This window comes from Salvelinus fontinalis, chromosome 7 (genome assembly GCF_029448725.1).
Source record: "Salvelinus fontinalis isolate EN_2023a chromosome 7, ASM2944872v1, whole genome shotgun sequence".
Lineage (NCBI taxonomy): Eukaryota > Metazoa > Chordata > Actinopteri > Salmoniformes > Salmonidae > Salvelinus > Salvelinus fontinalis.
This window is the reverse complement of record NC_074671.1, coordinates 24,786,876-24,858,964: the sequence shown is the minus strand read 5'-3', so window position 1 is coordinate 24,858,964 and position 72,089 is coordinate 24,786,876. Positions and strand designations below refer to the sequence as shown.

The window sequence follows — 72,089 nt, the reverse complement described above, 5'->3', positions numbered from 1 at the left end:
ACCGTTTTTGCAATCCAAAATTCTCCAGACCTCCAGGGCAGGCGTGACAACGACATGATTTTGGAGGTTTGGCAACAAGAGACCAATTCTTCCCACACTCATAATACAGCTGGTTAAGGAATATGATATTAATAAGCTTTACCCGAGACATTCCTGGAATAAGGTAAGCTTTAACCGCCACAATGCGCCAGGACATTTGATTCCTCTGTAAATCAGAAAGCCTTGCATAGGATTAAATATGGAGAGTTAAATGGGCTGTGTGTTCTCTTTGTTTATTTAGTTTTACTCACTCTGTCCGTAATATTTAAATATTTAAATCTGTAAAGTCAAGTTGCCATTTTGAGGGACCCCAACAAGTATTGCCAGACATGATATCTAGCTAACATCCATCCTTCTATAACATTAGATAGCGCTAAGGCTTAATGTGCGCCTCCTGTCAAGAAAAATAGTTTGATGGAATAAAAATAGCTAGTGGTCCTTTGAGTGGCTCCAACAACCCTGAATACCTCATCTTATGGTTCAGAATATGTCAATATACATATTTTTTTAATATATATTTTTTTATTCCACCTTTATTTAACCAGGTAGGCCAGTTGAGAACAAGTTACAACTGCGACCTGGCTAAGATAGAGCAAAGCAGTGAGACAAACAACACAGATTTACACAAGGGATAAACAAACATACAGTCAATAACACAATACTCAGACAGCACTGCTCACAACAGACGAAAATTTAAATGTTTTATTACTGTACATACTGTAGATATAGAGCAGGGTTTGGCAACTTGAATCGCTGCAGGCCGATTCTTGTCGGAGTGGATGATCGGGGGGGCTGTAACATAATTATAATTTGTACACAGCAATTTACCACAGTTCAGCCTAAAAAGAGATTATATTTGAAAACTATAATTTCATACCTTGAATTACATTGAGACACGATCACATATGTCTCTAGGGAACAAATTTCCTAAATTAAACACACTTTTTGCAGAAATCCTGGTGATGGTACACTTTCTTTAAATACATTATTATTATTATATATTTGTATGTTTCACAAACATTTTGGGGACCCAAAAAAATCACTTGCGACCCCTGATATAGAGCGAGTATATTTGATTTGGAACTGCACACCTCAGTCTCTGTAGGGTTTTAGAGTTTTATAATCTCATATCCAGGATTTGATTTGGGTAGGATGTATGCCTTTTGAGGAGCATGGGGAACGAATGGCACTGATGTATAAATCCCCCCGAGATGGAGAAGAGGCAGATGCTGCAGACAAAGGAGTTTATGTCCAAAACCAAAGCCTGAATAGAAATGGACCCTCTCTAATCCCGGCTGAGATCAGTTATCCTCATTCTCTCTATTCTAGTGGCAGCGATGACAGGAACATTCAGAAGTCACCATCTTAAAGGAAAGCTGAGGTGTACAGTACAGCATATTAGACACAATGTGCCCTCCCTTTAATTGGAATCCTTGGTATCTGATAGTACAGTGTTTCCTGCCACCAAAACCCAGTCTTTTGCCAGAACCCAGCATGGGTCTGACCCCACCATTTGGAAAACACAGCTTTACATCTTCTATATGATGTAGAACAGTAATACATTACATTTGTTTGAACACTGTTCATTTATAACCTAAATCCCTATCCCTAATGTAGCTTTTGAAGTTTCACACCAAAGTTGTGTACGATAACAACATTAATGGGGATGTGCATCATTTACATTTTAGTCATTTGGCAGACATTCTTATCTAGAGAAACTAGGGCTAAGTGCCTTGCTCAAGGGCACATCGGCAGAGCAATGTCTGCTTAGGCATTCGAACCAGCAACCTTTCAGTTACTGGCCAAATGCTCTAACCACTAGGCTAGGCTACCCATATGCCGCCCATATGATGTGTTTTCCATCATCATGAGGATGTGGCGGGTGACACTTTGTTTCTTGAAAGTCCAATATCTTGAAAACTTGACTGCAGACAACATTTTGGGACTGTGTCAAAACAATGTATATATATAGTTTTTGAGTGGAATTTCCCTTTAATTGTTTTCACTTGTTGCGACACACTCCAGAATTAATGGGACTAATGAACAGACCTCCATAAGGAGTCAGAGGGAAGCCAGAGTGAGAGGCTTCTTGATGTGGAAGATAAAGACATACGCTGACAAAGGTGGATAGAGGCCAGGAGGAGGGTGAAAAGCAGCGTGTGAAGCAGTGGGGAAGGTGGTGGGTGGTTGGTGGTTGAGGTGGTGGGGGAAAGTCTGTGTGAAGCTTGTTTGTGACACAGAGAGGCCAGGGAAATTTGACTGGTGCTCGGCCCTGTTTATCTTTGGAGCCGAGCAGGAGGAACTCTGGGTGTCGGGAGCCTTTTGTCCAGGTGATCACAGCGGAGGGTGGAGAGGAGGGGGAGAGAGGACAGGAAACAACAGATCCACAGATGACACAATCTCTACTGCATGCCACACTGCCCTTTCCCACTTGGACAAAAGGAACACCTACGTGAGAATGCAATTCATTGCTTAGCATTCAAAATTATTGTGCCCTCGTAGCTCATCACTAAGCTAATATCCCTGGAACTGCACACCTCCCTCTGCAACTGGATCCTGGACTTCCTCACAGGCCGTCCCCATGTGGTGAGGATAGACAACCACACATTCGCCACACTGACCCTCAACACGCTGACCCCTCAGGGGTGGGTGCTTAGTCCCCTCCTGTACTCCTTGTTCACCCACGACTCTGTGGTCGCACACGAATCCAACACCATCATTAAGTTTGCCGATGACACATCGATGACAGGTCTGATCACCAACAACGACCGGAAGGCACTACAGAAAGTAGTGTGAATGGCAGAGTACATCACTGTAGCCGATTTCCCTGCCATCCAGAACCTCTATACCAACTGTGGAACAACCCGGACCCTGAACAGCTTCTACCATGTCGTGACTTTACTTTCATTAATCTGATGACTGTTATTTATTTAATCCACCAACTATGTTTAATTGTTACCTCATTCAATTAATCATGTAACAATTAACTCATTAGGAATTTGGGGCACCATGGAAGAGGTTGTTTAAAGAGTTACCATCTCCCGAATTAAACTCTATACGGAATAAATCTATTACATTGATAACAGTCATCATATTAATCATTACCTCGTATCATATCATCATTCTGAACAGTCGAAACCTTGGATCTGCAAAAAACCCAGCCTTACTCATGATTCAGTACTACACACACTGGTGTAATTATTTATTTACAAGCTAACTAAATAATAACACAGAATAAACATACACACTTAATACATGAGACAAAGGTCCCTATCGGACTTTCACAATATGGTGGCTTTTTACACAACGACATGGAGAGGGAGAGAGAGAGAGAGAAAAATACACTTATTGTCGATACATTTCAGAACTATTCTCACAGTAATCATATAGTTTGCACACGAACCGCCGCCTGTTTGGAGTAAGAAATCATGAATGTATTTACGTGTGAATGTCTTTGTCTGTCATTTATCTCTGTCAGAACCAGCCCTCCTTAGGAAGGTTGTTGGCCTTTCAGCGGCAAGCTTGTATGGCTCTGATTGTCCGAAAGGGGTCTCCCCTTTCCCGTCTTCTACTGTTGTTCAATCTAGATGATAGCTAGCCAGCTGTGGCGACGGTTCCCATTGGTGATGAGCGTAGTATGATAGTCTCACAGATTCGCTTTTCTAGATATTTGACTCAAGATAGCTAATTAGCTGTTCCAGGGATTTGTTTGAGAGGGGAGTTTTTTTTCCTTCTCGTGTTGGTATTCAGGATTCGTACCACTTTGGTCATGAGCTGCAGCTCACCGTCTTTCTGGTCTCATCTGGGAGGTGAGGTATTCATTTCACCTTGTGTTGAGGTTCAAAGTTCCAACCATTTCAAACATGTTAATGTTAATCTCCGTTACCAATCCTTTTATGCACTCTGGCCAAAGGGGACGGTTCCGTCAGTCTGACACACTCTCTGACCTCACTCAGTGCCTGGTTACTTACTATGTACAGTTTATATGAGATAGATTCTCTTATAGCTCATAAAATCACATTCCTATCTTTTTTAAAAATACTTTCATCATTTGTCATATTTTATATAGAACGTTAAGGATGGAGACGTCATACCTGTAGTGTAAATACTTTTCAAGTTACAGTATTTCCCTCATAACCTTTTTAATGGCATCACAAAATAAAACCCAAAATGACATCAGTTTTCTATAGATCATCTCTGACCATTCCCCATGTTCTATGTCAGAAATATTGTTGCAGTATTCACTTTAGAATCTGTTAGAGTTTGTGTGGTAAAAAGTCTGTTAACAAAGAACATTCCTTGGTGGATTTTAAGAGGGAGGGAGAGAATCTCCTTCTACCTTAAATTTACAACATGGCGTAAGGTGTAAAAAAACCCACACAAGTTCCTCCTGCGGGTGAGAGGGGGTCTGGTGGATGTTTAGTCATTGCAAACCTGATCTGCTCATTTGGATCACACCAAGACAGTCATGACAACCATCAAGCCATAAGACTTTTAAACAAGACTGCCCAATGGCTACATTGACATCCTGCATTGACACCTTTTTGCACTAACTCTCTTGCACTTCCACACACTCACACATACTTACACTAACACTCCAACACACACACACACACACTACATACGCCCACACACACACATACAGTTGAAGTCAGAAGTTTACATACACTAAGGTTGGAGTCATTAAACTTGTTTTTCAACCACTCCACAAATGTCTGGTTAACAAACTATTGTTTTGGCAAGGTGGTTATCTACTTTGTGCATGACACGAGTCATTTCTCCAACAATTGTTTACAGACAAATTATTTCACCTATAGTTCACTGTATCACAGTTCCAGTGGGTCAGAAGTTTACATACTGTTGACTGTGCCTTTAAGCAGCTTGGACAATTCCAGAAAATTATGTCATGGCTTTAGAAGCTTCTGATGGGCTAATTGACATCATTTGAGTCAATTGGAGGTATACCTGTGGACGTATTTCAAGGCCAACCTTCAAACTCAGTGCCTCTTTGCTTGACATCATGGGAAAATCAAAAGACATCAGCCAAGACCTTTGAAAAAACATTGTAGACTTCCACAAGCCTGGTTCATCCTTGGGAGTCATTTCCAAATGCCTGAAGGTACCACGTTCATCTGTACAAACAATAGTACGCAAGTATTAGCACTGTGGGACCACACAGCCGTCATACCACTCAGGAAGGAGGCGTTCTGTCTCCTAGAAATGAACGTACTTTGGTGCGAAAAGTGCAAATCAATCCCAGAACAACAGCAAAGGACATTGTGAAGATGCTGGATGAAACACGTACAAAAGTATCTATATCCACAGTAAAACGAGTCCTATATCGACATAACCTGAAAGGCCGCTCAGCAAGGAAGAAGCCACTGCTCCAAAACCGCCATTAAAAAAGCCAGACTATGGTTTGCAACTGCACATGGGGACAAAGATCATACTTTTTGGAGAAATGTCCTCTGGTCTGATGAAACAAAAATAGAACTGTTTGGCCATAATGACCATCGTTATGTTTGGAGCAAAAATGGGGATGCTTGCAAGCCTAAGAACACCATCCCAACTGTGAAGCACGGGGGTGGCAGCATTATGTTGTGGGGGTGCTTGCTGCAGGAGGGACTGGTGCACTTCACAAAATAGATGGCATCATGAGGCAGGAAAATTATGTGGATATCTTGAAGCAACATCTCAAGACATCAGTCAGGAAGTTAAACCTTGGTCGTAAATGGGTCTTCCAAATGGAAAATGACTTGGATGAGTAGGTGTGTCCAAACTTTTGACTGGTCCTGTATATGTATAATACATACAGTGCCTTCTGAAAGTAGTCAAACCCTTTTAATTATTCCACATGTTATTGTGTTACAGCCTGAATAAAAAAAATATTAAATAGATTTTTCTTCTCGCCCATCTACACACAATACCCCATAACGACAAAGTAAACAGTTTTTACATTTTTGGGGGGCAAGTATTCAGACCCTTTGCTATGAGACTCGACATTGAGCTCTGGTGCATCCTGTTTCCATTGATCATCCTTGAGATGTTTCTACAACTTGATAGGACTCCACCTGTGGTAAATTTCATTGATTGGATATGATTTGGAAAGGCACACACCTGTCTAGATAAGGTCTCACAGTTGACAATGCATGTCAGAGCAAAAACTAAGCCAAGATGTTGAAGGAATTGTTCGTAGACCTCCGAGACAGGTTTGTGTCGAAGCAAAGATCTGGGGAGGGTACCAAAAAATTTCTGCAGCATTGAAGGTTCCCAAGAACACAGTGGCCTCCAAGACTCTTCCTAGAGCTGGCTGTCCGGCCAAACTGAGCAATCGGGGAAGAAGGGCCTTGGTCAGGGAGGTGACCAAGAACCCGATGGTCACTCTGACAGAGCTCTAGAGTTCCTCTGTGGAGATGGGAGAACCTTCCAGAAGGACAACCATCTCTGCAGCACTCCACCAATCAGGCCTTTATGGTAGAGTGGCCGGACATAAGCCACTCCTCAGTAAAAGGCATGACAGCCTTATGCAGTTTGCCAAAAGGCACCTAAAGAACTCTCAGACCATGAGAAGCAAGATTCTCTGTTCTGATGAAACCAAGATTGAACTCTGGCCTGAATGTCAGGCCAGTCACGCCTAGAGGAAACAAGGCACCGCTCATCACCTGGCCAAAACCATCCCTACGGTGAAACATGGTAGTGGCAGCATCATGATGTGGGGTTGTTTTTCAGTGTCAGGGACTGAGAGACTAGTCCGGATCGAGGGAAAGATGGACTGAGGAAAGTACAGAGAGATCCTTGATGAAAACCTGCTCAAGTGCACTCAGGACCTCAGACTGGGGCGAAGGTTCACTTTTCAACAGGACAATGACCCTAAGCACACAGCAAAGACAATGTAGGAGTGTCTTTGGGACAAGTCTCTGAATGTGCTTCAGTGGCCCAGCCAGAGCATGGACTTGAACATCTCTGGAGAGACCTGAAAATAGCTTTGCAGCAATGCTCTCCATCCAACCTGACAGAGCTTGAGAGGATCTGCAGAGAAGAATGGGAGAAACTCCCCAAATACAGGTGTGCCAAGTTTGTAGCATCATACCCAAGAAGACTTGAGGCTGTGATCTCTGCTAAAGGTGCTTCAACAAAGTACTGAGTAAAGGGTTCGAATACTTATGTAAATGTGATACTTCCGTTTTTAAAAAATATACATTTCCAAAAATTAAAAATAAACTGTTTTTGCTTTGTGATTTTGGGTATTGTGTATAGATTGATGAGAAAAACAACAACAATTTAATACATTTTAGAATAAATCTATAACGTAACAAAATGTGGAAAAAGTGAAGGGGTCTGAATGTTATTTTCTACTCCATATACTGTATGTAGCCATGTTATTTTCTACTCCCTATACTGTATGTAGCCATGTTATTTTCTACTCCCTATACTGTATGTAGCCATGTTATTTTCTACTCCCTATACTGTATGTAGCCATGTTATTTTCTACTCCCTATACTGTATGTAGCCATGTTATTTTCTACTCCATATACTGTATGTAGCCATGTTATTTTTTACCTGGTATTCTTATTCCTTATTCACTCTGTATTTATTCCTTGTGTCACTATTTCTAAGTAAGTAAGCATTTCACTGTTAGTCTACACCTGTTGTCTGCAATGTGTTTGACAAATAACATTTGATTGAAACAAAGCAGACTCATTTTTAGGCCGCTGAGGTGTGATCGGAGGAGTGCAGTAATAAAGTACAGTAGGGATATTTATTATTGGTCTAAAAAGACTGTAAAATCAACAGGAATTCTGCAAAAAAAAGGAAACCTGTTCCCAAATATTGCCATGAATTTAAAAAAAGACATGATGGTGTCTCAATGTAATCATGGTATGAAATTATTGTCTTTTTCAAATAAGATATATTTTTGTGGTCAATTTGTAGTGTACAAATTATAATTATGTTCCAACCCCCGACCATCCACTTTGACAAAAATCGTCCCTCACCTGAATCTGGTGGCTGCCTCCCCCTGCTTTACACAATGCCAGTGCCTACTCAAGTAGATACACATGGATTTGGATTATAATTTGCATCTGTTTTTCCCCCATCTGTATTGACTCGTCGTTCAGTCATGAAGGAACGGTATTGTAGTTCAATGAATCAGATAATCACTCCAGTTATCTATCAATGAGGCAAACGAATACAACTCATCCAATTTGTCGCTACTCAAACACAGGTTCAATCCCCTTAACTGTCATGTGGAGTTCACCATGTGCGTTTCAAATCAAATAGAATCCAATTTCTTTTCCAGAGCTTTGGTTTCTTGAAATAATACAACACTCAACTGGAAGGACTAATGACTGTACAACAGTGATGTGGCCCTATGCTGACCCTGTTCATCAACAGTGACTGGAGTCAGGAACGGCTGTGCTCGTCATTGATTTGAGTGGATTTGAATGGATGGATGGGTAGTAAGGCATGCATACCCTGGCGCCTTTCCTGAGGTTTTGATGCAGTTTTTGCAAATTTTGAGATTTTTTTGCCTAAAAACCACCAGAATCATTGATAAAAAGACAATATAACAATATTTTTTTATATAATTGTACTTTTTATTTAGCTTTTCACAACAGTTTTTTTTTTATATTAAAAAAATAATCACAGGTTAAGCACTGCCTACCCTACCTACTCTGACTGCACGTCACTGCTGTACAGGGAACGCAATTGACCATCTTTGAGTGTGTTGTCCATTTTATGTCTGACGAAGGGCAGAACATGTGGGTGCACCTGCATAGGGGACTTTAGGAAACCAACATTTCATTTCAGCCAAGGCCAAGATGGTCCTCAGGCCTTTCAGAGCAGTAACTGAAAGATACTAAAGATCATCCATTCCCTACAGATTCAGCGATACATTGATTTAACTTGGACATGGAAGTTGACTTGTTGATAAGTTTACTCAAGATAATTTCACTTAACATGGACATGGTATTCAGAGTTCGATTGTATTCTGCCATGTTAATAACTTACTTGAACTTCAACAAAAGATAGAAGGATATTTTATTTTCTAATGAAAATATACTTTACTTTTACAAAGATGTAATTGTATTTTTATTTGCATCAAACCTGGGTAATTTATGTTGTTAGGAAGATGGCTTATTACTGTATGTTTCATGGTGTATCTATAGATTCTGTACTTAATTCACTCTCTATGAGCATGCATTTGAGACCACACAGTAAAAACCCTAGGGAGAATAATAGTGACACATTTCCTTTCACTAATTAATGCTATATGTCAAAAAACTGAAATAGCTATCATCATACAGAATATGTAGCCTATGTAGACAGATTGAGACTCTTATTGCATTATGAATTTAAAAACAACACTTTGCTTCCATTTGAGCTTCACTTGATTAAAAAAAAGCAGCATTTACATGATATTCTCTATTAAGACACACCTCTTGTGAAACACTTCACATCGAAATCCGGAGTGGTCCTGATGCAATATTTATATCGGGACTTTGTTTGGCATTCATTTTGATCTTGAAAGACAAATAATAAATAAATATATGTTCCGGAACAGTGCATAATGCATGACAACAAGAGCAGATCAGAGATGGTGGAGGGGCTCAGGCAGTTGCAACTGAAGTGTAATAAAAATACTATATCTCAGCTAAGGCTGCTAAGGCTCCATGGCCTAGTGGGATTCACACAGTGTCTTTAATGCTGCAATGCTTGTACTGGTCTAGTCTTTTGATATAGAGATCAGGTTCTGGCCAATGGATATTACAAAATTGATTATTAAACAAGTCTGCTTTGTGGTCAAGGATGAAAGATTTGGCCTGCGCTTGTATTGACATGTATTACCAGTGACATATCAATTGATATACTTGAGAGTGAAACCCTGGTTTTCAATTACATAACTGTAACTCCATTCTGTCAGGTGGTGTCAGCCGTTTGAATTTGTGTTTGTGCCGTGTGTGTGCGTGCGCGTGTGTGTGTGTGTGTGTGTCTGTGTGCCTGTGCCTACGTGAGTATGTGTGTGTCAATACTAGTCAATTTCTGGTATACAAAAAAGTGCAGAGATTGTGACGTTTATGGTGATACTTCACCAAAGATGGTTTCAAATGAAGATTTCGTATGGAAGCCGTCTTCCATAAAATAAAATGGTTAAAGTTCCGGTCTGTTTAAAGGGTAGTTACTAAGCCCCCCTCCCCCCATCCCTCCTGACTAGCGACCAGGCAGAAGCGTGCTACGCTAGCACAGACCTCACACAAAATCATTTTTCTCCTAATCTCCTCAAATGTCAATTTGGGCTCAAAATGCTCAGAACACTTTGGGTTTGTCATGAAATCTCCCTACTGCGTGGGGGGAAAATCTGTAATAGTCGGTCAAATCCTATGGCTCTCCCATACGCAACAATGCAATAACAGCTGGATCTGGTCACCTTAATTCCCTCCTCCCTCTCGCCCTGACCCGAAATGCCCGCGTTGCCCACCCGCCCCCAACCAGAATAAACAAGCCTATGAGATGTTTCGCTTTCTATACGTGTCTGACTTTACCAGGCCCCCAGTGTCCGGTCGGGAGCATGAAGTCACAAGCTCTGCTGGTCGGCAACCTAACGGTGCCAAATCAAATCAAATACAATTTATTTATATAGCTCTTCTTACATCAGCTGATAAGCCCTGGTCTGCCCTAGAAAGCCTATGTAAATTATGATGAAGAAAAAAAAATGTGACTGCTGTTTTGGGCTCTAACGTGTTACTTAGTTTGATCCCTAAGGTGAATTATTTTCTGACTACTACATTTGTTGTCACACAGGACCACATGCCGGCACAGACCAATCACAGGCCGACAGGCTACGAGTAGGCTCGCGCCCTAATGCCATAGACATTAAGGTTGACTTTCTCAGGCAAGATGAAAAACGACTAGTCACGGCCAATTTCACCATGATCCTTTTTGGTGCCATTCAGTGGTGCCATTCACATTTTTTGGTGCCATTCAGCCCCATCCAGCAAAATGGTGCGCTTCCAATTCAAATAATTCCGGCTTCATGCCCCATCGGGGGTTTTCCAGAGGAATATGGAAAATACTGGTTTTAATGTCTACCTTGACACTTCCAAGTTTAGCCCTTTATCTCTGCAAAAGCACATTGAATTGTGTTAATGAATTGCATCATGCTGATATCAACATGTCATTCAGCCGTGAGTTACATTCAGAGGTACTTGGTCAAGAGAGCATTTAAAGTGTTTTTTGTGCTCCAAATGACATTTCTGGATCCGTCCAAATGTATTTGGGTCTACAAAAAAGATATGTAAGACTCATATTTTGACATTTATGATTCTATTAAGTGGAAAAATGCTTGATGGCTGTACCATTGCAGATGCTAAAGCCATTAATTGTTCAAGGTTCACCTTGTGGTAATAGAGCAACGTGGTCACATAATAGAACTGCAAATGTCACAGCAGTAAAATTGGGAAATTATTTGGGCCAATTAAAATAACTGAATTATTCCTGTCTGTAAATTAGATTGAAATATTGAACCCCGGAGGAGAAGAAGTTTGATTTAATTGTGTGTTAATAGCTTCACGAGCGTAGCCACATGGTAGCAATGATCAATTCTAGAGTCAGACCTGTGTTACTGGATTTGTTCATTGATGTCTGCCAAATCCCAGACAGAAGCAATATTGCTTGATCATTTGAATGGTAGATTGATTTGGTGAGTGAAGATTGTGTGAGCAGGCTAGTGTGAGGTAGAATCCAGGTACTCTATAGCTATATTGTAGAATATACCGATTAGAGTTAATTGACAGCGAAGGATGTACATTTTTTGTTTTGTTTGTTTTTGTATAACTTTTGCTTACCAATTCCGTGTATCCAGATGGTATTTACAGTCTTGTTCCATCGCTGCATTACCCGTACGGACTCGGGAGAGGTGAAGGTTGAGAGCCGTGCGTCCTCCGAAACATAACCCAGCCAAGCCGCACTGATTCCTGACAGAATGCCAGCTTAACCCAGAAGCCAGCCGCACCAATTTGTCGGAGGAAACACCGTACACCTGGCGACCGTGTCAGTGTGCATTGCGCACGGCCCGCCACAGAAGTTGCTAGTGCGTGATGGGACAAGAACATCCTTGACGGCCAAACCCTCCCCTAACCCGGACGATGCTGGGCCAATTGTGCACCGCCCCATAGGACTCCCGGTCGCGGTCTCGAACCAGGATCTGTAGTGGCACAGTTAGCACTGCATTAGACCACAAAGCCAATCGGAAGGCAGGATGTTTACTTATTAACCAACATTGTAACGTTGACGCAGTGAGTCAGAAAGCAGGTGCAGATGGTGAGTTTAATAATAATGAACATGGAGAGTTACAAAAACAAGAGAAGCGTTTGGACATGAAAACTGAACCAATACTGCCTGAAGAGTGATGCTAGATAAAGGGGGAGTAATCAGGGTAGAGATGGAGTCTAGGTGTGCCTCATGATGGGTAATGTGTGCGTAATGAGGGTTGCCGGGACCGGTGGTTAGTAGACCGGCGACGTCGAGTGCCGGAGAGGGGGAGCGGGAGTAGACAGTACATCCCAAATCCCCCCCCTCGCCGCCGCGTAGCTCCAGCCGCAGGACGACGTCGGGCCAGGAGGATGGCCCCGCGGGTGAGGAACGGGTCGGTCCGGATGGCGAAGGTGGAATTCTCAGATGATGTTGGGATCTAGAATGTCATCCATCAGAATCGAGCACCGCTCCTCTGGACCGTGCCCCTCCCAGTCCACCTGGTACTGGTGGTACTGCTGACCCCCCTGTTTCATAGGGGACGGCATCAGCCAGGGTACCAGGAATCACCGGCCTGAGGGAAAGATAAAAAGATGGTGAGATGGGGAGTTGTAGTCTGTAAATTACCTTGTTGACCTTTCGTAGGACCTTGAATGGCTCCACAAACCGGGGACTCAGCTTCTTACAGTGCAGGCGGAGCGGGAGGTTCCTGGTAGAGAGCTAGACGCGGTCACCAGAATGGAAAACGGGAGCCTTACTGTGGTGACGATCCTCCGAATCTTTGACGGCATACGGCGCGCTGGAGTCTCACGTGGGCATCGTTCCATACCTCTTCTGCATGCCTGAACCACTTGTCCACTGCAGGAGCTGCGGTCTGGCTCGGAGTCCACGGCGCAAGGGCCAGGTGATAACCCAGAACACACTGGAAGGGAGTCAGCCCGGTGGAGGAGTGTCGCAATGAATTCTGGGCGTATTCAGCCCAAGGAAGGAGGCAGGCTCACTTTGCCTGCCAGTCCTGGCAGTGACTCCTCAGAAACCTCCCCAGCTCCTGTTTCATCCCCTCCACCTGCCCGTTAGATCGAGGTTGGTACCCGGAAGTGAGGCTGACCGTGACCCCCAGCTTCTCCATGATAGCCTTCCATACATGTGATGTGAATTGAGGGTCATGATCGGAGACGATATCCTCCAGAAGACCATAGTGCTGGAAGACCTGCTGGAACAGTGCCTCAGCGACCTGGAGAGCAGTAGGGAGACCAGAGAAAGGGACGAAACTGCATGATTTTTAGAATCTGTCCACAACCACTAAAATGGCGGTGAAACCATCAAAGGAGGGGAGATAAGTGACGAAATCAAAGGACAGATGAGACCAGGGACGCTGAGGCATGGAAAGGGGAAAGAGTTTAACTTCTGGAGCATGCCAGGGAGATTTAAATTGAGTACATACTGAACATGAGTTGACATAGTGTGCTACATCCTGCGCCAAAGTGGACCACCAGTATTTCTCAGAAAGGGATTGAGTGGTGCGGGTGATACCTGGGTGTCCAGCCACGAGGGATGAGTGCCCCCAGGTCAGCAATTAATCTCTGATCACCGTGGGGATGTAGATGCGCTCCGGAGGGCAGATGGCAGGAGCGGTTCTATCTCCATAGCCTGGCGGATGTCCACATCTACGTCCCAAATCACGGCGCAAACGATACGGGAGGCCCGATTGATGGGCTTGCGGACACTCACAAGACCCTCCACCAACGTGGAACCACAGAGTGCAGGAAAGCAGGTCCTCCGACATCAAATCAAATTATATTTGTCACATGCAGCAGAATACAAAAGGTATAATAGACCTTACAGTAAAATGCTTACTTACATGCCCTTAACCAATAATGCTTTAAAAGAAGTTAAGAAAAAAATAAAATCAGTGTTAAATAAAAAAATTGAAAATAAAAGTAACAAATAATTAAACGGCAGCAGTAAAATAACAAGTAAGGCTATACACAGGAGGTACCAGTACAGAGTCAATGTGCGGGGGCACGGTTAGTTGTGCGGGGGCACGGTTAGTCAATGTGCGGGGGCACGGTTAGTTGAGGTAATTGAGGTAATATGTACATGGAGTTAGAGTTAAAGTGACTATGCATAGATTTTAAACAGAGCGCAGCAGCAGGGTAAAAGAGGGGTCTGGGTAGCCCTTTGATTAGCTGTTCAGGAGTCTTATAGCTCGGGGGTAGAAACTGTTAAGAAGCCTTTTGGACCTCGACTTGGTGCTCGGGTACAGCTTGCCGTGAAGTAGCAGAGAGACCAGTCTATGACTATGGGTGGCTGGAGTCTTTGACTATTTTTATGGCCTTCCTCTGACACCACCTGATAAAGGTCCTGGATGGCAGGAAGCTTGGCCCCAGTGATGTACTGGGCCGTACGCACGACCCTCTGTAGTGCCTTGTGGTCAGAGGCCGAGCAGTTGCCATACCAGGCAGTGATGCAACCAGTCAGGATGCTCTCGATTGTGCAGCTGAAGAACCTTTTGAGGATCTGATGACCTTGGTCGACACCAAGGAACATGAAGCTCAACCTGCTCCGCTACAGCCCCGTCGATTAGAATGGGGGCGTGCTCGGTCCTCCTTTTCCTGTAGTCCATAATCATCTCCTTTGTCTTGATCATGTTGAGGGAGAGGTTGTTGTCCTGGCACCACACGGCCATGTCTCTGACTTCCTCCCTATAGGCTGTCTCATCGTTGTCGGTGATCAGGCCTACCACTGTTGTGTCATCGGCAAACTTGATGATGGTGTTGGAGTCGTGCCTGGCCATGCAGTCATGAGTGAACAGGGAGTACAGGAGGAGACTGCGCACGCAACCCCTGAGGGGCCCCCATGTTGAGGATCAGCGTGGCGGATGTGCTGTTCCCTACCCTTACCACCTGGAGGCGGCCCGTCAGGAAGTCCAGGATGCAGTTGCAGAGGGAGGTGTTTAGTTCTAGGGTCCTTAGCCTATTGATGAGCTTTGAGGGCACTATGGTGTTGAACGCTGAGCTGTAGTCAATGAATAGCATTCTCACATAGGTGTTCCTTTTTTCCAGGTGGGAAAGGGCAGTGTTGAGAGCAATAGAGATTGCATCATCTGTGGATCTGTTGGGGCAGTATGCAAATTGGAGTGGGGCTAGGATTTGGTGCTGATGTGAGCCATGACCAGCCTTTCAAAGCACTTCATGGCTATAGACGTGAGTGCTATGGTTTGATAGTCATTTAGGCAGGTTACGTTAGTGTTCTTGGGCACAGGGACTATGATGGTCTGCTTGAAAAATGTTGGTATTACAGACTCAGTCAGGGACAGGTTGAAAATGTCAGTGAAGACACTTGGTCAGCGCATGCTCGGTGTACACGTCCTGGTAATCCGTCTGGCCCTGCGGCCTTGTGAATGTTGACCTGTTTAAAGGTCTTACTCACATCGGCTACGGAGAGAGTGATCACACAGTCGTCTGGAACAGCTGGTGCTCTCATGCATGTTTCAGTGTTACTTGCCTCGAAAGGAGCATAGAAGTAATTTAGCTCATCTGGTAGGTTTGTGTCACTGGGTGGTGGTGCTTCCCTTTGTAGTCTGTAATAGTTTGCGAGCCCTGCCACATCCGATGAGCGTCAGAATATGATTCAATCTTAGTCCTTCATTGACGCTTTGTCTGTTTGATGGTTCGTGATTTCTTATAAGCTTCCGGGTTAGAGTCCCGCTCCTTGAAAGCGGCTACTCTACCCTTTAGTTCAATGAGGATGTTGCCTGTAATCCATGGCTTCTGGTTGGGGTATGTACTGTACGTAAGGTCACTGCGGGGACGACGTCATCGATTCACTTAAAAAATATATATATTTTACCTTTACAAGTCAGTTAAGAATAAATGTTTATTTTCAATGACGGCCTAGAAACAGTGGGTTAACTGCCTGTTCAGTGGCAGAATGACAGATCTGTACCTTGTCAGCTTGGCGATTTGAAATTGAAACCTTTCTGTTACTAGTCCAACGCTCTAACCACTAGGCTACCCTGGCACCCCGCTTAATGATGAAGCCAGTGACTGATGTGGTGTACTCCTCAATGCCATCGGAAGAATCCCGCAACATATTCCAGTCTGTGCTAGCAAAACAGTCCTGTAGCTTAGCATTTGCTTCATCTGACCACTTTCTTATTGACTGAGTCACTGGTGTTTCCTGATTTAGTTTTTGCTTGTAAGCAGGAATCAGCGACATAGAATTATGGTCAGATTTGCCAAATGGAGGGCGAGGGAGAGCTTTGTATGCGTCTCTGTGTGTGGAGTAAAGGTGGTCTAGTTTTTTCCCTCTGGTTGCTCATTTAACATGCTGATAGAAATGAGGTAAAACTGATTTGCGTTTCCCTGCATTAAAGTCCCCGGCCACTAGAAGCGCCACCTCTGGATGAGCGTTTTCCTGTTTGCTTATGGCCTGGTCCCCAGACGGTAATCCTCCTTTTTGACCAGGAGATGGTTTCCTGTTTCCTATGCTTATCTACACATTTCCTTTCAGACCAGATCCAAGTTTTTGAAATCCACACTTTAGTCCCGCTTCTCCATATTATTGTGTTACCTTGCCAGGCATTTTGCTTTTAGACGTGCCGGAATTCATACGTAAAGCAAAACCTTAATCTGCAATGTTTGAAGCTGTGACAAATGGTTGGGCTTGACGAGTGTCTCACCAGGAGTAATTATCAGCCATAGCATAACAATCAGATAGGAGCCGGGGAGCGAATCTGGAGCCAGGAATTAGATATCTGTAAACATATGAGGAATATAAGTAGAGCTGTCACAGACATTATCTGTAATAACCTGTAATTCATACTATCAATCACAGCCTTCACGGTGTCATAATGATGACATCACCAAAGTCATAAACAGTTATACTCGCTGATTGCTGACTACCTGATCGCTGACTCTTAAGGTGCAAATAAAAAATGTATTCAGTGTCCATATTAGCACAGTCACTTCAGTTACTATGCATGTCACTTTGAAAGAGAAGATCTTACTGTACAACAGCATCATTGTGGTCTGTATGTCACGGATCCCCCCGGTACTGCTGCTCATTCCGTTCACCAGCTCCGGAGGTCTATGTCACCGGCCTTCTAGGAGTCACTGACCTGGATTCATTACCACCAACCCCGGACTGTCTTGTCTCATTAAGCACACCTGGTTCCTATTCCCCCTGATTACTATATATGTTCCCTCTGTTCCCCTTTGTCCTTGTCGGTTATTGTTCCATGTCAGGTGGTCTTGTGAGTACCTGTGCTCTATTGTATCGGCTTTCATGTTACTGTGTATGTAGTCCAGGTCTCGTCCCCTGTAATTATTAGAGGTTTATGCCTCGCTCTTTGTTTGGGTTGCATCCCGTTGTTATATATTATGTGTTTGTTTTGGGCTTTGTCCCTGTCATGATCAATGACGTACTCTATTTTGGGTAGAAAAAAATTTGGGTAATTATTATTATTTTTTTTTTAACTATTTCGTAGTTGTGCGCCTGTCTCCTATCCTTATACAACGTGACACTGTATGTATGGCGATACAGCATCATGGAGGTCTATTCAGTTTTGTAAGCTAGTTGATAGTGTGACAATATTACCCATTGTGGTCCCTCTAATCAGTTTCCCCATCACTACAGAGATAACACTGTTTGCAAAACACTGGACCTCAAAATACAAGTCACTCGGCCTCAAAATAGCAGCTCTGTCCTTACAGTAAGCTGGGTTAATGACGCAGGTGAAATTGCCATTCTTGTTCACATAAAGAGTCACAATGTCATGGCCTCTACATAGCCTCCCCCTCAGTCACAAAGCAAGCAATACTAAGTTAGCTTAATTTAAGCTAATTGTGTTGATTTAAGAGGAGACATTTGATTTAATTATGTCTTATCAGGCATTCTATCTTCCAAAAAGTCTATTTAATTCAGTTTTAATCACACGGCCAGCGCCTAGGGTTTTCATCACTGCATTTATCTGCGTGCAAATCTATTTTTCTCCTCTAGCCACAACATGGTGGGCTAATCCCTATTGTAAATCAGGTAATTACCATTAATTAGCCATTTATGCAATCATTTCCATTTTGACATTAATTACTGCATCACTCAAGCCACAAGTGAGTAAAACAACGCATAAAGGCATCCCTTTACTTTATGGCGCCCATTTACTCATCACATCATGTTTTAATGATACCAGGGGCTGCTCTTTCATATAATTTACAACTGGACCTCTTCAGGGATAATACAAAACAACCAATGATCCTCTTGCACTCTCTTGTGTTGTGAATGATGTGCATGCATTGTGTTTTACAGATTCTGTTACCATTGGGATGATGGTAGTGTAGTTAGGCCTACTCTCCTGTACTAACACTAGCATAGAAAAACGCACATTGAACAATGCAGAGAAAGAAAGATCATCAGGGTCTCTCTAATCATGTCTGAAATGTTGAACTACAGAGGGGAACACCATCTTAAGTTGTATTCTATTGACATACCCTAATGTATTTGCCAGAGGTAGCATTAGCCTTTCAGTTCTCTCTTAGCATTTGGAAATGTCCCCCCTCTACCCAGGTGATGGAGCCATGCCGTATACAGGATGCCAGTGAACTCTTCCTCTATTTACTCATACTCATTTTACAGGGCCCACTAATGAGGATTTCTATCCAAATAAAATGATTTCTTCTTGGCGTTGCTCTTGACGCAACCTCCTGGGTAACGATATATAGGGAAACACAGATTATATCTTTCCTTTAAGTCGTCTCTTAGGAAAAATTAAAAAAAATATTCAATTGAGACTACCCAGCAACCCAAATTGGTTCTTCGTATGTTCCCAGAACATTTGTTAGGTCGCAGTGCATGTTCCCATCATCAAAAACTGTCCAGTCGTGGTGATGATTATAGAATGTTTGTATAAAACATTTGCCCGATGTTGCAAGGACATTCCTAGAACACATGTAATCTATTCTTTAAAGGTTACCAGAATGTTTCATTAGGTTGTGGGAACAGTCTGGTGAGAACATTGTGGGCACAATCACAAAAGATATGTTCCCAAAAGACAAACAGTTGTGTGGATGATTCTACGTTTCTTTTAGGGTGCAGAGAACATTCACCTGATGTTGCATGAACATTCCTAGAACACATTTAATTTGTTCTTTAAAGGTTTACAGAATCCTTCATTAGGTTTTTTAAGCCAGGTCTTTAATCCTCTGCACCACCATGGAAGCTCTCTTAAGTCTTATTTTTTCAGTATATAGCCATGCCAGTATGGTCAATCAGGAATTCCATGCTTCCTTTTTAGCCTTCTTAGACATAACCAACCCAGGGAAATACTGGTAACTGAGTTATTCACCGTCACTTCACCCATCCTCTTTATATGCTGCATACTTCTGGGTCCATATTTACAAAGTATCCAAGACTGTGAGTGCTGATTTAGGATCACTTTTGCTTTTCAGATCATGAAAAATAAGACAGGCGGGACCATATGAAGCATCTCAAAGAGAGAATTATATTGGGTGAGTTTTTTAAATTTGAGGTTGAAATACCTGGCTTGGGAACCAAACATTGCTGGTTCAAACCCCACATATGCAGGTTGTCAACATATGAAGTGTAAAAAATATGATTTTTTTTTTTTATGATTAAATGCTGCATGTTCAAACGTCCTATTAAAAAAATGGAAATGTCATGTGTATTAATTTATTTTTATTTTTTAACTAGGCAAGTCAGTTAAGATCAAACTCTTATTTACAATGATGGCCTACACCAGCCAAACCCGGACAATGCTGGGCCAATTGTGCGCCGCCCTATGGGACTCCCAATCACAGCCGGTTGTGATACAGCCTGGATTCGAACTAAGATGTTTGTAGTGACACCTCTAGCACTGAGACGCAGTGGCGTAGCAGTCTATATCACCTTGTAGTGGACCTACAATACCGTCCTTAAATGCAAATTGCCATTACATAACAGGGATGTATCTCAATAGGCTTTCTTATGATTTAAGGAGCTACAAATGTTGTGGTAATATTAGGTAAAAGTTCAATGTTCTTGAAATGTTCTGAGGACCTCCAAGACAAGGTATAATTTATATTGCATGAACATCAATGGAAAATTATGTTAAACCTAAAACAAATGTGCTATGAACGTCAATAAAACTGACTTATTTGGAAACTGTGGAACATTTTGCAATATTGTAGGAATGTTCTGTGCAACCTATGTGAATATCCCAATAATATTCTTGCAACACCCCAGACAACTCCCATAACTTAATTAAATACTCTGGGAAGCTGTAACACTAGAACCGCCAAGACAGTCAACCTGACCATTTTGTAATTTCAATAACTTTATTTAAATAAGAACCTTGAACCCATCTGCCCTGACTTTTCATAAAATATTCTTATTTTACACTAGCAGTACTTTCAGATATACTGTATTTCATAAAATACAAAAAAAGCTATTATTATAAATACAAAATAAATAAAAATACCCAAACCGCAAGACACGCGGTCAATGATGTAAATATCAGAAAATATCAGAAGCCTAAATATCAGCATAAGCACCACATGTGCTTGTGAATAGTGAAAATCAGCACAAAAGCAATAATGGCATTATAATGAACAGAAGTGTCGATATGACAGTAGTCAAAAATAGTACACTGCTCAAAAAAATAAAGGGAACACTTAAACAACACAATCTTACTCCAAGTCAATCACACTTCTGTGAAATCAAACTGTCCACTTAGGAAGCAACACTGATTGACAATACATTTCACATGCTGTTGTGCAAATGGAATAGACAAAAGGTGGAAATTATAGGCAATTAGCAAGACACCCCCCAAAACAGGAGTGATTCTGCAGGTGGTGACCACAGACCACTTCTCAGTTTCTATGCTTCCTGGCTGATGTTTTGGTCACTTTTGAATGCTGGCGGTGCTCTCACTCTAGTGGTAGCATGAGACGGAGTCTACAACCAACACAAGTGGCTCAGGTAGTGCAGTTCATCCAGGATGGCACATCAATGCGAACTGTGGCAAAAAGGTTTGCTGTGTCTGTCAGCGTAGTGTCGAGAGCATGGAGGCGCTACCAGGAGACAGGCCAGTACATCAGGAGACGTGGAGGAGGCCGTAGGAGGGCAACAACCCAGCAGCAGGACCGCTACCTCCGCCTTTGTGCAAGGAGGTGCACTGCCAGCGCCCTGCAAAATGACCTCCAGCAGGCCACAAATGTGCATGTGTCTGCTCAAACGGTCAGAAACAGACTCCATGAGGGTGGTATGAGGGCCCGACGTCCACAGGTGGGGGTTGTGCTTACAGCCCAACACCGTGCAGGACGTTTGGCATTTGCCAGAGAACACCAAGATTGGCAAATTCGCCACTAGTGCCCTGTGCTCTTCACAGATGAAAGCAGGTTCACACTGAGCACATGAGCACATGTGACAGACGTGACAGAGTCTGGAGACGCCGTGGAGAACGTTCTGCTGCCTGTAACATCCTCCAGCATGACCGGTTTGGCGATGGGTCAGTCATGGTGTGGGGTGGCATTTCTTTGTGGGGCCGCACAGCCCTCCATGTGCTCGCCAGAGGTAGCCTGACTGCCATTAGGTACCGAGATGAGATCCTCAAACCATCTGTGAGACCATATGCTGACACATGCACATTTGTGGCCTGCTGGAGGTCATTTTGCAGGGCGCTGGCAGTGCACCTCCTTGCACAAAGGCGGAGGTAGCGGTCCTGCTGCTGGGTTGTTGCCCTCCTACGGCCTCCTCCACGTCTCCTGATGTACTGGCCTGTCTCCTGGTATTGCCTGCATGCTCTCGACACTACGCTGACAGACACAGCAAACCTTTTTGCCACAGTTCACATTGATGTGCCATCCTGGATGAACTGCACTACCTGAGCCACTTGTGTGGGTTGTAGACTCCGTCTCATGCTACCACTAGAGTGAGAGCACCGCCAGCATTCAAAAGTGACCAAAACATCAGCCAGGAAGCATAGGAACTGAGAAGTGGTCTGTGGTCATCACCTGCAGAATCACTCCTGTTTTGGGGGGTGTCTTGCTAATTGCCTATAATTTCCACCTTTTGTCTATTCCATTTGCACAACAGCATGTGAAATTTATTGTCAATCAGTGTTGCTTCCTAAGTGGACAGTTTGATTTCACAGAAGTGTGATTGACTTGGAGTTACATTGTGTTGTTTAAGTGTTCCCTTTATTTTCTTGAGCAGTGTATATTACCGTCAGTTATTGGACACATTATTTGTGACCTCGCTTGTGCTTACAGTAAGTTGTGCATCTATACGCAACAGTTGGATGTCATTTAGCTGTTATCCCTTGTCCTAACAGTCACCACTGTCCCTTTCACTTGTTTGCAACACTTCATACTAACAAGTTGCTTGCACCTGAAACAGGTGCCATGGATTCTGTTCCGAATGCATCTGCTCACCTTGCAGTTTCTCCTCCCTGGGATCTATGCGTAATTTGGCTCGCACAATCGCTTGTGTGGAATCCTTGCAGCAGCCTTGGCCCTCATACAGTATGTCTCTCACGTAGCCTGTGCCAGACTCATGATGAAGTCTCTCCTGCTTATGATGTTGTTCGTGCAACAACACGTGTGCGTTGATAGAAGCCAAGTCAAGCATGTTGTAGAACATAGCAACAGGCCATCTGTGAGTTCTTCGTTCCACCTAATACAGCCATTCCATCTGATCCGAAAACATTATCAGACACTCGTTCAATTGCTGCCCGATATGGATCCTTTCCCAGATATGGAAAGCTGTTCAGCATGAATCAGAATAATAATCATCAGAGCTGTCATGATCCATTTCTTCCCCGCCATCTGAGTCATGCCATTGTAAATTACACACACTCTCACTGTGTAGCCTACTCCAAGGAGTCCTAGAGTAGACCAATAAAACTGCTTGGATTCGCTGTACTGATATAAGGTACACCATTTTGAGATCATAATTAGAATAGATAAATAGAATAGAATGGCCCGCCCTGTTCTTCATTCACAATTGGTGATCACACAATTATGCATCTTTCGTTTCCCCTCGCTCATCAACTCACCCATTCTTCCCCTTTCCTCCCTATCATACTATACTTAATTTATTTCATCTGTTGTTATATATGTGAAATTAGTTTCAGTATAGTTTAGGTTTAGTTTCGAGGCAATTATCGGGGTGATTATCAACTGGGCACGGCACATTTAGCTATCGGGAGTAGGAGCTCGGGAGAAGGAGTGGAGTAGGCTGGGGGAAACCATTCAAGAAATGACATGCCCTCTGTCGTGACTTACATTAATCTGATGAATTTTATTTATTTAATCCACTAACTATTTTTAATTGTTACCCGATTAAATTAACCATGTAACAATGAACTAATTAGGGATTTGGGGCACCATGGTAGAAGTTGTTTAACGAGTTACCATCTCCCGAATTAAACTATAGAATATATATGTTTGAAGCCCTTTTACACAGACAGCTACAGCATGTTCATGTTTGGTTATAGTCTGGTGAGTTTATCTTCTTCACCCTGTGTTGTTTCAACCATTTCCCACATGTAGCTAATGCTCCACATTTCCTGGTCTGGTAGGTGAGGTTATCTTCTCATCTACTGTTGAGGTTGAGAGTTTCTGAGTTTCTAACCATTTTAATGTGTGGACCATGGTCTCACGTATTCTGGTATGATATGTTCATTCTTACCCATATCCTTTTAAGCACTCTGGTCGAAAAGGGCGGTTCCAAAACGGTGACAAGATCTCTGACCTCATTTGGCGCGTGGCTACTTAACTTCTCTAGGTTATGTGGGACGGTAGCGTCGAAGCTCGTCAACAGCCAGTTGAAACTGCAGGGCGCCAAATTCAAAACAACAGAAATCCCATAATTTAAATTTCTCCAACATACAAGTATTTTACACCATTTTAAAGCTACACTTGTTGTAAATCCAGCCAAAGTGTCCGATTTCAAAAAGCTTTTACGACGAAAGCACACCAAATGATTATATTAGGTATGAGCCAAGTCACAGAAAAAGACAGCCATTTTTCCAGCCAAAGAGAGCAGTAACAAAAAGCAGAAATAGAGATAAAACTAATCACTAACCTTTGATGATCTTCATCAGATGACACTCATAGAATTTCATGTTACACAATACATGTATGTTTTGTTAGGTAAAGTTAATATTTATATAAACAAATCTGAGTTTAGGCGGGACGCTGCTGTCTCACTTGGCAAAAAGCCTGAGAAAATGCAGAGCGCCATATTCAAATTAATTACTATAAAATCAAACTTTCATTAAATCACACATGAAAGATACCAAATTAAAGCTACACTGGTTGTGAATCCAGCCAACATGTCAGAATTCAAATAGGCTTTTCGGCGAAAGCATACGATGCTATTTTCTGAGGATAGCACCATTGTAAACCAAGAGAGATAAGCATATTCCAACCCTGCAGGTACGACACAAAACGCAGAAATAAAAATATAATTCATGCCTTACCTTTGACGAGCTTCTGTTGTTGGCACTCCAATATGTCCCATAAACATCACAAATGGTCCTTTGTTTGATTAATTCCGTCGATATATATCCAAAATGTCAATTTATTTTGCGCATTTGATCCAGAAAAACACAGGTTCCAACTTGCTCAAACATGACGAGAAAATATCTCAAAGGTTACCTGTAAACTTTGCCAAAAAATTTCAAACTACTTTTGTAATACAACTTTAGGTATTTTTTAACGTTAATAATCGATAAAATTGAAGGCGGGATGATCTGTGTTCAATACAGGATTGAAACCAACCTTAGCATGCCTTCTGGTCATGCGCTTCTATCTCACAGGACACCAAGAGTGACTCGACTTCAAGATGGCCGTATTTCTTCATTAGACAAAGTAATAACCTCAACCAATTTCTCTAGACTGTTGACATCCAGTGGAAGCCGTAGGAACTGCAAGCAAGTTGCTTAGAAATCTGATTTCCCAATGAAAAGTCATTGAAAAGAGTGACCTCAAAAAAAGAAATCTGAATCGTTTGTCCTCGGGGTTTCGCCTTCTAAATAAGTTCTGTTATACTCACAGACATGATTAAAACAGTTTTATAAACTTCAGATTGTTTTCTATCCAAATCTACTAATAATATGCATATCTTATTTTCGGGCGGATGAGTAGCTGGTAGTTTAATTTGGGTATGCTTTTCATCCAAAATGTGAAAATGCTGCCCCCTACCCTAGAGAAGTTAATGGAAAACGTATCATCAAAACTATGATCTTGTTAGCAAACTAAAACCACAATCCTATCTTAACAAAAACTTATCTTCATCCTTGATATTTCCTACACAACATAAAGGATGTAAAGCTGACATACACAGTGTGAAAGCTCTTCAAGTTACAATAATTTCATTATAACTTTTTTATAACATTTTTAATAACATCACAAAATAGACATTCATGTTCCATAGACCATCTCGCAACATTCCCCACACCCGGATGTTTAGAAGTGTTGTCCTAGTGTTCACTTTTGGACGTCAGAGTTTTTGGGCTGCAAAATGTCTCTGTAACAAAAGTACATCCCAATCACCACTCCTGAAGACCAAAACGAGTTCCCTGCTGCATACAATTTACGACTGGCGTGTGTCACGATCGTCGTAACGTGGAAGAGAGGAGGACCAAGGCGCAGCGTGATAACAATACATCTTCTTTATTTGAAGACGAAGACGAAACGAAACGAACACAATTCAAACTAAACAAAACAATAAACCGACGAACGTGAAGCTATAGAACAAATATTGCTGACACTAAACACTATACATAGACAATCACCCACGAACTACCTAATGAATATGGCTGCCTAAATATGGTTCCCAATCAGAGACAACGATAGACAGCTGTCTCTAATTGAGAACCAATCTAGGCAACCATAGACATACATAACCCTAGACTACACACTGTCCCATAAACATACAAAACCCCTAGACAATACAAAACACATACATCCCCCATGTCACACCCTGACCTAACTAAAATAATAAAGAAAACAATGATAACTAAGGTCAGGGCGTGACAGTACCCCCCCCCCCCCCCCCCCCGGACTCCGGCTGCAAAACCTGACACAGAAGGGGAGGGTCCGGGTGGGCCTTCTCACGGCGGTGGCTCGGGTGCGGGACCTGGACCCCACCCCACCATAGTCAATCCCCGCTTTCGTGGCCTCCTCTTAACGGCGACCCTCCAAATTAACCCCACTGGACTGATGGGCGCCTCTGGACAGAGGGGCAGCTCCGGACTGAGGGGCAGCTCCGGACTGAGGGGCAGCTCCGGACTGAGGGGCAGCTCCGGACTGAGGGGCAGCTCCGGACTGAGGGGCAGCTCCGGACTGAGGGGCAGCTCCGGACTGAGGGGCAGCTCTGGCTTGAAGGGCAGCTCAGGGAGCTCCTTACTGGCGGACAGCTCAGGCAGCTCCTGACTGGCGGGCGGCTCTGGCAGCTCCTGACTGGCGGGTGGGTCTGGCAGCTCTTGACTGGCGGGCGGGTCTGGCAGCTCCTGACTGGCGGGCGGCTCTGGTAGCTCCTGACTGACGGGCGGCTCTAGCAGCTCCTGACTGACGGACGGCTCTAGAGGCTCCTGACTGACGGACGGCTCTAGCGGCTCCTGACTGACGGACGGCTCTGAAGGCTCAATACAGACGGGCGGCTTTGAAGGCTCAGGACAGACGGGCAGCTCAGATGGCGCTGGGCAGACGGGTAGCTCAGACGGCGCTGGGCAGACGGGCAGCTCAGACGGCGCTGGGCAGACGGGCAGCGCAGGCGGCAGCTCAGACGGAGCTGGGCAGACGGGCAGCTCAGACGGCGCTGGGCAGACGGGCAGCGCAGGCGGCAGCTCAGACGGCGCTGGGCAGACGGGTAGCGCAGGCGGCGCTGGGCAGACAGCAGATTCTGGCCTGCTGAGGCGCACAGTAAGCCTGGTGCGTGGTGCCAGAACTGGTTGTACCGGGCTAAGGACACGCACCTCAAGGCTAGTGCGGGGAGCAGCAGCAGAACGTACAGGACTCTGGAGATGCACAGGAGGCTTGGTGCGTGGTGTTGGCACTGGTGGTAATGGGCTGGAGACACACACCACAGGGCGAGTGCGTGGAGGAGGAACAGGGCTCTGGAGACGCACTGGAAGCCTGGTGCGTGGTGTTGGCACTGGTGGTAATGGGCTGGGGCAAGGAGGTGGCACCGAATAGACCGGACCGTGAAGGCATACTGGAGCTTTTGAGCACCGAGCCTGCCCAACCTTACCTGGTTGAATGCTCCCCGTAGCCAGGCCAGTGCGGCGAGGTGGAATAGCCCGCACTGGGCTGTGCTGGCGAACCGGGGACACCATGCGTATGGCTGGTGCCATGTACGCCGGCCAGAGGAGACGCACTGGAGACCAGATGCGTTGAGCCGGCTTCATGGCTAGGGTTAGGGTTTTTGGTAAACAATTCGAAAGTAGCTAATTTGACATAAATAATTCAACAAAGGTAAGGAAACATTTATCATGTATTTTCTGGTTTCTGTTGAGTCCAACATGGTGGCTAATTTGGCTAATCATCTGAGCTCCGTCTCAGATTATTGCATGGTGTATATTTCAGTAAAGTTTTTTGGAAATCTGACACAGCGGTTGCATTAAGGAGAGGTATATCTATAATTCTATGTGTATAACTTGTATTATCATTTATATTTATGTTGAGTATTTCTGTTGAAACGATGTGGCAATGCCAAGTCACTTGATGTTTTTGCAACTAGTGAATCTAACGCCTCAATGTAAACTCAGAGTTTTATATATAAATATGAACTTAATCAAACAAAACATGCATGTATTGTGTAACATGAAGTCCTATGAGTGTCATCTGATGAAAATAATCAAAGGTTAGTGATTCATTTTATCTCTATTCTGGTTTTTGTGAAAGCTATCTTTAGCTAGAAAAAATGGCTGTGGTTATTGTGGTTTTGTGGTGACCTAACATAATTGTTTGTAGTGCTTTCGCTGAAAAGCCTATTTGAAATCGGACACTTTGGTGGGATTAACAACAAGATTACATTTAAAATGATATAAGACACATGAATGTCTGAGCAATTTTAATTATGAGATATCTGTTTTTTGAATTTGGCGCCCTGCACTTCGACTGGCTGTTGTCATATCGATCCCGTTAACGGGACTGCAGCCATAAGAAGTTTTAAAGAACAGACGAAAGTGTTCTGGGAACATTCTTCATTTTTTTTCTCTCCCCAAATGGTAGTTACAGCCTTGCCCCATCACTACAACTCCTGTACGGACTCAGGAGAGGAGAAGGTCGATAGCTATGCGTCCTCCAAAACACTTTTTTATTTTGTAATGTCCCCATAATGTTCCAACTAGACTGTTTCCAACACCTAATGAAACATTATGGGAACCTTTACATTACAGACAAAATGCATTCTGGGAACGTACTTGAAATCTCATGTACGACTTGAGACAGGTACAGTTGAAGTCGGAAGTTTAAAAACACCTTAGCCAAGGTTTTCACAATTCCTGACATTTAATACTCGTAGAAATTCACTGTCTTAGATCAGTTAGGATCACCACTTTATTTTAAGAATGTGAAATGTCAGAATAATAGTGGAGAGAATAATTTATTTCAGCTTTTATTTCTTTCATCACATTCCCAGTGGGTCAGAAGTTTACATACACTAAATTAGTATTTGGTAGCATTGTCTTTAAATAGTTAACTTGGGTCAAACATTTCGGGTAGCCTTCCACAAGCTTCCCAAAATAAGTTGGGGGAACTTTGGCCCATTCCTCCTGACAGAGCTGGTGTAACTGAGTCAGGTTTGTAGCCCTTCTTGCTCGCACACGCTTTTCAGTTCTGCCCACACATTTTCTATAGGATTGAGGTCAGGGCTATGTGATGGCCACTCCAATACCTTGACTTTGTTGTCCTTAAGCCATTTTGCCACAACTTTGTCCATTTGGAAGACCCATTTGCGACCAAGCTTTAACTTCCTGACTGATGTCTTGAGATGTTGCTTCAATATATCCACATAATTGTCCTCCCTCATGATGCTATCTATTTTTTGAAGTGCACCAGTCCCTCCTGCAGCACAGCACCCACTCAACATGACGCTGCCACCCCTGTGCTTCACGGTTGGGATGCTGTTCTTCGGCTTGCAAGCATCGCCCTTTTTCCTCCAAACATAACGATAGTCATTATGGCCAAACAGTTCTATTTTTGTTTCATCAGACCTGAGGACATTTCTCCAAAAAGTATGATCTTTGTCCCCATGTGCATTTGCAAACCATAGTCTGGCTTTTTTATGGCGGTTTTGGAGCAGTGGCTTCTTCCTTGCTGAGCGGCTTTCAGGTTATGTCGATATAGGACTCGTTTTACTGTGGATATAATACTTTTGTACTTGTTTCCTCCAGCATCTTCACAAGGTCCGTTGCTGTTGTTCTGGGATTGATTTGCACTTTTCGCACCAAAGTATATTCATCTCTAGGAGACAGAACGTGTCTCCTTCCTGAGCGGTATGATGGCTGCGTGGTCCCATGGTGTTTATACTTGCGTACTATTGTTTGTACAGATGAACATGGTACCTTCAGGTGTTTGGAAATTGCTCACAAGGATGAACCAGACTTGTGGAGGTCTACAATGTTTTTTCTGAGGTCTTGGCTGATTTCTTTTGATTTTCCCATGATGTCAAGCAAAGAGGCACTAAGTTTGAAGGTAGGCTTTGAAATTCATCCACAGGTACACCTCAAATTATGTCAATTAGCCTATCAGAAGCTTCTAAAGAGATGACATAATTTTCTGGAATTTTCCAAGCTGTTTATAGGCACAGTCAACTTAGTGTATATAAACTTCTGACCCACTGGAATTGTGATGCAGTGAATTATAAGTGAATTAATATGTCTGTAAACAATTGTTGAAAAATGACTTGTGTCATGTACAGTAGATGTCCTAACCAACTTGCCTCCCTAACCCGGATCCGGGACCCCCCCCCCCCAACACAAAAGCTGACTAGCATAGCCTAGCCTAAAGTTACAGGGATATCATAAAATAAAAGTCCAAGACACCAAATGAAAGATACAGATCTTGTGATTCAAGCCATCATCTCTGATTTGTAAAATGTTTTACAGGGAAGACACAATATGTAAATCTATTAGCTAACCACTGTTAGCAAAAGACAACAATTTTCTTACTCCACCATTTTCTTACTGCATCAGTAGCTATCACCAATTCGGCCAAATAAAGATATTGATAGCCACTAACCAAGAAAAAACCTCATCAGATGACAGTCTGATAACATATTTATTGTATAGGATAGGTTTTGTTAGAAAAATGTGCATATTTCAGGTATAAATCATAGTTTACAATTGCACACACCATCACAACTCGACTAGAAAAAATACAGAGAGCAACGTGTATTACCTAATTACTAATCATAAAACATTTCTTTAAAATACACAGCGTACACTAATTGAAAGACACAGATCCTGTGAATCCAGACAATATTTCAGATTTTCTAAGTGTCTTACAGCGAAAACACAATAAATCGTTATATTACCATAGCACATGTGCAAACATTACCCCAGCATTGATTCACGGCAAAAAGAGCGATACCATTATCACCACCAAAATGTATTAATTTTTTCACTAACCTTCTCAGAATTCTTCAGATGACACTCCTGTAACATCATATTACAACATACATATAGAGTTTGTTCGAAAATGTGCATATTTAGCCACCAAAATCATGGTTAGACAATGAGAAAAGTAGCCAAGCTGGTCAGAAAATGTCGGGCGCCATATTAGACAGTGATCTAGTCTTATACATAAATACTCATAAACTTGACTAAAAAATACAGGGTGGACAGCGTTTGATAGACAATTTAATTCTTAATGCAATCGCTGAATTACATTTTTTAAATTATCCTTACTTTTCAATACAGGTTGCGCCAAGCGAAGCTACACCAAACAAAATGGCGGCATAAGCGTTTAACATTTTTCGACAGAAACACGATTTATCATCATAAATAGTTCTTACTATGAGCTGTTCTTCCATCAGAATATTGGGCAATGAATCCTTTCTCCGGTCTAATCGTCTTTTGGTCGAAAGATCTCCTCTTGTCCCGTCGAAATGGCCACTAACGTTCACCATGCACTCGAAAAGTGCCCAGCTCTTCAAAGTGCATCACACAGAAATGCCATAAAATCGCCCTAAATGGATATAAATTGCTATAAAACGGTTCAAATTAACTATCTTATGATGTTTTTAACACCTATAACGAGTAAAAACATGACCGGAGAAATATTACTGGCTAAACAACAGCTTGGAAGGAGGCAAGTCCGATGTCCATCGTGCGTCAGGCGCAGGCAGGAAAAGAAAGCTACTTCCGGTCTTTGGTGTTTTATAGAGGCCCTGATTGCGCAATCGACTCCATTCAAAGCGTCACCACGTACTGACATCCAGAGGAAGACGTAGGCAGTGTTTGTTTCTCCATAGCATTTACAGGGACTTTACAACCGACCTGGGAACAGGGGCCAAGATTTCTGAAATCTCACTCCCTGTCATAAAAAGTGCTGTAGAAGGAGTTCTGTTTCACTCAGAGACAAAATTCCAACGGCTATAGAAACTAGAGAGTGTTTTCTATCCAATAATAATAATAATATGCATATTGTACGAGCAAGAATTGAGTAGGAAGCCGTTTAATCTGGAGCCCGATTTATGCTAAGTCGAAACAGCACCCCCTATATTCGCAGGAAGTTTGTTAACAAGAAATTTGTGGTTGTTAAACAAGTTTTAATGACTCCAACCTAAGTGTATGTAGACTTCTGACTTCAACTGTAGCCTAGTGGTTAAGAGTGTTATGCCAGTAACCAAACAGCTGCTGGTTCAAATCCCTGAGTCAGAATGGTGGAAAAATCTGCTGTTCTCACCTTGAGCGATGCATGTAACCCCCAACAACTGCTCTCCGGGTGCTGTTGATTAATGCAGCCCCCTGCACCCCTCTGATTCAGAGTTGTTGGGTTAAATATGGAAGACACATTTTGGTAGAATGCATTAAGTTGTGCAACTGACTAGGTATTCTCTTTTGAGTTTTTGTATTACGAGAACATTTGCCACAACCTAAGGAATGTTCTGGGAACTTTCACAGAACCAATTTTGGTTTGCTGGGAAAACATTACTGGTACATTGTGTTATTACATTAGCTATAAACCTAATGTGAACTTTTGGGGAATGTTCTGTGGTGGTTGTTACAGATGCTGTGCAACAAATTTTTGTGAGTGTTAGGATAACATTACACTTTTTTATTTTTTTAATCAAAAACATTTTTTAAATGTTTTGGGGTTGTTATCGTCCTAATGTTAGATAAAAACCTAACTAGAACTTAATGGGAATCTTAGCTAATGTTCTGTAAATGTTCCCGGTTTGCTGGGTAGGAACATGCTATTTCAGTATGACAAACCATGTCTAAGGAGCCTATTAATATTTCATGGTGGATAGAGGTGTCCTTTGTGTGCAGACACAGTGCTCAGGGCAGACTGTCTGTTTCCCTTGATTATCATGGTGACCTAGCCAACCCTTTGTCATTGACTCCCACCAGCATTACCAGTGTATGGCGCTCAAGGCCTTGTAGGCCTCTACATGCTATCAGCATGTTCTGCATGACCAGCTGTCATTAACATGATGACTTCTGGGAAGAGAGAGAGATAGATAGAGAGAGAGAGCGACAGACAGACAGACAGAGAAGGTATTATTGTCGAATGCACACTAATAAACGTGGCTGGATGTGAATGTAATTAATTATTGCTAACATCATCACCTTAGAAAAGTGTTTAATTATTTCTGGATGCACTCTCAAAGGAGCTCGTGAAGAATGCTCAGGTTGAGAAAATGGATACTGGCAAGGAGCCAGAGCTGGATGAGCCCCTTTGTGTAGTGTTGCCTGCCCCCCACTGACTATTGCTTAGAGAGAGTGCTGATCATCAACAACAGCAACCATAGAGTATATAACTGGATCTAGGTTTCTATTCAATCTGTATCGCTGAAGCATAATAGATTGTGTGATAGAAATGTAAAGGTCATTTGAAATTGATCCGACATGTGCAGTGTTTAACATGAATGCAGTCTGCTAATGCGGGAACGTTGCCTTTTAAGTTCAATCACACTGTCAGGCAGAACTTCCACGATATGGTTCGAATAGAGCCCTAAGTCTGATTTCATATAAAATACTGCAGTTTATTGTTGCAATAAAGCCAGAATGGGCTGAGCAGGACTTCAACCAGTGGCCTGGTGGTGACAGCAGGACTTCAACCAGTGGCCTGGTGGTGACAAGGAAAGCTCCACTCCAACTTTTCCGCCTCTGCCACTACACTGGTGACAGCAATGGGATTATCTCTCAAGTCTGCATTGCAAGTGTACACTTGTCCGCGCTGAGGTTTTTGCGCTGGCCAGAAACACGTCCTGGGATGTAAGAAAACTACAGCCTCTGGCAAAAGGTCCGGGTCTGTGTGCTTGACCGATACTTGCAGAGTTGCTGGTCCAAGCCCTGTCTGAGCTGTCTCCCCTCAATAGCAACAATATTGTTTTATAGCCTGGTACAGTGGGTCTGATCTGTGCCTGCTTGAGTCTCCTCTGACTGCATACAGTAGCTATTAAACGTGAGATTGCCACACCCACACTCCATACGTAAATGCTTCATGCCGCATACCACTTCAGAATCAGATACGGTTATGATGTTGCTTTGAGTGACAGCTCGCTCAGTCTCTTCAATGATTTGGCATTTTTTGGTTGCTGAGAAAAGTGTGGAGCTATTTTCTTCTCCTCACACAAATCTGGACGTAAATGCTAAAATTATCACTGGGTTTCAAAATCGCCATTCCTGCTGCTGTACTTGATAATAATTTCCAATCTATAATGTTTAATATCTTTACGTTTATTTACATTTGAAAGGAATGTGAACAACGGGGTTTACAGAGGTGTGTAGACTTACAAACATATCCGATGAGTCTAGCTCTACTTGTCGCTAGAGCACCAGGCACGCAATCAGCACGCAATAGGGGAGCTGGACACTGACGTTGCATCAACAGCCACGTACCGAGAGCTGGGAACAGAGGCTATTCTTTTACATACTTCACAACACCTTGTGCAGAGCGCGCAGTCGTCAGTCTCTCTCCGCAAAGCCCGTGGCAGCGCATATAAAGAACTTCAGGAGCCTTGCTATAGTTCCAGCATGTTACATATTCGGCATTTTGTATCCAAGCATATCCGCATGGCAACAGTTTAATTTGCTGAGCAGTTTTGGAAGATCGTTTTTTCCTCGGCTGATGTGACATTATCCCTTTGGAATGATGTGGACCTCTCATGACTCTATTGGATTTGTTTTCCTGTCCAGTTTATGTATCCAATTTGGATTCTCCTTTGAAGGTAAATTGAAACATATCGTCATAAAACAAGTATATAAATTCTTACCTCTCTGGGCTTGTTCTAGGTAAAAACAACCTATAGGTCACATTTGAGAGCGTATAACTTCAGCATTAAAGCTGCAGAGTGCAGACATGAAATAATAGTTATTACGATTGAAACAAGTAACGAATGCAACATCCATTATGCTTGGCTATAAAATAAATGCAGAAAAATTAGCTTACCTAGCATTCACCTAACGTTGCCTAAATGAACAAAACGCAACTGTTGATTGCTTATAAAATGGCATCTAGGTATGATTTAGTATTTATTGTAGTTAATGTCTTTGTATAACTTTGTAGAGTCACAGAGCGCGACATGCATTTAAAGTAACGGATATTCAGAAACAGGGTTGGAAAGCAGAGCTCCATTGACAGTTACTCTGTTGACATACCAGTGAGATTCTTGATCTGTCCCTCGGTGGTTTCTGTCTACCTTTGGATCTCATCAAACGAAATATGATACATTTGCACGTCTGCCACTGTCTCTGTAAAGATAGTCTGTGTCCCTTGCAAATACTTTTTAAGCGCAGTGAGTCTTGCAGGGGAAAACTGTAGGATACAGTGAGAGTTATTGTGATGTTCAGAGTGTTTTCATGGATTATACCAGTGTACCATTTGTCAACACTTCAATATCTATTCAACATATATGCACTATAGGCTATATACTAAAACGTTACTGGTCTTATTTTCATTACACTGTGCGCATGAATTTGAATTATAGTTATTGGAGAGTGAATGTGGCAAATATCTGATCATGTTTAATCACTTATTTTTTTCATATGTCAATGTTTGAGAAGGGTTAATTTATATGTTAGGAGGCATCCCTTTATTATAATGATGTGATACCCATCGCAGTGACATTTTAGACGCATAGTGGAGCCCCGCCATTTCCCGAGGATTTCGTTCACTATTACGATTACCTACAATTTAATTCTACTGCCATTTGTTGAACGAATAAACACATGTATGCCGTACACTATCACAATTTTTTACGTTTTCATATCATAAGTTTGTTAGAAATAGGCTATAGTTGCGGAGAGAAAGGCCTCCATTTCAATAGCCCTACGACCATGGACGCACATTAATTATACTGACGGTTTCCCTCTCTTTCAGGAAAGTTTACGGATATCCCCTCCAATCTAACAGTTAAAGAAGGTCAAAACATTGAAATGGCGTGCGCCTTCCAGAGTGGAACCGCATCAGTTTACTTGGAGATTCAGTGGTGGTTCATTAGAGCGCCAGAAGAACCGAGCAACAGCGAGGAGGAGGATGATGACGAAGAAGTACGTATGGATTTCACTTGCTTCAAATACCTGTTTAAATGTTGAGGACTTTCTTTACAATATGACGCCATGCCCCTTCACATTGCAATCACATGCCTGCATAGTTGCGCAGTTTCGCCGAAGCCCATTAGGCACAGACAACTCCGTGAATTCTAGCATGATTGGCTTATCATTACCAAGAATAGCATAGTTCCCATAGCCTACATGAAATGTATTATCTGTTATTCTGTCTACCTGTATTTGACTTGGAACTGATTTGGTGTTTTTATCCACTTTTTAAATCCCTATATTATCCTGTAAGACTTACTGTAATAACCTTTGACAACAGATTGCCATAACATGCCGTGGTAAAATAATACTGGTCTGTATTATCTCAGCCTGTCTTTAACAAGTGTATTTAACATTAAGTCAACATGTACGTTTCCCAGGAACCCAGGGCTAATTTAAGTGACTTGGAAATGTAATCTGGAGTATGTATAAGGCCATACGACCACAGTTAAGTGCATTTATGGTCATTTATGATTGCAGGACCCTCAGAGTCAGCATAAAGCTTCAGTGACACATTCTTGCAAATTGACTCATTATATACAGTAAGCCTGAACAGTGTACTTTCTGAGACTCTACTCGACTGGCATTTGTAATGTATTGCTACAGTGGATAGCTACCTATGACAGCTTTTCCTTGTGAATAATGATCAGTTACTTTGTATCTGCTTCTTATTATGCTCCCTCTATTCAGATGTCTGGTACATTTTAGGGGAGTTTGGCAGTTTGTCATCACTGACATCAAACAGGGGAATGTTTCCTTTGATAAATGCTCATCTTCCTCGCAGTGAAACCACAATGCATAGAGAGAGCCTGTTCTTGGATATCCACATGGCTTTAAAACAGTTATTACTGCTCCTTTGTTGTCACCCATCATGCCCGCATTGCCAAGGCTTTGATCCATTTGGTTCATCACTCTTAGATGTTGGCTGAAGGAGCTATCGACGCACACCACGGCTTTGTAGCTCATATTATTCAATTCTTTTCATGGCATCTGTTTGAAATGACAAGCAGTGGTTATCTCTTGCAAGGAATGAGTTTCAACTAAAACATGCTAAGGAGGCATAAAGGAGAACTATAAAAGATGCCATAGAAAACAGTAGAGCTGAGAAAATGAATGAATGTGGAATATGATTTGAAGTCAAACAGACATGCACATATAGACTACAGTGTCCAGTTTAGGACAAAAACATAACAATTGAAACACACTTCATGGGTGGGCAAATTGAGTATATCAAAGTGGCATCACAATGTCCGTTCTCTAGCTCTGTGAGCTATAGTCCCAATGATACTATCATGTGCAGTGGTTGATGGTGCTCTGAGCTCTCTGCTTTGCCTTGTTTGACTGGGCTAAGATGGTGGTCTATCCCGCTATTCTGATGTTGAAGAGGGGATTCATCTCCTCAAGTCTGGATCTATCGCTATCCGGTTAATCCACAGGTCCACTGTTTGCTATCAAATCAATTTATGGAGTAAATCTTTACAATCCTGTTCGTCGGTAATTCTATTTGGTGTGGGATTAGGGGTAGCTATAAGCAAACGAAAATGGGATTTCCCTTCAAGGTAACAGGTGTGTCTTCCTAGGTTGTTGAAAAGCCTAAAACCATTGATTGACATTGTGTGCCACAGCCTCTCTCAATGAGATAAGATACATCTCTCTTTTCCTCTCTGTTAAAGAGGAAGTGTGGTCCAAAGCCTGTGGTCTTGTGGTAACACACCCGCTGCAATCACATATGCCTCCCTACTGGAGACCAGGGTTTAATCCCTGTGTCTCTACTTCTAACCTGTCTCAATAAAATATGAGTCTGAAAGTTGAAGTGTGAAAGTCACAGTAGTACAGAACATCAGGCTTGGATCAAGGTATAGCAGGTCTTTGTATTCCAAGAATTGTAATTTGAATAATTCTGGAATGGCATGATACTGAGAGAATGAGTTTAGACCATTGCAATGTTTAATGAGAGCACATATTTCCTGTTTCAGAAGGAAGCATAAAATCCATAGCTGTACTCAAGCCTCTGGACCTTAGGCTACTATCTCCTTCACTGGCCCTCGCTACTACTGCCCCGAGAGCCTTGTACCCTGTCTGGCCAAGATAATAACATTCAGAGTCAATACAATGCAGAGGCTCCCATCGACCCCAGTCTCATTAAGAGACAGACACACCACTTTAATAGATGGAAGGTTTTCGGGATCACATGATCAAGATGTGGGTGGCGGGGAACAGGTAGTACAGTAGATTAGGTCCTGCTTACCATCTATTTGTCTTTTTCCCTGCTACTAAACCCTTATTACAGTGTGTCAATAACATTACTGATTTCTCATTTGGAATGACTCAATTATTGGACCATGAGTGACTTTAGTTGGAGTCAATTAATTTGAAGGGAAGGGTGATAAAGAGATGGGTGAGAGAAAAAACATACAGAACACGTGAGACAATAAGGATGCAAAGGCTCCTGGGAAATAACAAACGCCACATGCAATTTGAAGGGTCTGGCTGAGTATTATAATTATTGGACCAATCAGACAATGATGGGAGGCCATTGCAGGTCACCATAGCAAAATGGCTTCTAGAAGATGAATAAAAACAGAGGCATACATTACCAAATGGCTATCAGCACCGAGTTCTATTAGATACTTATCCTCATGGCTAGTGTGGTCCCAATGGGTGTAAGAAAGTTAGTAGTAATTTGAACACAGCCATCTATATGCATCCCATCTGCGGTATCGAGTCCATTGTCACTGACAGCAGCTGAACCAACACAAGGTTCTTCTGGGCTAGTTAATTGATGATTTTAATTGAATTAATTTGACTAATTCCTTTGTTAAATATGTTTAATAATACAGGTCACCGTTTTGCTTTACAAGTTTTCTCATTTTTGTTGTGTGTATGTAGTTCTTCACTTCAATCCTTTGATGATACTAGCTACCTGAAACACAAATACGGCATGGAGAATCTCCGGAGTAATCTCCTTACTCTGCAAGCTTTAAGAAGAAAAACTTGTTATAAATCATTATGACAAGGACCAGCACTAACGAAGGGACATCCCTTTCAAATACTGTGCTGCAAATAGTGGTACTATAATAATTGTCTCTCAGTGCTTTTTGTCAACATCACACATTTTCAGCTTTCACTAGGGGCCCCTCGGGGGGGCCTTGGGGGCCACTGAGGTGGCCACAGTAACTAACTAGTGTGACACAGTCAAAGAGTGTGAGGATGTCTCCAGTGTAAAACTGCCATGTGTTAGGTCAGATTAGTTAGACCACCTGGAGGGGAAATTCACGCAGGAGATGGATCGGAGCCACTGGGCAAGTTAGAGGATGTAACAGCAATCTTGTCTTCAACATCCTTCAAAGAATTCCCTGCAGGAACTCAGTGGTTGTCACGCCCTGACCTTAGAGAGCCTTTTTATTCTCTATTTTGGTTAGGTCAGGGTGTGACTAGGGTGGGTACTCTAGTTTGTGTATTTCTATGTTGGCCTGGTATGGTTCCCAATCAGAGGCAGCTGTATATCGCTGTCTTTGATTGGGGATCATATTTAGGCAGCCTTTTTCCAACTGTTGTGTGTGGGATCTTGATTTTGTATTGTAGCTTTTTATCCCTACAAAGCTGTACATTTCGTTTGTTACTCTTTCTTGTTTTGTGCCGGTTATCATAAATAAAAATGATCAACCTACCCCACGCTGCATCTTGGTTCGACCATCCTTCCAACAAAGATCGTTACAGTGGTGATATCAGTGGATAGGGTTATTGAGTGCAATATCCAATGGTTGCATGACTCTGACCAGTGTCCATTTATTTATTTATTTATTTGTCAAAAGACACCAAACAGAAGTGAATTGTAGGAAGGAATATGACTAACAGGCTTGCAGAGCAGCACAGAGTGGGATGTCTCCTGGCTTTATGACCATATTTGGTCAGAAAGGAGAAAGACAATTCTCCATGCATGAGGTACATCTGACTAAACATAAGCTTGAGAAGAGGCTTTGTCTGGCATGCACTGCCAGCAGCTTCCTCCAATTCAATTTACTGGATCAGAACAGAACCAGTTTTCTTTGAAGACATCGGGCATAGTGGCTGGACTCACAATTAGAGAATGACTAGCATTTGATCTCGTCCACCAAGTCAACGGGAGACGAAAGAAAGGTGAATGATCGGCCGAAGGTTTATTCATGTGTGTGCATGCTGTGTGTGCATGTGTGTTTGCGTGTGTGCACTCATAGGTGACCGACTGATGTTGTTGAGTCAAGGTATGAATAGTTGGAGCTGGCATGACAAGTGTCCCAACATGGCAAACATCACTAGAACAAACATAGTTCAAGGACAACACAAAAAAACTCTTTCTTTAGAGTTCCAGATCTGTTTTCTCTGACAAAGACAGAAACCCTGCAGTATGTGGCATTCTGCTTGTGACCCCTATGACCGTTAGAAACAGCAGACCCAGATCCCGATTGTCTGCAGTCATAGAAAGCACAGGGAGGAAAGGGCTTATATGTATCGCGGAGGGACAGGAAATTAAACATGGACTTGGATGATTGGAGGCCCAGGATGCTCAGTTCCAGGGAAGGATTACAGGGAGAAGGCAGAGATGGAGGTGTGAATGTTATATAGGATCCAGAACTGCAGTGCGACAGCATCACAAGGAGAATCAGCTCATATATTTTCTAAGGTGCTGTTGATTGTTGGGAAGCGAGGAGATGTGTTTTTGTCCACTGCATAGATCAATATTAAAGCATGTATCATACTTGAAGATTCTTCTGATATTATGTACTGTATGTTATTTAATACTTTCATATGGATTTGAGATGTCAATCAGAAGTCTCCTTCAATAGGACAAATACATTTGGATATGTTCTATCCGCAAGGGCAAACGCTTGACAAATAGTTTACACATTTTCAACTGCTGGTCTATGAAACTATTTCGTATTATTGTTCTGATGTCCTGATATGTGTGCATAGACCTTAACATTGTTAACCATACATTATACCTAATAACTTATGCATTAAACACACACCAAACTAAGTTAGGACATACAAATATTTCTGGTGTAATATATTTAAAGTCTTTTGGAGCACTTCTAAGAATGATTTTGAATTGAATTATGTAAATTACACACTGTGCACTATATTACAACTGTTTCCTCATATCCACTTGACGAAAGTGTTGTTGGCACATTACCTAAATGTATTTGTTACTTCATGCCCTGTGGAAAATCATAATGGATTAGCCAATTATTCTAATTACATTATTGGTGAAGGTATTCATCATGAGCCTGTCTAGGAGATCTAAAATAACATTAATAAGGTTTGATCTGAGGCTGGAGTGAAGAGTTAAGTAGGGGTAAGGGCCCCTCAGAGTGCTGATCTAGGATCAGTTTGGCCTTTTAGATCACAATGAGTCTGATTACATGGACAGGGGGCGGACCTGATTCTAGATCAGCACTTCTACTTTGAGATGCTTCATGAATATGGGCCCAGCATGTCTCCCTATTAAGAGACTGTAGTGAGTGGCATCTCCACTTCAAGGTGTGACTCACTGTGGTCCGGTGTTATCAACCTGACTGCTCCCCTACTGTAATAGGATAAATTAAGAGCCCATTGTGGAGCTTTCGCGGATGAATCTCATGGACGTCTGGTGCGAGTGTCAAATAGATGAGTGTCCGCACATAAAAGTGGCAGATTAGATTAAACGTGGCAAATCCCCTTGATGTGTAGGATGACATTGACCATGGCACTATGCTAGCCTCCCTCTGCAACACTCCCAGATCTCTCTCTCTCTCTCTCTCTCTCTCTACTCTCTCTCTCTCAGTCTCACCGCCCTATCAGCTTCAAATGAACCCAGAGGGAGAGAGGAAGATAGGGGAGCAAGGGAGAGAGAGAGAGAGGCTCCTATATTCTGGGATAATGGAGCTGTCACACTGTTTTGATTCAGGGCATTGATTCTGTCTTTAATTGCTTATGGCTTCCACTGGATAGTGGTTTTGGGGATATCACAGTAATGTATGGTCGTGCAGAACAGTTATGGCACTGATCACACCGGGATATGCACTCATATGTGCCAATAATCCTCGTATCAGTTGTGCCCTCGATTGTCTGAGCAAACGCCCATTTCCTGACATGATAGACTTTGTTGAATGAAAAAGAGAATTGTCTGTGCCTTGTTATTGTTTATGAGTCACACCTGTACAGCCATAACTCTAAATGGACAGGGCACAAGGCAAAGCTGAAAATAACAGCCATTATCGACTGGATCATTGTATCCTTTGTGATGAATGGGAAACGTCCAAGAGTATAGACACTTAGCTGGGCTTGGACTGGAAGGTTACACAGGTCATAGCTCAACCCACATCCCCTCTGACACGCCAAAGTCCCTGCACTTTGACTGACTCACACCAGACTGTACTGTGCTGCTATGCACCTGTAACCACGTTGCCAACCAGTCTCTGATGGTAAATCGATTCAGAAACTACCTGGACGAAACAGCAGTTAGCCGTTATGAGCTTCTTTCTTAACAATTTGGAGATGAGTGAGCAACAAGAGTTTCGAATTAAGCCCCTAATTAGGACTCCCAGCAAAGGTTTATTTACTGACAGATTATAAAAATGTCCACTTCTACGACCAAGAAGACACCCCGCCACTTTTGATATTAAGCATTTCAAGTTGGGATGCACGATATATCGATGAACATATTGGATGTCTAGTTTAACCTCTCTGGGATAGGCGGGACGCTTGCGTCCCACTTGGCCAAAAGCCAGGGAAAATGCAGAGCGCCAAATTCAAATAAAATTATATAAAAATTAAACTTTCATTAAATCACACATGTAAGATACCAAATTAAAGCTACACTCATTGTGAATCCAGCCAACATGTCAGATTTCAAAAAGGCTTTTCGGCGAAAGCATAAGATGCTATTATCTGATGATAGCACAACAATAAAAGAAGAGAGTGTAGCATATTTCAACCCTGCAGGCGCAACACAAAACGCAGAAATAAAATATAAATCATGCCTTACCTTTGACGAGCTTCTGTTGTTGGCACTCCAATATGTCCCATAAACATCACAAATGGTCCTTTTGTTCAATTAATTCTGTCCATATATATCCAAAATGTCAATTTATTTGGCACGTTTGATCCAGAAGAAAACAGCTTCCAATTTGCGCAACGTCACTACAAAATATCTCAAAAGTTACGTGTAAACTTTGCCAAAACATTTCAAACTACTTTTGTAATACAACTTTAGGTATTTTTAAACGTTAATAATCGATCGAATTGAAGACGGGTCTATCTGTTTTCAATACAGGAGGACAACAAACTAACGCTACTTTTCTAGTCTTGCACAACTCTCAAACAGTACAGATAATGTTACACTGATTCAAGATGGCCGTACTTCTTCATTGCACAAAGGAATAACCTCAACCAATTTCCAAAGACTGGTGACATCCAGTGGAAGCGGTAGGAACTGCAAACAAGTCCCTTAGAAATCTAGTATCCCAATGAAAAGTCATTGAACAGACAGTGACCTAAAAAAAGAAAAATCTGAATGGTTAGTCCTTGGGTTTTGCCAGCTACATAAGTTATGTTATACTCACAGATTCAAACAGTTTTAGAAACTTCAGAGTGTTTTCTATCCAAATATACTAATAATATGCATATCTTATATTCTGGGGATGAGTAGAAGGAAGTTGAAATTGGGCACGCTATTTATCCAAAAGTGAAAATGCCGCCCCCTATCCTAGAGTTAACGCCGATGTGCAAAACCGATGTCAAAGCTGACGTGCATACCTATATAACGTAGGTACATGATGCAATGACGCCACATAAAATATTGCACTACACGGGCAACACAGAATTCCTAACTTAGCCCACAATGCCTGCTATGTGGATCGAGCAGTCAACAAGTCGAGCAGTCATTTGAAAGAGTAAGAACATTTCAGCGAGACAACTCGAAGGCAAAATCCATTAAAGCCAAGATAATGGAATTCATTGTCTTTGACAATCAACCATTCTCTGTCATGGGTGATGTTGGCTTTCGCCAACTGGTCGAGCACCCATGCACACTACTAAGTGCGCTACTTTTCAGATGTTGCCCAGCCGGAGTTACACATTAATAGTGTCACTGCTATTAGCTTCATACATATTACCGAACGCAGTTTGGGTCTTTGCGTGTCAAAAAAGATACAGTGCACTGTCAAAGCTGTACAAAAAAAGTCTGCAAGCATGCAAACATCAGCCACGAACAATGTCTTTTCAATACCGCGTTGGCATCATTTGTTCGACCGCAACTTATGGGATAGCTATGGGATAGCTTATGGGATAGCTATGGGATAGCTAGCTTTAGCTTAGTACCTAGCTAGCGCCAAAACAACCAGCATGAAAACAATGACCAGTAGAAACTGCAGTCATTTTCATTATTCTTAGCAATGATTTAGGAATCATTGTGAGTACGTATTAGCAAGGTAGCCACTTGTTGTTCACCTATTGAAATTGAACTTCAGTTCATGAAAATAAATAGCTGGCCAGCTACTTAACCCTGTTGCCCAAAACTAAAGTTATAAGCAGCCAGCTAGCTTTAACTGGCTAGTGAAGCTCGACCGGACCGGGTTATGTGCTGTGAATCTAGCCACAAAGGATTAGGTACAATAGTGGAATTTGCGGTTTGCCTTAAAAATTAAAGTATGTCATTGACAGTGATGCAAATGAATACAAATGGTAGAATTATGCCATACTTTTATTTTGAAGGCAACCGCAAAGTCCACTGTTGTGGCTAATTCTTATTGTGGCTAGCTTCACATAGATGGGTCCGACCACCATTAATCAAATAAGAACTGTCTTATAAATTTGGGTTATTTTAGATGATGAAACCTAGCTATAGTTGGGTTGCTAACTATAGCTACTGAAACAGATGTCGTTTTGCTATGTTTTTGGGGAAGAACATTGTTTGCATCCATGAGCTAGCTAGCTTTTTTTATGACCAGCACTGTAGGTGTGTGAGACAACTTTACCAACATCATAGCATACATATCGATAAATCGTTGTGACATGAAATATGAGTGATAGTGTAATCAATGTGTAATAACTACGTAAAAAATGTATGAATGCGTTAAATTATTATGTGATGTGCAGTCACATTCAGGTCCTGATTGGTCAACAAGCTTAATTGACACGTCAAATAGTGTTATTTGACACGTCAAATAGTGTTAAATAATATATTTTTTGACACGCAAAGACCCAAACGGCGTTCCATATAAATCCTGGTTGAGAATGAAACGACTGAACAAATGAACAACGAAACAGCAAGTAAGTGAAATAAATAGGTTTTGATTTATGTTTTACTGGGAATGGGGAAGCAGACACATGCACATTTGTGGCCTGCTGGAGGTCATTTTGCAGGGCGCTGACAGTGCACCTCCTTGCACAAAGGCGGAGGTAGCGGTCCTGCTGCTGGGTTGTTGCCCTCCTATGGTCTCCTCCACGTCTCCTGATGTACTGGCCTGTCTCCTGGTAGCGCCTGCATGCTCTGGACACTACGCTGACAGACACAGCAAACCTTTTTGCCACAGTTCGCATTGATGTGCCATCCTGGATGAACTGCAGTACCTGAGCCACTTGTGTGGGTTGTAGACTCCGTCTCATGCTACCACTAGAGTGAGAGCACCGCCAGCATTCAAAAGTGACCAAAACATCAGCCAGGAAGCATAGGAACTGAGAAGTGGTCTGTGGTCACCACCTGCAGAATCACTCCTGTTTTGGGGGGTGTCTTGCTAATTGCCTATAATTTCCACCTTTTGTCTATTCCATTTGCACAACAGCATGTGAAATTTATTGTCAATCAGTGTTGCTTCCTAAGTGGACAGTTTGATTTCACAGAAGTGTGATTGACTTGGAGTTACATTGTGTTGTTTAAGTGTTCCCTTTATTTTTTTGAGCAGTGTATTTTCTACATTGTAGAATAATAGTGAAGACATCAAAACTATGAAATAAAACATATGGAATCATGTAGTAACCAAAAAAGTGTTAAACAAATCAAAATATATGTAATATTTGAGATTCTTCAAATTAGCCACTCTTTACCTTGATGACAGCTTTGCACACTCTTGGCATTCTCTCAGCCAGCTTCATGAGGTAGTCACCTGGAATACATTTAAATTAACAGGTGTGCCTTGTTAAAGTTAAATATAAAACGGGCTCTCATGAGGACCACCACAGGAAAGGAAGACCCAGAGTTACCTCTGCTGCAAAGGATAGGTTCATTAGAGTTACCAGCCTCAGAAATTGCAGCCCAAATAAATGCTTCACAGAGTTCAAGTTAAACGAGACATCTCAACATCAACTGTTCAGAGGAGACTGCATGAATCAGGCCTTCATGGACGAATTGCTGCAAAGAAACAACTACTAAAGGACACCAATAAGAATAAAAGACTTGCCTGGGCCAAGAAACACGAGCAATGGACATTAGACCGGTGTAATCTGTCCTTTGGTCTGATGAGTCCAAATTTTTGATTTTTGGTTCCAACCGCCGTGTCTTTGTGAGACGCAGAGTAGGTGAACGAATGTTCTCCGCAAGTGTGGTTCCCACTGTGAAGCATGGAGGAGCAGGTGTGATGGTGTGGGGGGCTTTGTTGGTGGGTCTGTCAGTGATTTATTTAGAATTCAAGGCACACTTCACAAGCATTGCTACCACAGCATTCTTGAGCAATACCCCATCCCATCTGGTTTGCGCTTAGTGGGACTCATTTGTTTTTCAACAGGACTATGACCAAACACACTTCCAGGCTGTCTAAGAGCTATTTGACCAAGAAGGAGAGTGATGGAGTGCTACGTCACATGGTTTGGGATGAGTTGGACCACAGAATGAAGGAAAAGCAGCTAACCAGTGCTCAGCATATGTGGGAACTCCTTCAAGACTGTTGGACAAGCATTCCAGGTGAAGCTGGTTGAGAGAATGACAAGAGTGTGCAAAGCTGTCAAATATATTTTGATTTGTTTAACACTTGTTTGGTTACTACGTGATTCCATATGTGTTATTTCATAGTTTTGAGGTCTTCACTACTAATCTACAATGTAGAAAATTGTAAAAAAATAAATAAAGAAAAACTCTTGAATGAGTAGGTGTGTCCAAACGTTTGACTGGTACTGTATGTATGTATGTACTCTATACCATCTACTGCATCTTGCCTATGCCGTTCTGTACCATCACTCATTCATATATCTTTATGTACATATTCTTTATCCCTTTACACTTGCGTGTATAAGGTAGTAGTTGTGGAATTGTTAGGTTAGATTACTTGTTGTTATTACTGCATTGTCGGAACTAGAAGCACAAGCATTTCGCTACACTCGCATTAACATCTGCTAACCATGTGTATGTGACTAATAAAATTTGATTTGATTTGATTTTGATTTGTATGTTGATTCAAAATACTGTACAATTGTAAAGCATGCAGCTGTGATAGGATTGTGAGTTTGCGCAACAAAATGTTCCCCACACAAACTTTTGATTGTGGTTGCCCAACAACTTTTCTTCTTTGCAATCTCACAAACGTATTGTAGCTGGTTGCCTTTAAATTGTACGTTGAACCAACATTTATTTTTACAGTGTACACAGAAACCAATACTGTATCTGCACACAGTTTGGGTTTTCTTAGCTGTTTGAAATTCAAGGTCAATGTCTACTTTGGATAAATAATCTTGGGATTCCTTGCTCTCAGGTGGGAGAAGTGAGAAACCATTTTCAGTGAGTGAAATAAGTCATTTCAATCAATGTGTCAATCATGGAGCAGACCAGATATCTATTTGAGGGGGAGAGGTATCAATCACCCATGCGTGCCAGCTACCAGGAGTGTTAAGCGTTACTGCTCTGTGGTGCCTCAACACCCTCATGTTGACCTATGGTGACAGGTTATATCATGTGGTTGTGTAACGCATGTTAACACATTCTATATGTGGATATACCCCACTGTTAGGTTGGCTTTACATAAAACAAAGCAGTGAAAGTGGTATGATACAATATGTGTTATTGGCATCGTTGAGGGAAATGTGTGTATTTGTTTCCAGCTGGAATCTCTTTAATTTGATTCTATTCAGAATGATTGTATCAATCCCCTCAAAGGGAGTTTGATAATGATTCATCAAAATGACTGATATCAGTCCATGTTACTATACTTTAGTAATTAGTGCACTATTATTATATTGGATTGCTTGTTTCTCATCATTGTTAAGGCTCTGATATTTTTGAGGCAACATTTAACCTAAGCCTGCATTGTAGTCTCACTGTTATTGTATTTTTTAAATTTAATTTGTGGTATTTGATGCCCATTTATATGTTGCATCATATCAGGCCTACTGTATCAACTTCAAAGCATGGATGGATTCCCCCCAAGAATTCTAGATGGTCTCTCTCTCTCTCTCTCTCTCCCTCTCTCTCTCTCTCTCTCTCTCTCTCTCTCTCTCTCTCTCTCTCTCTCTCTCTCTCTCTCTCTCTCTCTCTCTCTCTCTCTCTCTCTCTCTCTCTCTCTCTCTCTCTCTCTCTCTCTCTCTCTCTCTCTCTCTCTCAACTTTCTGTTGCCTAAAAAGGGTCTTTTGCATTTAGAATCAAAGAATCCAGTGAAGCACAGCTTTTCAATAATGCAGTACATTCAGTACCTTCCCTTGGTATGCCAATTGCAAGGAAAACATGGCTTAACCTTTAAACCCTTAAGCAAGTGTAAAATAATATTGATTTGAGGTATTCAGGTATTATTGCGTTTGAGGAATTTCATATGTGCCAATGCCACATAAATACGAGTCATTTCTGAAGGTCATGGGTCAATACTTTGCTAAATACTTTGATTGGTCAATGAACAGGTCGTGTGTACTGTACTACCCATCACAGTGTATGATGTACACAACTGTACAAGTTAAGAAGAGACCGGTAATTATAAAAACAAAAAGCTGTAGATATTATGCTATCTCAAGATCTGTAATCCGTCAGTGGTTTTGACTTAAATACCTCAATATGTTTTTAATGGTTGATTGATGTGCCAATTAACTTCCATCAAATTGGATAATAGCTTATAGTGTTATTAGACTGTGCATATTAAAGTTAGCTTCATAATTACAGTGATTATTCAACATGAATGTGAATAATGTATTTTAAAACAATATAATATAATAATATATAATATATACTATGGGTCTTTCCATGCCACTTCTTGCCCAGACGTATTAACAACATCAATACCAGTGAAGATATCTATATAGAAAGTGTAGCAGCAGCTTTCCTTCAACATCTATCCGTAGAAATCCGGAGGTAGTCTATAAGTTATTTTGTAAGATGTTGTTCATCCTTGAACTATGTATGTTTGAGATCCCAAAGGCTCAGTTTCATCTCCTGTCTTTTTCTCCACTGTGAGTCATAACACACAGCCTCTGCCAATTCTGAAAAGCCAATGCTTTACTTTAACATATTTCTTGAAACTTAATCTTGTGTCTTGTTTCTACACCGGGAGCATCTCAAGGGCTGAGTAGGAGTGTTGTTTCATCCACAATACTTTTTTCCTTTTTTTAATGTTAATTTAATTGAATGCCTTCTAAACAGCACTGAAATGCAGACATTATTACTTTACACTATTTGCAGAGTGATTTATCTCAAACTCTTTTTACAATTCCTCTGAGAAGGTGATGATAAATTATGCAGATTTAGTGCAAACAGCACAACAATGCAATCGTGAGCTACATGTACAGTATTCCCAGTGGTGGAAAAGTACCCAAATGACATACTTGAGGAAAAGTAACGATACCTTAAAAGAAAATGACACAAGTAAAAATGAAAGTCACCCAGTAAAATATTACTTGAGTAAAAGTTTAAAAGTATTTGGTTTTAAATGTACTTAAGTATTTAAAGTAAATGTAATCGCTAAAATATACTAAAGTATCAAAATTACAAGTATAAATCATTTCAAATTCCTTATATGAAGCAGACAGCACGATTTCCTTGTTTTTATTAATTTACGAACATAATTTATAAACGAAGCAATTGTGTTTAGTGAGTCTGCCAGATCAGAGGCAGTAGGGATGACCAGGGATGTTCTCTTGATAAGTGTGTGAATTAGACCATTTTCCTGTCTTGCTAAGCATAAAAAAATTTAACAAGTAAGAGTGGAGTAAAAGTAAAAGTTGTCAAAAATATAAATAGGATACTCCCCAAAAATACTTAAATGGTACTTTAAAGTATTTTTACTTAATGTACTTTACACCACTGAGTATTCCAAACTTGTTTTGTCCCGTCTATTTAAAATATTTGCTATTATTAACACCTTTGCACATTTGGAAGGCTGTTTAGATGACTGAATCTGAGTCCTACACTCTCTCTCATATCGGGAGATACTGCTGTGAAACTATTTTACATGTAATTGCCATTGCAGCACCTGATACTTGACCAATTGCAGTGTAGCCTTTGCTGCTCTTTTCATGTGAGAAGAACTCAATAACATGATTTCAGTGACTATAATTAACATTAACCACAGATCTTGGGCCATAACGTCTTGAGCGCCTACTCAAGAGTCAGTGAGGTTTGTAATTAGTGAGCACTTACAAGGCTGCATGGTGTTTTATGTACTCCAACTTAACACACTCTAACGTTATTATCGGGCACTTGATGTTATCACAGAGGACTTGTTTAAAGGTTCAGAGATTTTGTAAATAAAGTTCACTTGTAGTTCCCAAAACACATGTTAAAAACGGCACACTGGAAAATAGTGTCCATATCAGGACAGCCTCAGACAATGAATCAATATTGACCGTTTTTTATTTTTTTTTTACATGTGTTTTGGACTCTTAAGTTGTTACTAACCAGCAACTTAAAGAAAACGCAATGCTGTGCACAGGGCTTCTACTTTTTGAATCAAATCAAAGTTTATTTGTCACGTGCACATGAAACAGTGAAACGCTTGCTTGCAAGCTTACTTCAGTCATGGTATGCCTTAGTGCCAATTTTTCAACTGATTGAAAATAGCTGCTAATTAACCTTTGCCTGTTGGCTGTAGTCAAATGACCAAATCACTCTCTAGTGGCCTTATGGGTGAAATATTATTCAACATTTTAATAATTTCATAATTAATAAACATATCTTTTTTTGAAATCCGGAGTTTCTATGTCAAACGTTTTGTTATATTTCAGTCTTCTGTGATATATATAAAGTGTAATAGTGGGATGCACACTCAAAATAATTGAATACATTTCAACTCCATATCTGACATTGTACAGGTGTCTTATTTTATTTAAGCCCATAACCATGTGTGTGATGTGTATACTTTTGTTTCAAAGTAGATTTGTTTAAGAATACTAATAAAACACTGGTGACCCTGATTTAGCTCACTGCGGTAAAAGGTTTTAAAGATCGAATCCACATTTGGGGAAACAGCACCATTTTCACCCAGCGCATTTGTTATCGTCTTTGAATTGTTGATGTAATGGAGGAGAAATGGAGGAGAGGAGCTTTTTCCTCAACTTTTTAACTTTTTCCTCAACTTTCCTCAAGTCAAGCTAGTTTACAGAGCAACTAGCTATCTAGATAGCTAAAATGTAGGATAGGTTGAAGATACTGTAGCTAGTGACCTCCACCCAATAATTATCATTAAAAAAAGTGTCATTACCATCACAATAAAATATAACGGGAGGCAACAGTGAAACAGCCAAGGTGTATTATTTAACATTAGGCTACTAAACTAGTACTTACTTATAGGAATGCGTAATTGTCCCATACGGCCATTGCCGAAAACCACATATTATTTTCTTGCTCTGTGGTTTGGTAACTTCCTGTTCTATTGACGGACTCTAGCTCAGTAGTTTTGCAACTGAGCCTTCAACCGCAAGGGGGCGCTGCGATACCATTCCGTCCGTTGTGGACGGTCCCCATTGAAATGAATGACATCAGGCGTAACGCAACGGACTGCTTAGATGTAATGTGAATGGGGCTTAAGCGTAGTAAAAGAAAACGTAGTACACATTCTGCTATTCTATCTCGAGTGCAAGGGGAAAAGAACAGTGTTAGTTGTTTGTAGTAACTCGTTTGTTGTTGTAATATCCAAAACTGACGTGGCAGTTCCACCAATTAAAGACTCAAGTGTTACCGAAAGTGAATCTACATCCAAGTTGATCGTCTTTCATTTGGTTGTTGGCTTGGGCAGGCTCAGTAACGCTATCGTATCGTATTGCTCCTCAATTCCTCCGACAGTGAGGAGGGAATAGCTTGTTGAGCTCAAGGGGCTTAGGCCAGAAGGATGAGAGGGCGAGTCTAGTTGTTTATTTATATGTGTAGTACAATGCACAACCAAAATATATCAAAAGTGAGAAGTGGTGCGTTGCAACAGATTTAGCTAACAGCTCATTTACATCTGTAGTCCCCGTGCAACATCTGTAGTCCCCGTGCAACATCTGTAGTCCCCGTGCAGGTGAACATGAAAACTATATAAACGAAAGGACAACATACATACTGTACATCAGACATTTAAAAGCATAAAGGACATAGAGACATGTTTCAACACGTTGTTGCTGCTGATCTTATGACCTGATTTGTTTTTAAATCAAGGCTGCCTCTGATTAAATGTAACACAAAGGCCTATAGACAATAACATGAGGATCATAACAGACATAATGAAATAAGCCAGACAATCGTAATGATGAGTGCAAGTGCAGTAGGTCTATACAGAATTTCAACGTAGATAATACCATTTGGTTGCAGGGACCTGGGCGGCCCCTTTCTTTTTACACAGTAATTGTGGGACTCATTTTACAAGAAGTCAATTTCAGTTTGCATGAGAAATAGCAGTGTGTCACAGTGGAGGGTTTTTGTAATAAAGAGACAAGAGATTGAAATTGAGATACTCCAAACTGCTGAGAGTGTGTCGAGCTCAGAATGCAGCCAGGCGTCGAAAATGAAATATAAATGAGAAAGCAATGGCTCTTTTGTTTCTTATTGTCACTTTAAACTTTTGCATCAATGTCAAAAGACATTCAGTCAATCTAAAGAACGCTTGTAAATTAAACAGAACACATTCGCAGGCGAAGGGGTATCATTATTGATGAAAATGGGCATTCTAAGACTACACGTCTATTTGCCATTTGAAAAACCAAGCTGTTCAGTTCCGCTCAAGCTACAGATAGGCTTACGCTTGTGTACATTTGTATAGATTTCTCTCATTATGAAATCAGCACATTTCCGTGACAGTTAAGTGTCTGATGACACACAACGGCAGTCTGCAAGTGGCCTATAAATGTCTATTACACTTCATGATAAATGTCTGGATTCTGAAATAATATCTGAAATTCATTATTTCACAATTAAGTCAATTGCATTTGTTTGTACAAGGCTAATTGACTAATGGAGTTCGACAGTTAAATGCCCAGCATTTTTATGGTTCGCAAAGCCACTGTAAATTCGCCAGACCCAATTGGGATAAAGCACCCCATAAACCTGTGATCCAGAACTGAACTGGAGAGACAGGCTAGGCATACTCCAATCTCTTTCTGCTGGATCTATTCTTTGGTTATTGAAGGGTAGATGAATGTCAAGAGTATTTAACATTCTATGTCCACTTTAAGAAATACATGATGTCTGAATACAGAGGGAAACCAGGTAGGCAGAGGTGAATGGATGTCTTTCTTTTAAGAAGATGATCTAGCCCAGGTGACATATATTGTTTAATCAGGGTGCAGTTTGTAAAGAAAAAGATTGAGATAGATGACTTTGGTGAAATCCATGCAGGAGCCCCACCAATTGTTTAATCAGGGTGCAGTTTGTAAAGAAAAAGATTGAGATAGATGACTTTGGTGAAATCCATGCAGGAGCCCCACCAATTGCCTTCACATCACCACAGTATTAATTTCATCACCAAAAATAGTGGCAAAAATATTCACCAAGCACCTATTTTTCAGTGACACAATTCTCACGAGACTATAACTGACTAAATAGACCCAGAAAAAAACTATAACTAAACTTAAATTATTTTTCAGTTCACTAAAACAAGTCGAGACGAAATTGTCTCTGTGACTAAAATCAGACTACTAAGTGGACTGGACAAGAGTTTTTGGAAAGATTGAGAGCTTTTCAGTGATGAGCACAATTAATATTAGCAGCACAGATGTTCTGTGTAGGAGTGGGAAGGATGTGCCACAATCGGCGCACACAGCCAATCCTACATCAGCTCATGAGCTGCGGGGGAGCAAGCGATGAGTGTGTGCAGACAGGCTCCACTCTGGCTCCGCCTCTGATCATACACATTGCACAGGGGACTCTCTTGCTTCCCTGTAGCTAACCAGTCAGCACCAGCCTTCTAGTTAGATACCTTTTTCCTGGTTAAGAAACACAAGCTGTTTTAAGAAATTAAAAACAATAGCAGAATTAAGTTTAACAGTAATACAAATATCTAGCTATGTTTTTTGCTCCCTTGACTATAGAAACGTTTTGTAATTTGTAGTCTCGCGAACGTACTAGCCAAGTCTCCCACAGCTTGATTCTAGCCATTACCGTTCAAAATATATGTTTTTTTCTCTATGTTTTTTTTCTTTCTATCGTGCATTGGCGGGCCGCATTTTACATTCATTAAGCATATCGCGGGCTGTTCTAAAAGTATGCTACTTGCGGACCGGAGTGTTAACCATATCAAACACTTGAAACAGATTTTTCTGCAATCTAAAGATATAATCCTTATGCTTAATTCTATGTAAAAAATATGTTACTTTTCCCACATATCTAAGCATACATCTTGAACTGCCTGTATCCTGAATGGTGGTTATTTTTTTAAAGAAACTAAAAATGCTTCTCAGCATCTTTGCTCAAATCTAAGTAAACTATTGAAAGGAATGTGAGTCTTATTTGATACATTTAGTATTTGCTTGCTTTTCTAAATTGCTTGCTTTTCTAAAGTCTTTATCCTACTCTGTTTATCTTATATCCTATTGCCTAGTCACCTTACCCCTATACATACAGTATCTACCTTCATCACTCCAGTATCCCTGCACACTGTAAATATGGTATTGAAACTGACCCTGTATATACAGTAGTATGCTTGCTTACTTATTGTGTTCTTCATATTTCTTCTTATTTCTTGTGTGTTTCTTCTAGTATTACAATGTTATTGATTATTGCATTGTTGAGTTTTTATTTTGCAAGAAAGGCAATTCACTGTACATTCAAACTTGAAACTAACAACCTTGCCAGCAGGCATGCCAGCTAAGATAGTTAGACAAGCTAGCTACTCTTGATTGATAGCCTGAAATGGCTTCTTGGTAGATAGTTATGACATTGGGAAATGTGGAACCTATCTGGACTAGCTAAAGCCAACTTCAACTTTATTATTTTTAACAGGACAAATCTGATGGGGAACATGCCCCTGTGCCCCCTATGGGCAAGACGCCTCTGTCTTTATGCTACACCTTGTTCAGTCATGTTACCTCATTAGCTGGTTATAGCTAACAACCTGGGGCACGTTCAGCAGGACACAACATTTTGGAACATTCAGATAGATGTAGAACAAACATGCCTCTCTGGCAAATAGAATAAAAAATAACATAGGTTCTATTCGTGGAATTTCTATCAGAAACGTTTTGCAACTGAACGTTGCCCTGGTAACATTACCAGTAGTCTATGGATAGAAAAATGTTTATTGACTAAATCCCTCTTGCCACTACACTATATCCGACTGGGTAACTTTATATTGAGTTAATGTGGACCCTAGTGACTTAGACTTGAGCACTTGGACCAGGACTTGAGCACGGGGACTCGGACTTCAACCATAGGGACTCGTGACTCAACCATTGGTAACTCGGACTTGGACTCGGATTGAAGCATGGGGGACTCAAGGTTTGGACTCAAGGTTTAGTGACTCGACTACATCATTGGGCAAAACAGTCATCAGCCCCGTTCTACTTTTGGACATAAATGTGGCTGGGGTGTCTGTGGAACGGTGATAACAATGGCAATGACGGGACCGAGTGATGGAGGTGCAACCCATACTACTTTGCGGCACCATCTGGGGATTGTGATTGTGCTTCTCTCTCTCTCTCTCTCGCGCGCGCTCTCTCTCACTCTCACTCTCTCTCTCTCTGCACTTGTGTGAGTCTGTTTGTTGTGTATGTAATATGCAGTATCTATGTAGGCTGAATTCAGAATTTACATGGTCACATAATTGTTATATATTCTTATATAGGTTTGTCATACTTTTACTGTTGGGAAGAGAATAGGATCTTATGCAGAAAAATATGTTGGTAGGGCAAGGCTATGTATGTTTGTGCACATGGGAAGTCAGTGATTTATGTTTACTAGTAGGTTAATGAGGCAATACAAATGTGATGTGAATAAATGTGAAAGGGCATTTAGTTGACTAAAATGGCCCACTGTTCTCATCATTTTGACAATAACTAGACTAAATCATTATTCAAATGACAAAAATGTGACTTAATGATATTTTTAGTCAAAATGACTGATTAGAATTACATCTAAAAAAGAGTGGCAAAATGACCACTGCACCACATTCAACTTTGTCTTGGCAATTCAAAAGAGAATGGTCTGTCTGAGATGGTGAGGGTAAAATGTAAACTTTTGTGTCTGACATCTGTGAAGATTGATGACGGCAGAAAAAGAACTAACAGTCAATCTGTCTGTTATTAGCATTGATCCGAATTGGAAAAATGTATTATATTGTAAGTATTGGCTTCTCTGAAGTAATGATGTACTTGACACAAAACACTCTCGTTCCGGTTTTCTTAAGTAGCTCCTGTACTTTTCCAGCCTTATTTTAAGTCTCCTGTGGAGCCGACAGCTTTTATCCCCTCTGTAGCTGTTTCTTTCATGGACAGGTTTAAAAGAGGCTCTGCTGTTAACAGACTTTCCCAGGAATAAGTCCATTTGAAATTCAATGCCCAGTCCATGATATAGGCTTTGGGCTGAGTGTTTGCTATAGTGCCAGAATACTGCCACCAGAGCAAGAACATGGGCACGTTTGACATTTTTAGCAGACACTCTTATCCAGAACAATTGGGGTCAAGGGCCTTGCTCAAGGGAACACCAACAGATTTTGAATCTAGTCAGCTTGGGGATTCAAACCAGCAACCTTTCGGTTACTGGCCCAGCACTCTTAACCTCTAGAATACCGGCTGCTCAACTTAAAGCTGGGTCACTTTTTGATGGCTTTGTGTTTTAACTTCTTTGAGAGTTTCTTATTTGAACATTTGTTTTGGGTAAAGCCCCCAGACAGTTAATTATGTTTCATAAGACTATAGAGAGAACATTTTTTAAGATGATGATGATTTATAATTATTGCTTGTTCAGTGCCATTTATGAGGAAAAATGTGTCAATTGTCAATTTGTCAAAGAGTATAATCATTCTGTTTTCAAAATGCTTCCTTTTACTGAATATCAAAATCACTTTATTTTATTGATTCTTTTCACAAAGCTTTTCATTCATTCTAAATGTACAGAATGGGGAAGAAAATGGGATTTCATTTTCTTTCATTTTAGTCGATCTTTCGTTCAATTGGAATGTTTTTGCTCCTTCCATCTGGGATAAACTGTTTATTGATGTAGCTATCAAACATTTATAGCCATCGATGAATGATGCTGCATTTACACCTGAAATGTACTTTTGAGGAATGCCAGAGGCTTTTTGACTATTTTTGCTTCAGTGACTGTGAAGACTAGACTGGTATAAAAATATAACTATTCTATAATTTTTTTAGAGTGCCACACTCTTACATGCTGACCAGACCGCTGGTGCGTGTGCATCCACATGCGCCATTGCGTGCATGTTGATTTTGTCCACCCACACCAAGACACGCAGGTTGAAATATCAAAACAAACTTTGAACCAACTATATTAATTTGGGGACACATCGAAAAGCATTAAACATATATGGCAATTTAGCTAGCTAGCTTGCTGTTGCTAGCTAATTTGCACAAGGTCATCTACTCCGACAATTAATCCACAAATAAAATTGTAAACCGAGTTTGTTTCTAGTAATCTCTCCTCCTTCAGGATTCATCTTCTTTGGACTTTATATGGCGGTTGGCAACCAACTGTAAGGTGAATTACCACTACTGACTGGAGTATGGACCTCAGTTCATCTTCCAATCACCCACATGGGTATATGCTCCTAAAAACCAATGAGGAGATGGCACGTGGGTATATCTTCTGGGACTTGCAGCGCATCAAGCGTCACAAATAGAACCAAGTTCTATTTGAGCGCCTGGCTTCACAGACGCTCATTGGCGCACGCAAGCAGTGTGGGTGCAATGATTGAATAACATGTATGTATTTATTTTGCCACCCTCGCGCACACAACGCGAGCAGTGTGGTCAGCATGTTAGAGTCTCGTAATGCATTGATGTCTCCTTTTCAAACGTATCTTCAGCTTTTTTAAGTGTATTTTTATTTTCTCCGTTTTCTTAGATGGAAATGATACCAGAACCTGATCCAGACGATGAAGGGACTAAAATAAGTGTAAGTTATTGTATGTACAGAGTTTTTACAGTGTCCATACTAGGGCAACATCACATTTCCTAATATGGACACCATAAGTATGGACACATAAAACCATCACCATTACAACTATTTCGCTACACCTGCATTAACATCTGCTGAACAGGTGTATGTGACCAAAAAAAATAGTTTGATGTTTCTAATGTTGTGTCATTACATGGTTGTTTGTACTGAACCACCAGTCATGTGGATGGGATGTAGTTGCTCCTGCATCGTTCATTGAACATCTCTTTATCTCCCTACAGACGGTGAAGGTACAGGGAAACGACATCTCCCACAAACTGCAGATCTCCCGGGTGGGGAAGAGTGACGAGGGCCTGTATGAGTGCAGAGTCACCAACGCCAACTATGGAGAGCTGCTGGAGTACAAGGTCCAGGCCTACCTGAAGGTAAACAGCACCCGACCCCGCATCAGACCGGTCAAGAAGACGTCCCCCCTGTCCCACCTGACAGCAGATAAGAAGCCCCGCAAGACAGGCTCCACAGCAGCACAAGACGGCATGAGCGCCGACCAGAGGGTCCGCTCTACCTCCAGCTCTCAGACTTCATCAGCCAAGACAGTCAAACACAGTTCAGGTGAGATAACGGCGCCAGAGATTCTGCTTTGGTTTTTCATATATATATTTTTTCCTTCAGTAGGGTAAATCATCAGCCAATCCATCTAACTATTTGTATCTTTTTTTCTGTCTTTTATTCTGCCTGTATGTCAGTCTGTCTGTCTGCTTGTCCATCTGCATGTTTCTTGTCTGTCTGCCTTCAGTCTGCTGTCCGCTTGTCAGCTTGTTCCACTTTAAAGCAATTCCCCCATGTAGTTAATCAAAAAGACACTGAAGGACACTGTAGCGAGTGAAAATTACAATTGAATGTGGAAATACAGCCGAATAAACCCCCAGACTGCAGTTTGTGATTATGAGGCAGAGGTGCACCAAATTATGCTGACAACTGTGTGGCGCTGAATGCTCTGTGCGGTGTATGACACTGATAAATGTTCCTCTATTGCTCCCCCTGCGGTCTTACCTTTACTGAGCACTGTTATGACTGGAGGACAGTTACATTGCTGCAAATGCAGGTTTTTGGTCGATGAACAACAATTGTCAAACAATTGGATGAAATTAGACCTGTGAGAGTAAAACGATTCTCCACATAGCCTTACCTGTAAACGATGGCAACTGTTAGCCGAGTAGGAATTAAGTGCATGGTGGTTTGCCTGCATTGCGTTCCTGTGCAGAGAAGACCAATGTGTCAGGTCTAGTTACCTTAAAGTCTGCATATATTGGTTTTGGCACTGTTGGTTTTTCAACGCTTTGGGTCACTGAAATGAAATACAACAAATGTCCCAGAAGTGATATGTACTGTACCAAAAGGCCTTCAACTTTGTTTAAACTGTTTGGCAAGTCGCCAACCAGTTCTGGAAAATAACTGCTTTCATATCATCTTCCCAAAGTGCTCATGCAACTTGAAACACAGAAGAAGGAATAACCCTGTCCTATCAGACATGGCTGAGTGGTGAACGACACTGAGAACAGGGAGAATTTGTGAAACACGGGTGTATGACATCGAACCTAGCTACTGTACATTCAGATATCACGAAATCCCAGCTGGGATTTGCTACACAAGTCAGACTGTGTTATCACATTTTTTTTCAGTAGCCCACCACTAGCTCCATCATGTAGGCAGATAGATGGCGCCAGGCCAGCTCTCTCCCTATGGCAGCGGCATATGCCTGGGTGACGCAACCACCCTCAGCAGGGAGGTCACTCTACCCTATATTTCAAATCTGTATTCCATTAGACAAAATAAGGAGTAAACTGGAGACTCAGGCTGTATACTATTGGTGGTACTTGTACAGCAACAGTCAGTACTTGTACAGCAACAGTACTTGGTTTGGTATTTAGTAGTGTAGTACTCATGTTGTAACCTAAATATTTAGTTTGTTTGTGGTAAATGATAGGTTTTGTAAAAAGTGTTTCCTGTGACATCACTTTTTCAGTATTTATCGAAGAATTGCATTTAAGCTATATTCCGGGGTTTGAGTATGTTTTAAGGTGGAGCTCTCATGGATGGTGTGAGAGATTCACTGCAGGTCATCAGAGCTGTGTCTATCGGCATGTAAACCTAGTCCAGCCTCCCAGGCTGCGAGCTGATTCATTATTCTCCATGCAGAGGATATTTTGGCCTAGCGTTATTGCTGCTCCTCTGTGGCAATACTGTTCACTTGATCACCCCGGGCCAAATGAAATCTGGCAGGGAGGAACAGCGGGTTACAGGCCTCCGTCTTTTTCCTCCTCCCGATATTGAGCTTGGCCGAACCATAGTGTCCCCAGACAATTCTCCTCTTAGAACATTGCTGTGCTTGGTCTGACGGAAAAATCCAGTAAATGTCACCATGATTTAGGGAATATTTCATTTTCCATTTCCTTAATGCTGCCTTTGTTTCGTAGGATTACATTTTTTTCTTGTGCCTCTTTTTCAGTCCCGGGCAGGTACCAGAAACAGTTCATTAGGGAATCTGGTTTCTTTTGATTCTTTTAGACCTTGAATTCTATTTTAGCTTGTGTGTTACAGGGAGATTAAACAGAAGGAAATCTTGTGTCAATATACAGTAGAGTATTGCCATTCAGAATATCTCCTTATCTCTCCCTACTGTACTACACGTTCTGTATCATTATCCTTTGGACAGAAATGCATCGATGCCTTTTTCCTGTCGTCTTGATCTTATCAATTCAAGGACAATGTCCCTGAGAAGCAAATGAACCAAATGCGCATAAGACGGCCAGGCTTTTCAGTATCATACAGTTGTGAGACGGTGATGCTCAAACATATATAATGCTTTTTTTGTATTCCATATGCATATTTCATTTAAGAATAAGATCATTCCATATGTGCACAATGTATAAAATGTTTCAGACTAGTGCCATGATAGCTTTTGCACATCTTTCTCCGCAGCAGTACGTGTTAAAGATAAGAACTGTGCACATATTTTGTGTGAAGATAAACACTGTATATGTCCTGACTGTATGCCTTCATTCACAGGTACTAGGATAGCTACAAGCTACGGACTTGCCATCCTGATTCTTGGCGTTGGCTTTATGAGGGATACCTTGCTATAGTTTCAAGAACTGACTTTTCCTCCCAGTATCACTATGTATGGCCTATTATTACCACCAAGCAGACAGCACAGTTGGCCCTTTTTTCCCCACCACTACTCTGCACCCAATGAATTCTTATTTCCCTTTGTACACAAGAGGCACCTTCTCAAAGGCCAGTGGCGGGATTACCTGTTGTGCCACTGTTTCTTCAGCACTCCCAACAATTGAAACAAAATGGAAACCGACAGTGTCTACTTGGAATATCTTTCACAAATACTTTTATTTTGGTTTCCTGCAATACATTTATTGTGTCAAAGTAGAAAAAAAAGGATCTATATTTGTGTAATATATGAGTATATAATTGTTTTATTTCAAACTCCTTGAACTGTTTATAGCTTACATTCACTATGTTGATCATGTAACTACATTGTACAAGGGTATTCATGCCCCACCCAAAACAAAATAACGACTAAAATACAACAAAATGATGTATAGGCCTAGTTGGATTGCTAAATTAGGGCAACTCGACATTGTATTATTTTAAAATCTGCATATGTATAATCTGCAACTACAATTCTTGAACTTTGTTATTATGGATCTGTTCTTATTCATTCTCACATTCTTTACTTTTGTACGGTATTTCCTTTGGAATATAAAAATAATACTTCCATCTCTTGTAATTTCCTGATGTGCAACAGTTTCACATGTTATGAAGCATAATAATTTCAATGTTTATATGTGACTGTGCCAGCAGACCATTCGTTTAAATTTGGCTGCACTAATATTGTAAAAAGCCATTAAGAAATGGAATGCTTCACTTAGAGCACAGCTCTAATATTCAAATATGCTCCATTACTGAAAAGAAGAATCTAGGTACTGCTGTAGCCTAATGCTCAGGGGCATTATCTTTGTGTAAAGAATCTCACATTAGCCAAGAAGAGTTCTTATGCCATTTGATGGTGCAATGATGCCCCAACGGTATCTATAGTATACGCTCCTTATCTGTAACACGTAGATAAGGACGAGGAAACAGTTTAAAGGTCCTGTGATTAAGAAAATGGTTTTCAATTGTTCTCGCTCTTGTCCATTCTCAATGTTCATCGACACAACGCTTTGACAATCTGACCTCTTGTTTCAGAACCCGTTAGCAGAAGTCATGGATTCTACTGTTATACTAAACTGTTAATATATATAGAAGCTTTCTAAATGTCTACCTGCAATGTTCCATAGACATTCACCACTTGGAATCATTTCTATTCACTATATGGATGCACCTATTTTAGGTAGCGTCATTGTTAAGTGCAATGACCACTGGACATATTATGCCACCATAGCTACTTTATGAATAGGTGGTATTGGTAATCGTGCAGCAACAGTGCTTCAGATCTGCCTTTCAGTTGAGTTGAAGAGGGTATCCATAGACTGAAGAGAGTCTCCATTGTAAAATGTATCATGCGACCAAAGACAGTGGCTATGGCCATAGAATATTGACTTTCACCAACATCGATCTCTTTGCACATTGCGTATACTGTAGCCTAGTGTTCTCACATATTGTGCCCCTTTATTCCCTATCTTTTTACAATCTCAGAACGAGGCGGACAATCTGCCCAGATTCACAAAGCACCATCTGTCCATTTCTTCAAATCGTATTTAAAATAACAGCACTTTGGATGGAATAATTATATGTATTGGCAGTACATACAAATTCCTGGGGCCACTAAGAAGCAGGATTTTGCTTAAGGTCTCCACTGTAAACAGTCTCCAGTCTTCTGTACAGGGCGCTGCTGAACTCAGTGAGGGATCTTAACCTGTTGATACAGCGGTTGGAGTTAGCTGACAGAGCAAATAATACAGAAGAATCCAGCTAGAGACATATCCTGATCAGCAAGTCTTGTCAGTGTGCAAAATGTGTGGGCTATATACACTATTTAATCTGCGCTGGTTCCTGGGATGAGAACAGTTAATCTAGCAGAGCTGTGTCATGCTGCTTAACCTCAAATCAATATTAGGCTAAAGTCCATTGAGTAAAAGTTATTTTATGACTATTGTGACAAATCCTAACTGTTCAGTTTTGAGGAAGACGATTTTGAGAACTTGAGTTTATCACATACTTCTCCAAGCAGGTAAAATTGATAGCATATTTGTGTGCACAGTAAAAGAATGCCTTTAGTTTATCAAATCCCTGTATAAAATTTTAAAAATAAAAAAAATTATCTGTAAAACTTGTAAAGTAATCAGCATGTAACCTTTTTTATCCAAATGTTTAAAAGCAGAGACAAGTTATGTTCTGTATTTGTAACAATGTTGTCATATATTCGTTTTGAAGCACTAACAACAGGAAATGGAATTTAAAAACAACTTTATTGACAGTCTGTTAAGGAGGACCACTTGCCATGGCAGTACACACCTGTTGCAAGGCCTATTGTACTTCAACAGGAAATGGAATCACTACAGAGTACAAGGTCAAGCAAAGTGGATATATCATTTAAAGGATCGACAACAGTCGTTTGATAAGGGAATTGCAACGTCTGACAATTGTGGTGGCTAACAAGCAACGAAGTCTCAGCCCATCAAACAAGATACTATATTATGACATTTGAGCAACTCAAATCCATGGATATTGTTTCAGAAATGACAACACAGCAGTTATGTTTTTTTTTATGGCGCCGATGTCCATTATTTCAGCTTCACATAGATGAATTGTTTCCTTATTACGCATCATCTCAATGCAGTCTTATCTGTTTGTTGAGCTGTCAAAAATGTTATGACCTGTAATTTGAATTTTATTTGGTACTGTGTGAAGCTTCTGTACTGGAACGTTGCAGCAGTTTGTATTATAATGATATCAGAAAAATATTTAAATAAATCATTTTCACAGATGGGATTCAAACACCGCTTCCTCTGCTGGATTCCATCTGTTAATTCGGTAACATATTATGACTTGACTTAGTGAGTACATTGGATGTAGTTCACTGGGCGATCATAGTGTGGCACATAGTGGGGCACATACTGCGCATTCAACCATTCCGAGTGGATATCAGGACAAAGCTTAACGCTGTCTGGTCATAACACTCCTGAAAGTTTTAGAGAGGTCCAAACCACAAAAAGTATCTTTACCCTGGTTGCAATTATAACAACTAAAATGTTTTATCTAATAAGATAGCAATGATGCCAACTGGATATTCTTCTTTTCAATTAGTTGTGTCTATTGGCTCACAACACCATCTGTGCCATTGTTATTATTAAAGTCTGCTGTGGGACAAACTGTTTTCTGCACAGGTTGCGATGTTGTTATAACTATACAGTGTACCTAATATGGACACACGAGTACGCATGTCCTAATATGCACACTGTACAGCTATAAAAACATAATTTTTGATAGAAGAGATCTATCTGGAGTTACTGTATGCAAGATTGTGTTCACCCTTGTATCATAGAAATGTAATTTAGTAAATAGTTATCAGAGTTATGAGGGGGTGATCAAACATAGATTCCCGTGTTCCTGCTAAAGATACCCACAAATTCTCTACAACGACGTTGGAGGCGGCTTATGGTAGAGAAATTAACATAAAATTCTCTGGCAACAGTTCTGGTGGACATTCCTGCAGTCAACATGCCAATTGCATGCTCCCTTAGAACTTGAGACATCTGTGGCATTCTGTTGTGTGACTAAACTGCACACTTTGTGGCAGTTGTTTGTGGCCTTTTAATGTCCTGTGTAATGATCATGCTGTTTAATCAGCTTCTTGATATGCCACATTTGTCAGGTGGATGGATTATCTTGGCAAAGGAAAAATGCTCACTAACAGGTATGTAATCAAATTTGTGCACAAAATCTTAGAGAAATAAGCCTTTCGTGTATGTGGAACATTTCTGGGATCTTTAATTTCAGCTCATGAAACATGGGACCAACACATATAAACATGTTGCGTTAATATTTTTGTTCAGTGGTAGTTTGAAAATAAAGATGATAAATGTACTTTGGTGCTAACTTTTTACTCCAACTTATTGAATTTGACAATGGTGCATGCATGTCACCTACTCAGAGAAGACACAGGTACAGTAATTGTGTGCATTATCGTTGATTGCAGAACTGGGCAAGCAGCGATGCAGTGTAACAGCTTGGTATTACTGGAGGCCTGTAATCGTACGTGTTGATTTGAATTCAGTCTCCTCCTAAGTACACTGTGGTCTAACCGCAACTTTACTGCCCAGAAAAAAATTGCTCTCACATGTCATCCAGTCATCCTTTTGAAGCATGTGATAAAAATATATAAATACATTTAAATTCAAATTTGAAATTTTCTACTGTGGATATAATCAGGTTTGTTTAATCATTAGATTCGGAATGAGAAAATAAGAACATTTAGCAAGGACGGTGCCAGCCATTGGGCCCATGGGTGGAAATGCTAGATGAACATCAATGCAAAATGATGCCTGGCTTGTGTTTGTTAATTTGGTCAGCACCAAGTCTGTTATTTATGTGGAAATGATTGCAACCCAGCCTCCAGCACTTTAATCGTGGTTCAGGCTCACTATAGCTCCACAGGGAAGCATGGCTGGGAAAATTATTATATGAATAAATCTGGGGATGGCAGCACATTCACATTCAGTCACTGGATTCCAAAGTTTATTAATCTGATAACAAATATACTATATTACGGCAACGTGATCATTCCCTATGTAGTCTGAGAGTGTAGGATGAGGTGTAGATTAAAATAGTGATAAAGAAACGCCTGGGAGAGTACAGTATATAATTTATTTAGTTTGATAATAAAGATGATAAATGTACTTTGGTGCAAATGTTTTACTCTAACTTACTGAATTTGACAATGGTGCATGCATGCCACCTACTCAGAGAAGACACAGGTATTTGTGTACATTGTCGTTGATTGCAGAACTGGGCAAGCAGAGATGCAGTGTAACAGCTTGGTATTGCTGGAGGGCTGTAATCGTACATGTTGATTTTAATTCAGTCTCTGCCTAAGTACACTGTGGTCACAGGAAAATGATCTAATCGCAACTTCACTGCCCAGAAAAATTTGCTCTCACATTTCATCCAATCATCCTTTTGAGGAGCGAGATAAAAAAAAAATACTAAATTTGAAATTCTAATTTAAAATTTGCAACTGCGGATGCAATCAGGTTTGTTTAATCAGAGAAGATTCGGAATGGGAAAAGAAGGACATTAAGCAAGGATGATACCAACCATTGGCCTCACGGGTGGAAACGCTAGATGAACAACAATGCAAAATTATGCCTGGCTTGTGTTTGTTAATTTGGTCAGCACCAAGTCCGTTATTTATGTGGAAATGATTGCAACCCAGCCTCCAGCACTTTAATCGTGGTTCAGGCTCACTATAGCTCCACAGGGAAGCATGGCTGGGAAAATTATTATATGAATAAATCTGGGGATGGCAGCACATTCACATTCAGTCACTGGATTCCAAAGTTTATTTAGTTGATAACAAATATACTATATTACGGCAACGTGATCCAGTGGCAGTCCGTGGCGTTTAAGATGTGGGAGGACAATAAAACAATTTATGAGCATGGCCTTATTTATATTAAAGCATATTGGATGACTGTCATTCATATTCCATTCACTCAGCTTAATGTAACATCGATAGGTTTAGGCTACTACATGATACAGTTTTTTTTCCAATACCCATCATGAGGTTGCTACAACCTAGCCTATGAATGACAGTTTACAACATAGGTGCACAGGTTGAGAGAATAATTTGAATAATCAAGGTGACAGATATTCATAACTGCCTGGCACACTCTTGTCTACAACTTTCTGATCTAAACATTAGTCCAACAGTTGCAAACGAGAGCTAGTATTGGACACATGTTTATCCATGTTTATCCATGCTTCGTTCAGTTTACTTCTGTTTAAGAAACTTTTTCAACAGAATTGAATACACCTCTGATCACACGAAAACACAGTAAACTTTCAAAGCAGCTGCATACAAACAGCATGAACATTTTGCTTGTATATAATTCCTTCTTGCATCTAAATGCTGTCCTCCTCTCACTTTTTCCCTTTGCTTTTGGAAATCAGTACACAACACATCAGCTTTCTGTGACCAGGCAAAAAAATACTTTCTTTTGTCAGAAAGCAGGTTAGCACTGGCAGGCCCCGGTGGCAATACATTTTTAAAACCAAAAGCTTACCTTGACTTTGAAGAGTTCCAGTGTTGGCTAGTCATAGCCAACGAGCTACCATAGCATCCCTCTCTGATTGAGCCAGGTGTTTCAATAGGCTAAACTAGCGAGCTACATTCGCTAGCTAAGTGAAAGTGAAAAAAATACAACTAAATATAGCTAGCGCTCTCTCTCTCTTGCTTCTCCTTTATTTTTAAAGAAATGTATTTGTTAAAAACTGTTCAACTATTGTCTTTCTCTCTGAGTCAACTACTCACCACATTTTATGCACTAGCTAACTGTAGCTTCAGTACTAGATTAATTTTCTGATCCTTTGATTGGGTGGACAACATATTAGTTGATTGGTCTGATAGGTAGAAAGACGTCCTTCTGAAGTTGTCATAATTACTGTGTAAGTCTATGGAAGGGGGTGAGAACCATGAGCCTCCTGGGATTTGTATTAAGGTCAATGTACCCAGAGGAGGATGGAAACTAGCTGTCCTCTGGCTACACCATGGTGCTAACCTACAAAGTGCTGTTGAGGCTACTGTAGACCTTCAATGCAAAACAGTGTTTTTAAATCAATTATTTGTTGACATGTAAATATATTTAGTATAGTTTTATCTAAAAAGGTTTACTTAAAAAAAAAATCACTGAGAAGGATGGTCCTCCCCTTCCTTCTCTGAGGAGCCTCCACTGACGTGATCATTCCACATGTAGGTCCAATGAGTCTGTCTATTCCATATTGGGATGATATGGCAAAAGGAATTTCATATCTTCTTACACTAAAAGAAGAGACGTAGGACCGAAGCCTATCTTGAGAAGTGCAGGTAAACTTTCAATACATTTTCTATTGACAACAGTGCATGAATGCATGTGGAACTTGCATGCTATACTGATTGATGATTGGGCTCAATTCAGAATTGAACTGAAATTGACTCATAAATTAAAATTCAATTGTTGAATTTGAAGTGAAGTAGTAAGAAGTATACATAATTGCAATTCAAATTCGAATTAATGCAAATATAATTGAATTCAGTGAAATTCAATGAATTCAAATACTGGTATTCTATAGGAGGTTTAGTCCATACAAATACACATGCATACCATATATTATTGAAAAATTGATTTTCAGGACAAACTTAAAAATAATAATGAAGGGAAACAAAACATGTATGGGAATATTCTAAATGATTCTTTTTCATTAATCACTTAAATTGTGTTCAATGGGAAAAATAGTACATTTCCAAGAATGCAATAGAAAAAGAAGCCCAAAAAATAAAATTGTTGTCGAAATACAGTATAATTGGCTAATCTAAGCACTAAGGTTAAAAGAGTATATGAACATTGTTTCCAGAGAAAAGTTATACAGTGAACAAAAATATAAAACGCAATAATTTCAAAGATTTTACTGAGTTGCAGTTCATATGAGGAAATAGGTGAATTGAAATAAATTCATTAAGCCCCAATCTACGGATTTCACATCACTGGGAATACAGATATGCATCTGTTGGACACAGATATCTTTTTAAAAAGTAGCAATGTGGATCAGAAGTACAGTCAGTATCTGGTTTGACAATCATTTTGGCCTGTGTAATGTTGTCCCACTCTTCAATGGCTGTGCAAAGTTGCTGGATATTTGTGTGAACTGGAGCACGCTGTTGTACACGTAGATCTAGAGGATCCCAAACATGCTCAATGGGTGACATGTCTGGTGAGTATGCAGGCCATGGAAGTACTGGGACATTTTCAGCTTCCAGGAATTGTCCAGGAAGAGATTCTTGCGACATTATCTGCATTATCATGCTAAAACATGAGGTGATTGCGGCGGATGAATGGCGCGACAATTGGCCTTAGGATCTCAGTATCTCTGTGCATTCAAATTGACATCGATAAAATGCAATTGTGTTCGTTGTCCGTAGCTTATACCTGCCCATACCATAACGCCATCGCCACCATGGGGCACTCTGGTTGACATTCCTGCAGTCAGCATGCCAATTGCACGTTCTCTCAAAACTTCCGACATCTGTGGATTGTGTTGTGGGACAAAACCGCACATTTTAGAGTGGCCTTTTATTGTGCACCTGTGTAATGATCATTCTGTTTAATCAGCTTCTTGATATGCCACACCTGTCAGGTGGATGGATTATCTTGGCAAAGGAGAAATGCTCAATAACAGGGCATTTATGTTACATGTTGCGTTTATATTTTTGTTCATTATATATTCTTTGGTATCTGGAAGTATGACCTGTCAGATTAAATGAAACTCATATTCTATGACTAAGTGGAATTTCTTTGAATTTCAAACTCAAATTTAAATTCTACATCCTGTAGGGTGTGGCCAAATTCAATTCAAATTTCAACTCATGAGTTCATTCCAAAATTCTGAGTTGAGCCCAACCCTAGTATGCATGCTTTTCATAGGTTAGGATTTACTACCAAACAGGGTAAGCAATGAGACTGAAACAGATAAGGGTTGTTGGGTAGTGCAACGCAGCATCCACTAACAATCCCCTTGTGGCATGTTGAGAGAGTAACAAGGCATACATGTAACTCACTACTGCCCTGCCCTTTGGCCCCATGACTTGGGGTCATTGAAGAAAAGGAGAGAAATGTAAACACGACGTCTCACTCAAAAACATTGTGAAGTAATACAAAGCAATCCAATGACATTGTCCTTTTCCAACCCTGTTTTTATCTATCTTTTTTCCATCTTTCTCTATCACGCCCTGACCGTACAGAGCTTTTTATGTCTTTATTTTGGTTTGGTCAGGGTATGATTTGGGTGGGCATTCTATGTTCTTTTTTCTATGTTTTGTATTTCTTTGTTTTGGCCGGGTATGGTTCTCAATCAGGGACAGCTGACTATCGTTGTCTCTGATTGGGAACCATACTTAGGTAGCATTTTCCCACCTGTGTTTTGTGGGTAGTTATTTTCTGTTTTGTGTTTCTGCACCTGACAGGACTGTTTCGGTTTCGTTCATTCTCTTTATTATTTTTGTTTAAGTGTTCAGTTTCAATAAAAAGCATGAACACTTACCACACTGCGCTTTGGTCCGATTATTCCTCATCCTCATCCGACGACGACACCCGTTACATTCTCTCTCTTTCTCACATGCACGCATGTGCCGCACACAGAGAGAAAGATACCTGCATTATTTATTTGTTTCATTAAATGCAATCAATTGATTGTAGCATTGGTGTGTGGCTCTTTAATGGCACTTGCAGAAATTATTATCTTTAATAAAGGTTCTTTAACCTTGTGTGATTGTTTTATTCTATATGAGGCTCGGGGGGAGGAAAACGTGTTCAAATGTATCAGTCGATGCTAAGCAACCCTTGCAGGTTCAGGATGTAAGAACCCTCAGACTTTAGAGGGAAAGTGTATTGCCATATCTACTGAAAGAACAGTGAGAAGGCTTAGAGCAATACAAACCATAGAACACACAGTAACCATGTGAATGATCCTTCTGTACATAATGGTTTAGATAAACAATAAAGGATATCACACTATTTAATATGAGTGTCAGATGCAAAGGGTAGGTGGGTAGGGAATTATATTGCCTTGAGTGGGTGTATAATATTTAATAGAGCCAAGAAAATAGTGTATATGACAGTGGATCTGTTGGCCTGCTTTGTTCAACTATGGAATGAGGGGTAACCATTTAACTGCTTTGAGCTAATGTCAATAAACACATTAGTTCCAATTCATTTTGAAGCCGACAAAACCAGAAGCAAAACTATCATACAGTTCAAAATGTTTAGTACATGACAGCAAAATGACTTGTTCTGTTCGCCTAATACAGCAAAATGACTTGTTCTGTTCGCCTAATACAGCAAAATGACTTGTTCTGTTCGCCTAATACAGCAAAATGACTTGTTCTGTTCGCCTAATACAGCAAAATGACTTGTTCTGTTCGCCTAATACAGCAAAATGACTTGTTCTGTTCGCCTAATACAGCAAAATGACTTGTTCTGTTCGCCTAATACAGCAAAATGACTTGTTCTGTTCGCCTAATACAGCAAAATGACTTGTTCTGTTCGCCTAATACAGCAAAATGACTTGTTCTGTTCGCCTAATACAGCAAAAGGAACTATCGCCCAGTGAAACCAGAGGCAAGTAATATGGAGTTACCTTTGAGCACAACTGCATTCAAATCATCCCAGGCCCCCCATGGGGGCGAAACAACCACACACCAGAGGATGTGAGAGTGACAGGCTACAGTCAAATTAATTCAAGTTGTTTTTAGGGCATCTTAGTCCCTGGTATGAATCAGTG

General features: G+C 41.0%; 1 protein-coding gene across 1 annotated transcript; it reads left to right on the top strand.

Annotated features, from left to right (window-relative positions):
- Nucleotides 1–33,990: 33,990 nt before the first annotated feature.
- LOC129859264 (V-set and transmembrane domain-containing protein 2A-like) lies at nt 33,991–65,642 on the top strand. Its single transcript, XM_055928811.1, has 5 exons — nt 33,991–34,698; nt 35,850–36,019; nt 58,485–58,535; nt 58,820–59,150; nt 61,608–65,642. The coding sequence occupies exons 1-5, from the start codon at nt 34,620–34,622 to the stop codon at nt 61,682–61,684; spliced, it is 708 nt and encodes a 235-aa protein (XP_055784786.1). The 5' UTR covers nt 33,991–34,619; the 3' UTR covers nt 61,685–65,642.
- The last annotated feature ends 6,447 nt before the right edge of the window (nt 65,643–72,089 follow it).

Bases quoted from the DNA above. Each gene is read 5' to 3' on its own strand.
- LOC129859264 (XM_055928811.1), top strand. From the start codon at position 34,620: ATGATGTGGACCTCTCATGACTCTATTGGATTTGTTTTCCTGTCCAGT. The intron at 34,699-35,849 runs GTAAATTGAAAC...CCTCTCTTTCAG, and splicing joins ATTTGGATTCTCCTTTGAAG to GAAAGTTTACGGATATCCCC. The intron at 59,151-61,607 runs GTGAGATAACGG...CTTCATTCACAG, and splicing joins GACAGTCAAACACAGTTCAG to GTACTAGGATAGCTACAAGC.